A 53,402-nucleotide genomic window follows, 5' to 3' on the forward strand; every position below is an offset into this window, starting at 1 on the left:
GTCTCCATAAATGGTCACATTTCATCCCCAGCACCTGTAAGATGGTCAAATCCCTTGGGCCACATTTATAAATGTGCACACACTAAACAGGGCTTGAAAGATGTGTACAACACTTTCCAGGTAAAAAATTGGGGTTGGTAAAAAAACTTGAAATACAGGCCAGTGCAAAAGGTGCTAAAGGATAGGTTCACATTTGTTCAAGTCAGTCATATGCACACACCCATTATTAATTACTGTTATTGTTCATCTAATCCATGAAGGCTGTTCAAAATCCACAAAATGCAAATGCAAAACTCTCTTAAGTCTAAAGTTTAGCCAATATTAATGTGACATCCATTTTATTTGACTAACTCAGACAGCTTAAGCCTCATATAAGCTTCAGCTGAATTTAAGTGTGCAGAATGCAGTTTTTCCCCCCAGACTGTGGATTAACCCCCATCACTTACATTATCACTCTTTTTTATTTGTCATTAAAGTCTTTTAATTTATTTTGATATACTTGAACAGACAGCATCATTATAACCTTTTCATTATATATCACAGGCCCATGTTGAATGCACAAATTATAACCACATGAATTACACTGCTCAAAAAAATAAAGGGAACACTAAAATAACACATCCTAGATCTGAATGAATGAAATATTTTTATTAAATACTTTGTTCTTTACATAGTTGAATGTGCTGACAACAAAATCACACAAAAAAATATCAATGGAAATCAAATTCATTAACCCATGGAGGTCTGGATTTGGAGTCACGCTCAAAATTAAAGTGGAAAAACACACTACAGGCTGATCCAACTTTGATGTAATGTCCTTAAAACAAGTCAAAATGAGGCTCAGTAGTGTGTGTGGCCTCCACATGCCCGTATGACCTCCCTACAACTCCTGGACAGTCTGTGGTGCAACGTGGCGTTGGTGGATGGAGCGAGACATGATGTCCCAGATGTGCTCAATTGGATTCAGGTCTGGGGAACGGGCGGGCCAGTCCATAGCATCAATGCCTTCGTCTTGCAGGAACTGCAGACACACTCCAGCAACATGAGGTCTAGCATTGTCTTGCATTAGGAGGAACCCAGGGCCAACCGCACCAGCATATGGTCTCACAAGGGGTCTGAGGATCTCATCTCGGTACCTAATGGCAGTCAGGCTACCTCCAGCGAGCACATGGAGGGCTGTGCGGCCCCCCAAAGAAATGCCACCCCACACCATTACTGACCCACCGCCAAACCGGTCATGCTGGAGGATGTTGCAGGCAGCAGAACGTTCTCCACGGCGTCTCCAGACTCTGTCACGTATGTCACATGTGCTCAGTGTGAACCTGCTTTCATCTGTGAAGAGCACAGGGCGCCAGTGGCGAATTTGCCAATCTTGGTGTTCTCTGGCAAATGCCAAACGTCCTGCACGGTGTTGGGCTGTAAGCGCAACCCCCACCTGTGGATGTCGGGCTCTCATACCACCCTCATGGAGTCTGTTTCCGACCGTTTGAGCAGACACATGCACATTTGTTGCCTGCTGGAGGTCATTTTGCAGGGCTCTGGCAGTGCTCCTCCTGTTCCTCCTTGCACAAAGGTGGAGGTAGCGGTCCTGCTGCTGGGTTGTTGCCATCCTACGGCCTCCTCCACGTCTCCTGATGTACTGGCCTGTCTCCTGGTAGCGCCTCCATGCTCTGGACACTACGCTGACAGACACAGCAAACCTTCTTGCCACAGCTCGTATTGATGAGCTGCACTACCTGAGCCACTTGTATGGGTTGTAGAGGTCTCATGCTACCACTAGAGTGAAAGCACCGCCAGCATTCAAAAGTGACCAAAACATCAGCCAGAAAGCATAGGAACTGAGAAGTGGTCTGTGGTCACCACCTGCAGAACCACTCCTTTATTGGGGTTGTCTTGCTAATTGCCTATAATTTCCACCTGTTGTCTATTCCAGTTGCACAACAGCATGTGAAATTGATTGTCAATCAGTGTTGCTTCCTAAGTGGACAGTTTGATTTCTTCACAGTGAGGAACAACTCTTTTTAATGTACGTATTGTTTTAAGATATACTACTTAAAAATGTGTGAACTTATCCTTTATGCTGTGTTTATATACTCACTATTCTATTTTTATTTTCAGAAGACTTCCTATTATGGTGGATATGTCTAATTAGTGTGACCCAATTCAATTTCAAGTCAAGTCAAGTCAGACTTTATTTATAGCACATTTCATACACAAGGCAACACAATGTGCTTTACATAAAATAGCAACACAAACAGAACACAAAGGGCTTTAATTCAATCATATAAGAATCAGTGCAGAATATTCAAATATCAAAATATACAAAACACACGCTGACACACACACATACATACACACACACACGTTTTTACTTCTATACATGTGACATAATCAATTCCCTTAAACCAAACCCAAACCTAATTCTAACCTTAATCCGAAAAGTAAAGTTGGTTTATTAAACATAACTAAAAAATAAATTATCTTACATCAAATGAAAACAACACACACACACACATACACTCTCTCTCTCACACACACACACACACACGCAAATAACTTAGCCATAGGCTGTTGTGAAAAGTAATGTTTTTAACCTGCTTTTAAAAGTGTTCATTGCAGGGGCCTCTCTCAGGTCCTCAGGCAGGATGTTCCATCTACTTGAGGCATAAATAAAAAAGGCACCCTCCTCTGCTTTAGAGTTAATATGAGACCTCTGCCTGTGGACCTGAGAGTTCTATCTAATTAGCATGTCTTTCATGTAGTGAGCTTTGTATACAAGTAGCAGAATTTTAAAATCGATTCTGGTTTTGCAGCCTAAAGATTTAAGAACAGGTGTAATGTGCTCAGACTTTTAAGTTCCGCTGCAGTGACTGCACAGTAGTCTAGTCTGCTTATTATAAATGCATGGATTAGTTTCTCAGGGTCTGATTGAGATAGAAAGCTGCTTAGTTTTGAAATGTTTTTAGATGGTAGAGGGTTGATCTTGTGATATGACTGTTTTCTCATTTCTTCTCATTTATATAGCGCCAGATCACAACAAAAGTCATCTCAAGGCACTTTACACATAGAGCAGGTCTAAACCGTACTCTTCAGGTTTAATTTTAAAGAGACCCAACATTCTTACATTACGTTATGGTTCTTAAGAGTTTAGATCACTGTCTATGATTATACTCAGACTTCTAGTTTCACTTTTGCTCTCTAGTGACAGAGAACTAAAGACTCATCAAAGAATATGAAACAGTGATCTGAGATAGCAACATCCATGACACAGGGTAGAGTAATGTTAAGTCCTTTTCATATGACTAATCCAGAGCATGCCCCTTATTGTGAGTGTGTCCAGAAACATGCTGAGTCAGGTCAAATGTTTCAGTAAGCTAAGTATGTTTCTAACATTGTGGTCTTTTTGGTTGTCAGCATGAATACTAGTGGAGACCTTGGACAATAACTCAGAGAATGAATCAAGAAAGCCACACAGCATAGCGTCACAGTGTACACCTATAGCAAGATACTCAAAAGATGTGAATTCCCTGAGGGGGATTTCATCGCAGCTACAGATATCAGAGAAGAAAAACAGCTATTCCGCCTCCTCTCTTATCAGTTCTAGTGGTATGGATGAAGTAAGGAGCAGTCTCAGTGAGCGGGACTGCACCATTTCTATCCAGCTGTGTCTTAGTCAATAGGGTGAAGTCTCCGTTACAGGTACATCTAAAATCATGGACTAAAAATGACTTAATAAAGCCATTTTTATTGTTTGTGCGAGGGTGAAGCAATCTTTCTGATTTCTTTAAACATATACAGGGTGGTAAAAAATAGTGTGTAATGCTGCATGATGGATGCACCGGCCCTGTTAGAGGATTTAGAGAGAAAGGTTAAAGATGTTCTGGCCTATAATGACTAGCTGGCTAATAAACCGATTTAGATTCCCCAGAGACGTGCATAACTGGATCCAGCTTTAGACAGACCAACACAACAAAGCTGTTCCATGTCAGTACAGATGCAACTGACAACCTGATGATTTCTGGCAACTGTGGTCTCCAAACAGAGCTAGCCAGTAGGTATAGTTTGATTGTTGTTTGATTGAATCATATAATGTATCATGTTTTCTGTCTAAATCTGGAAAGAATTCAATTATTTCAATTCTGTTCATGGTCTGGGATACCACAGCTCTCCTTGAGCTCAGTAACGCCTGCAGGATGATGTGTTGATACATCACGATTCCCCTCACTGTGAGAAAAGAGAACATTTACAAGTCAGTGACATTCAGCAATTACCACTTTGCCAAATGTAATCAGCAAAATTGACTTCACACCATCTGAAAACATGTTTGATTATAATAGTCAAATACATTATAATTCAGTTGATGTCCTCATAAATGTTGTGGCTCAACACGACTCTTTTACTTTGACACATAGCAGTGTAGAGGAAAGACTGAAGCCTGGTGCTATGAGTGATGGGTGATCTCTTGGTCAGTTAATGGTCAGTGTAGAACATATGACATTTATATGTAATTGCCCACTTACTTATTTTATATGTATGCACTTTATCTTGCATGTTTACTGACACTCCCCTCCCCCACATTCAATTACAGGCATTTCTAGTTTGAGTATAAAAGGCACAATCAGCTGTTGGTATATAAACTGTGGGCTTGTGCTGCATTCTTAAGCTGGCAGTTAACACCTGAACCGGTAAAGCCACTGAGGACCAGCTGACTCACTACTCCTAACAACCAAGTCGCCAGAGTAAAATGTTGGTATTGTACATTTCTGCAAACCACAGAAACTGAATCTGTACATTTCAATGTGTTTAATACGTAGCATTATCAACATTTCTACAATACTTATCACAGGGAAAGTGACGTAGTTAAGGTGACATTTACGTGGTAGGAGGAGGTGGGTTGGGTGATTGGCTGGGCACTTACATGGCACTAAGTTGCAAAAGCATTAGAATCGGCTTGCTTCCCATTTTAATTTAAAAAAAATGGGTCATGACGACATTTGCAAACATTTTTCTGGCAACAAAAATGGGTATTTCTAACTCCAGCCATGCTTTTCTTACCGTAACCAAGTGTTTTTTGTGCCTAACCAGACATTAACAATAGTGTTGTCACAACATAACTGAGGACGGCCTTTTAATGCAGTATTAAATGACAAGCAAAAAGCTTAAAATGCGATCAACACTGAAATGTAGAGATTCAACGTATCCATGGTTTGCGGAAAAACGTACAATGCCAACATCTTATTGTGGGGTTTGGGTTGTTTCTAAATAGGCTATGTCACCCCTTGAGTCAGTTTGAACTCTATTGGTTTAACATCAGCTAATTATAGAAATTCTAACCAAGTCAAGCCTGGTGTATCATCAATAGAAGTTATTACTTCGAGGTGACAATGGCCTCCCCCTCAGGCGCCATATCCTCACAACCTTTACTATCCCACAGAGCGCAGCAGAAAGGTGCTACAATAATGGCCATCAGACTACTGACATGCAGTTAGCGATATCTGTACTCTTCAGGTGGCTTTCATACCACCCAGAAAAAAAAGTGGTTAATTATTAGGTCTCTAGTCCCCCAATATGCCACACAAGGACCCTGAGCCACAGCTCCTTCCCCAACAGAAAGACACTTGTCTGCAAGAATCTGTAGAACCACCTCTATTGTTTGTAGTAATTACAGTGGGAGCAAAGAAGGTGATTTCAGGTGATATTGTTAGAGAACAACAAGTGAAGAGGTCAGGGTGGATGGATGGGTCAACATACATCAGACTTTCATATAGGAAAAAAGCAGTTTCTCATTTCCAACTGTGAGGCAACATTGTTGTTATTGTACCTATGATGACCAAGGTCCCCGAGCCTTTAAGAACTAGTAACTTTCACCCAAACCATTAACTTTCCCCTAACCCTAACCCAAGTGTTTTTTTTGCCTAAACCTAACCAAACTCCAGCATTGTCACAAATACGTATTGATATCTTCCTGCTGATAGGGCCTAAAAATCAGAAAACACTTCTGAATGTGTCGTTCTGCAGTGCATGGACCAACAAGTTATCTTGTCATTTAGTTTGAAGGACTTGTCGGAACTAAGATCTTCAGCTCAAGTGCAGCTTGCCAGATATCTGACAGATCTGCACAAGTGCAATGGACCCAAACCTGGCAACCTTATTGTGACAGGAAGACTGCAGGACTCATTGCACCCAGCTGCTGTTTGCCAAGAAATAGTTCAAGCATATAACGTCCCCTTAAAACCACACAGACACTGTCATTTTAGCATTTCTGTCTGCATAGAGATTTAAGATACAATGATAAATAAAACGCTTTAGACGTGTTGGTTAGTGTAGTTTTTTGGAAACTCAGGACATAGACAGGCTACTTGATTTGCTCTGCTGCCATTATTTATGCTATGCTAGGCTAACCAGGTCCTGACTTCTACTCTGTACTGAACACACATGCTGTGTCTCAAGTCACGTAGATCTGTACTTATACATAATAAAAATTATTGCAGTGTGCTATGATTATATAAATCATATATAAGCCATCAGAAAGGTTTATTGGGTTAAATGACCAGTCTGCCATGATTCGGTACCATGAACGATATCGTGTATGCTAACGCTAGCTCGCCAACTAGCTAGTCGTCATTTCTAGTATGTGCGAAACAGCCGTGTTTGATTTGAGACAACACTAACCTGTCAAAATGTGTACACTACACAAGTACAGAGTGTACACAGTGTACTAACAGAAGTATGTGATTTGAGACACAGCAACAGCACTCTCAGAAACAAAATGATGAGCTTTTCTTAAAAGGCATTAATCATCATCATCAGAAACAGTCATATATCAACAGATTTTTTTTTAAAAAGTACCAACAAATGATTGTGAATATAATCATTTATTGACTCCAGTCCAAGAAATGTACACATATGTTCTCTCAAGGTATAAAATTTGTTTTAAATAAGCAACTCTTCTATTTCATATTCATGTAAATTCTCATTATTTAATTAAAACCCCTGAAGACCTTTAAAAAAAAAAAAGGAAAAAAAAAGACAACAATCTGACACCATAAACAACCAAAAATCATCAAAGAGCACAATAAGAGTTAGTAGAGTTAGCAAAAGCCGTCCAGCAGTTTGCAACCTGACTTTGGGTTGAATGAGGAAATTTGCTCTTCAGTATTTTTTTTCCATCAGTTTTATATTTAAAAAAGGAAAAGAAAACTAAAATATATAAATTTGAAAACTGACACAAAAAATAAGCGCTTGTTGTAAAGTTTGCACAGATGATGAATCACTGAGAGGATTAAAGGCTTCGGTTGTCGCTTTGAGCTGGTTGACTCAACTTATTGCTGCTGTTGCTCCTCGTGTTCCCGAGCTGCAGTCCATGTTGTTTGCTGCCCTATCATGTTGAAACTGGTGTAGCTGATGTCATTATTTCTGCAGTTGCTTCTTCCATCGATCTGGAAAAATAAGCATTAGTTTCCAGATGCTGACAGATGTCCAGTTTGATGTCATCCTGGGTAGAAGGTTTCTTTAACGGGAAGGTTGAAGCTATCACCCACTGAGACAACGGATCAGGTGATGGTTCAGTCTGTGTCGGGGTCTGGTTTTTGGTTTGTTGTCTGGATTAAGATGATGAAGAGGATGAAGATGATGAACCTGAGGCTGGTGAACAGAGGAAATCTGGAGAGAGACAGAGAAAGAAAAAGAGTTATAGTTGTGTTGCTCAGCTGACTGGCTTCTGATGAAGATCATGTGATGCAGCTGAAAAAATGCTAGTAAGAGGATTTTGAGTTGGAATTGTTTTTTTGATTATACCATTTACTGAAAATAAATCACATTGGAAATGAGCAATCTCCTCAATATTACTGAACATAGAAACTCAGGACTCTACTGGATAATGGAACGATTCCATAGAATTATATTATGACCACCAGTTTCAGTTAGTTAAAATCTGTTTCTAAGAATTCATGTGTTGTTATTGGGTATAAGGATACTACACTACCCATGAGCCTCTGTTGCTGCTGTTGCTATAGAAAAGAAGCCATTGGTACAAATCAGAGTGTAATTAATAGCCATATTTGCTTAATGAACACAAAAGTAATCCAGAAATGTAAAAGTGAATTGATTCACTCTCTAGATTGTAAAATTTGATTTCACAAAACTGGAATCCTTAGCTTCTACCAACGACGTCACCAACAACCCAAGAAGACTGAATTTTAACATCAGTAAGCAGGTAGTTGTCCAGCAAAATTTTGAACCAGGCTTAACAATGCAACCCAACATAATCCAGCAAGACCAACCACATACACACAAGTGCACATTCCTGCACTTTGTAACTTGAACACCATATTCAACCTTGTGATCGTTATATATAGAATAATAAAACATTTGCTGCTATGATCCTATCTGTGAGTATTACACAATGCTTTGCAGTGTTCTGGCTTCTTAAATGGAATTAATGCGTAACTCCAACTTAACTTCCTGGATCGTATTTCATCGTTTCACTGGTGCACCAAAGTGCCACACTGCCGGTTTGGTGTTAACGTGGCCTTAGGCTTTGTGTGTTTCTATCAATCAGGAAATATATGATAGCGTTCAATTGAAGACATTTGGAAAGTGAGGAAATCTTACAGAGTGAGGATGTTTTTGTGAGGACAATTTCAGGACATTTTCGGAAAGTGGAGACATTTTTTTGTAAGTGAAGATGGTTTAACAGCAATTTTCCAAAGTGAGACCAAAGATGCCAATTTTCAAAAATATTTAAATGTTGGAAAGTGAGAACATGTTTGTAAAGTTAGGACAATTTCCTAGAGTAAGTAACTTCTTTGACAACCTTTCCTGACAGGAAGGCGCTATACACATATAGATTGATTGATTGATTGATTGATTGAGGATTCTTGCACCTGCAGGATCCAGGTGTGTGAAGGCAGATGATTATGAGAATTCAGCTCACCTGAAGTGCAACCCATAAAATGTCAGCAGTCAACCAAACTGTCTCTTCTCTCTCTCTTCCTTGTCCTTTCTTTCATTTGGTATATCTTACTTTTGTTCAACTGTTTTATTTATGTTTAATAAACCTATATTTATTTCACCTTTATTTTGTTCAGGTTAGAGGTTAGGGAATGGATTATGTTCGTATGAGGGTCCTCACGTGTCTAGAGGTATAAGTGTGTGTGTGTGTGTGTGTTAATAAGTACTCAGGTTCTCTGTGATGTCTCTTACTGGAAGATAAATGTTGAATATAATTGTGATGCTCCCTGCAGAGACCCCTGAACAAAAGTCTGCCTCCTACCTTCTTCCTCTATTAAACCTAAATTGACTCGTTAAGCTTGTCTTAATAAAATCCACTTAATAAAATCACTCTGAAGCACAAACTGTCTCTCTGCTGGGTTCCTCCCACCTCATGCAGAACAATAAACATCAGCCTCTGGACAAAAAAACCCCCCCTCCAATTAATGTGGAGAGCTTCCACGCTAATCATTAGCCTCTCCATTAACCCCTTGACACCCCCTCCCTTCCCTTGCATTAAGGAGAGGGGCGGGGCTATAATTAGGAGCGCTTGTCTGCAGAAGCCTATCGCCTGCACAGAAAACATTTTAATTATACATAAAACACCAAAGTGAAGCGTTCACACAGCAGGAGAGCAGGAGTGATATCAAATGGCATCATGTTCTCCTCCTCCTCCTCCTCCTCATCCTCTGAGCTGCACAGACGCCCCCGTCAGCATATTCTGACTCCCATATTTAAAACAAAAATCTGCATGATAGAAACGAAAGAGTGTCTGGCTTTTCCTCCAGACTGCTGGGAAATTGGTTTTCCTAGCAGTCCATTAAGATGTTATAAAACTGTCTTTCCATTTCAACCTTTTATTTTGACATTTTGATTCCCTCCTTTCCATTTTAAATCTTTATCATGTCAATTTGAATCTTTATTTTTAACATTCTGAATCATTGTGACATTTTCAGTTCCTTCTTTTCATTTTAAACAGTCATTGTGCCATTTTACTCCCCTTCTTTCCATTTGAAATATTTAATTATGCGATTTTGAATCCCTATTTCATTCCATTCTGAGTCTGTCACTTTGCCCTTCTTCTTTCCAATTTGAATCCCTTCTTTTTATTTTGAGTGATTCATTGTGTCATTTGAATCTCTCCTTTCATTTTATTACCTTAATGTGCCATTTTTACTCCCCTTTCTAATTTTAATCCTTTATTCTACCATTTGAATCCCTCTTCCTTCGTAATTTGAATCCCTAATGTATAACTCTGAATCCTTACCCCTTCCATTTTTGCCTCATTGTACCATTTTGAATCCCCTTATATTTCCAACTTTATTTCTTCATTGTGCCATTTTGGATCACTCATTACTTTGATGAATCCCTCCTTCATTCCATTTTGAATCCCTTTTTACTATTGGTAGTAATTCATTCCACATTAATGTCTTTCATTTTATTCCCTTGATGTGCCATTTTTAATCCCTGTCTTCTATTTTTTATCCATTATTCTATTGCCTTTTCTATTTTGAATGCCTTATTGTACCATTTTTAATCCCTTTTATATTTCCAACTTTAATTCTTAATTGTGCCATTTTAGTCTTTCATTTTGATTTGAATATTTAATTGAGCCATTCCTGTCACCTTTTCCATTTTGGATTTTTTATTGTGCCATTTGAATCCCTCATTTTAAATCCCCCTTCATTGCATTTTGAATCACTCTATCTTGATGAACAGAACCAGTTTTTTGTTTTGTTTTTCATTTTCATATCCATTAATCCTTCATTGTGCTAATGTGCATCCTCTAGTCTTTCATTAGGGAAAATTCAGGTGTTGTTAAATCCACCAAACACACCTCGCGATGAACTCTTTGTTTTACAGTTACGGTGTGTTAGTGTGTTTTTATATCTGAATGTTTTCTCCCTTCAGCGTTCCGATATTTTCATGTTTCAGTCCGATAATCCTCAGCTCAGTCTTAATTACTCTCTAATAATTAGAAAATCCTGATAATCTGCTGCTTAATCGAGGCAATTCAGCTGACTGACGGCACACGCTCACACACACACACACACACACACACACACACACACACACACACACACACACACACACACACACACACACTCAGCAGTTATCAGCCCGGTGAATTACTTTGAAGCAGATAATTCTCTGTGTCTCAACATCCACAAATTACCAGCAGCCGAAAAATGCGGCAGAAGCCTGAATCAGCTCCTCTGGAAATTACAAGATACACAGCTAATAATCACACAAACACACTCTCTCTCACACGCTCACTGTGTGTATGTTTGATGCTGTGTCCGTATCAAATGGTCAGAGTCCTCTCAGTCAGCAGTGTAAATCTTTAGTCTAGATCAGATAAAAACACTTGTCTGAGCATTTAAAGGAACAGTGCAGCATTTAGTGAAATCCCCTTCTTCCCCAGAATAAGATGAGGGGATGAATATCAGTTTTTATTTTTGCTTTATTCTTAGTCTTGCACTCTAACATAACTTTAACATGAAGCACCATACACCAAACCCATTTAACAAGTAACATCATTATAAGAGTTGTCTAGATGTGTGACCAAGCTCAGTGTTGTGTGTATGTTGTTTTTTTTAGAAATTCCACTTCAGATTAAAAAGAAAACAATTTATTATTTCATACACACATAATTTGAAAGCTTGAATAACTGATCTAATATGAAAGTAGGAATGAAAGTTGAACTAAAAAATGCAACTCCAGAACCTGATGTGAGCTGTTGGAACTACAGAAACACTCTCAACTGAACGGCGGTGTCACAGAGTGGAGCATCTTCCCTCGCAAATGATCTTTGGCTGAATGCAAATACACAAACCGACAAGTTCAATTTTGACTCGATACCATGTTACTCACAGAATGAACATTAAAGAGCAACAGCTGATTTCATGTCTCACTGTCAACGTTTTCCGTCTAATTTTTACTTGCATGTACAAATGTAATGCTTGTACTGTAAGTATCTGGTATTTGAGTACTTCTTCGAGTGATCTGATTTCTTAATCTCAAAATGTTGATGATATTGATCACTTTTGACCAAAATCCTGTATCATTAAGGCTCTCTAATACACCAGTTTTCTTTGATACCCTTTGACATTTTGCTGATAGTACTTCTGTACTGAGCACTTCCTTCACCATTGATGAAAAAATTAGTTTTAACTGATGTTTTTTTGGATGTGCTTCTTTTATTTTACTTTTGCTTTGAACTGTTGAAGCAGCATTAGGGCGTCACTACCAACCACTGTTCCACGTTTCCAAGAAACATGCAACTTAAGAATAACACAAGAGAAAGAACGGAAGAAACCAACTCAGCCACAAAACCCACATAAATAAATGATCAGGAAGCAGCAACAAGAGTCACAGCGGCAGGAAACAAACTGAACAGTGTGAGATTTCTGCAGATTTAAAATGGTTGTTTCAACAGCTAAAAAAGCAGCCCAGGAGACACACACGAACACACACACATAAACACACAGGCTGGCCGCTGCCCTCTGTGGTCCAGCTATAAAAACCCATTAGTAATCACTCCTCGACTCTCAGAGGCTCTTTTCGCCCAAACGACTTCCATCCAGCCAATCTGCATAAATCTGCATTAATGGACGATTTTCCCTCCACCGAAAACAAATGTGCTTTAAAAAACGCCTTCTTATCTATCAGCTTTTAGAGGAAACATCAGAGAGCACAGACACACACACCGTTCATCTTACAATATACACACAACAGCAGCTTCTATTAACAACATAGACTGTATATCACGACAGACATCTCACTACAGCAGCACTTACTAAAAAATATTGTGTGCGTGTTGGACAGAACAAACAGCACACTGATGATTTCATTTATCTTAGAGTCTTAACAGTAGTGCAGCTAAGTTTGCCCTGAGGATGGCGCTAGAGGAAAGGTCATAGGGTCCTTAAAGTCACTACAGTAGATGTGTCTTTTCGGCCCTTGAGAGGCCCGAAGATGGTGATGTCAGTCTGTCTAACACCAGATTGTCTAACTGTCCACCAGATGGCGGTATCTCAACCCTGTTCTTTGTCTGGAGAAAACACAGTTTGCAGCTGCTGATATGAGCCAAGCCTGGATCTTTTAGTTTCTCAAGGTTGGCTTGAAAATGTATGTGTAGGTGTTATCATTGCAAAAAATTACTTTAAGCCAGACATGTAATTTTAGTTTCTTCCCACAAAGGAAATGCTGGATTCATAAGCAATGCAGGGGTTTTGCTGCTATACCTTTATTTGGTCTGGTTTGACCACCAACCTATGGGTCCAGTTTCTCAGACAGAGATTAAGATTAGTCCTACACTAAAGAAAAGTCTCTGTGATAATATCAATTGAAGGCAATTCAAGACTAGATTGTTGCTTGTTTGCTCAATGATGACTGTTTCCCAAGCAGAACTTTGAAGGCAACATTTTTAGAATGGAGACTAACACCGTGTCTCAAATCACGCTCTTCTGTTAGTACACACTGTCCGTGTAGTACACCGTAAACACTCTGTACTTACTTGTGTGGTACGCACGTTTCGACAGGTTACTTTTATCCGGAAATGACAATTAGCTAGTTAGCAAGCTAGTGTTAGCATTCATGTTATCGTTCGTGGCAACAAATCAGTACAGACTGCTAAATTAATACAATAAACCTACTGATGACTTACATGTGACAATAGTATAGTGGTGCTTAATACATGTATAATGCAGCAGTGTTCACCATAGTAACAACATCCTTGGCTGCCAATTTCAGTTTGAAAAGTGGTCCCTCCCCTTTGCTACGGAGCCAAAATGGTGACCGTTGAGGGAGAGAAGTGTCCATAGTTCCACACTCAACTTTTTGACCGTTTTGAGTGCACAGAGTGGGTACTCATAGTGCACTGTATTTTTTCATACTTCTCAGTGTGAATGCACTCATACACTCAAAATATTAAGTGACACAGCAATAATCTCTCTAGCCAACTACATAGCTCGATGACAAAAAAGGTCAAGAAAAAGGGTGATATTCATGGATGAGATGGATGCAGCTGTGCAGGTTGTTTTGACAAAAATAACAACTCTTAAATCAACACATTTCTTGGATCGATAAGATACCACAGCTTCCGTGCTGACTGTAAATGATGTCAGCAGGAAGCATATATCAGACGCTGCTGCTTTGTTAGAACTAATAACCCTCTAACTTCTAGAGGCTAAATCTGTTTGATTTGATTGACCTTATGATCTTTCCTATTGCGCAATCCTCAGTATAAACGGCACTCTGATGTTGAATCATCTGACGGCAGCAGCTGGACTTAATATGAAATTAATATGAACTGAAGTCCTGGCTGTAGTTCAGTCATCAGATGACACTTCCTTTTTTTCTCTGAGCCTCCTTTATGGAATAAAACCCTCAGATCTCAAACTCTGCGGCAAACCTTTTCCTCTCTGGCCTGCTGTGCTGCCCTGTTGCCACGGCGACCCTGACCCGGATAAGCAGCTGGGAAATGGAGGAATGATGGATGGATGTGTGAACTTCTGAAAGTAAATGTTTTTTAATCTGGTTTTGTTTACAGGCTCTGCAGAGTGAAATATAGCCAATAACCAAACAAACTATAATACAACACACACACACACACACACACACACACACACACACACACACACACACACACACACACAGATATCACATTAACCATTAACTCATACACCAACACGCAACAAGCCCACAGCCCATCAATCACACACACAGAGACACACACACACACACGTGTGCGCACACACACACACACACACACAGGGACTGCTCGTCCACTGCATGGCTGAGTTTCAATCAGACGCCAAGAACCCCATCAGTATTCACAACAAGCCCCACCACACACACACACACACACACACACACACACACACACACACACACACACACACACACACACACACACACACACACACACACACACACTGACAAGGTTTCTGAAAGAGCAGATTGGTTCTGCCGCTGTATCGTTCCAGACATTAAAAGCTGCGATCTGTAACTTTCCTCACACTGGAACTGCAGTACAAGCATCAAATCATTTCAACTCAAGAGTTTGGTCGTTCAGTAGTTTTCTACTTTAGCTCAGTTGTTCAGTGCCTTGTTAGTTCGATAGCTCATTCATTTACTTGTTCGGTAGTTCTATAGCACTATAATGTAGTTCAATAGTTCAGCAGTTCAATACCTCAGCAAGAAGGATACTAATCAGTAGTTTGGTTCAATACTTCAGTAGTTTAGTCAATTACTAGTTTAGTGCTCTGTGCTATAGTTGTTAGATAGTTTATACTACTTATTAAGCCATTCAGTATTTTGGTTGTTCAGTAGTTTAGTAGATCAAGAGTTCAATTGTTCTGTGCTTTGTTCAGTACTACAGTACATCAGTTGGTAGTTTACTAGTTCAGAAGTTTACTAGCTTAGTAGTATAGTAAATCAATAACTCAGTATAAGAGTAGTTCAATACTTCAATACAATAGTTAGTAGTTTACTATTATATTAGATTAGTAGATTGGTAGTTTACTAGTGTACTAAAACAGTACTTTACTAGTTACTAGAAATTGACTGGCTCAGTAGTTTAATAGTCTTGTACTTCAGTAGTTTACTAGTTCTGTAGTTCAGTAGTTTGGTAGTCTTTCAGTAGGTTACTGGCTCTATACTAGTAGTTCAGTGTTTCTGTACTACAGTCATTTACTTCAGTTCAGTAGTTTAGCAGTTCTGTACTTTACTTGTAGTTTGGTAGTTTAGTACTTCAGTACATCAGTGCTTTGATAGCTTCATATTTCAGTAGTTTACTGGATGGTTTCTTAGGATGGTGGTTCAATAGTTCCGTTGTGTAGTATCTCAGCATTTTGCTGATGCGATAGTTCTGTACTCTGTTCATTTAATGGTTTAATAGTGTGGTGGTAGTGTGGTTCAATAGTTCAGTTGTGTAGTATTTCAGTATTTCCTTAGTTTGGTAGTTCTGCACTTTATTTATTTAGAGGCTTAGTGGTTCAGTAGTTGACTAGCTCTGTTGTGTAGTAGTAGTAGTAGTAGTACAGTAGTTTACTACTTCAGAAGTTCTGTACATTAATTGTTTAGTAGTTCAGCTTGTTGTTCTTGATCTTAGGTGAAAATGTCACCGAACAAGCAGCTTACATGAATGTTAAAATGATTATTTCCTGAGGTGATGAAGTCTGACGGTGTGACCTTTGCCACCTGACGGAGGTGATGAATTATAAACTACGTCCATGAACGTCAGTGCTGAAGCGTTGCACACACACATACAAAACGTCACAAAGGTTCTTCTCCAAATAACCAGAGGCTGAATCTGTGTGAGTATGAAGCTGCTGTGTGTTGGAGGAGGAGATGTGTGTGTTGTATAAGGGTGTTAGTTGGATTGTTAGTAAGTTATTATAATGTGAATAAAAACCAAAGCTTTAACACTCTTTTTAATGATATGATGACATTCGCATTCAACTTTTTAAACCATCACATCCCTCTATGGCGACTTTTCCCTCTTAACTGCGACAAATCTTTCATCTCCTCTTCTCATATTCTGACTCATGTGCATCTTATCTCGCCAGCCTGAAAGCAGGTTGTGTTACTATGACAACCAGTTAGTTATCATCTCTGCAATCTTATCTGCATTTTTCCTATTTGAAAGTGTTGGACACCATAATATATACGGTAAATGTAATGTAAAATTTCACATATATTTTTTAACTGGCTGATGAGGTATGATGAGACATGGGAGTCTTCATAAACATGAACATTAATAAAAAAAACGTTTATCCATCTCACCTCGTTGTCTTCAGGCCGTCTTCCCCTCCAGCAGCTCTCGGGTGTTTTCGGCGGACCGCGCCAAACTGTCGGCCATCAGCGCCTCCTCCAGACTCCTCCTGGCCTGGTACACTTTCATCTCCTGCTCCCTATACACACACACATACACACACACCAAAGCGGGAGAGGATGTGTTATTTCACAGGCATCATCAAACAGCCATCAGTGCTTGTGTTAAAAATGAAACAGAAAGAGTGGAAGTGGTTGAGTGGTTGTGTGTAACAGTACAGAACTACAACTCTTGACCTCTAAAAGAACAAACACGTATGGTTCATCTGTCCTGGTTTGGGCACCTTAGTTGTAGGCACAGTTTGGGGAAGACCCTTTCCTGTTTCAACATGACAGTGCTCCTGTGCAAAGACATAATGTTCCCAGTTGGGTGTGGAAACTCTTTACTGGTTCGCACATACCCCTGACCTAAACCTCCACTCAACACTGTGAGCCAGACCTCATAACCGACATTAGTGCCTGACCTCACTAATGCTCTTGTGGCTGAATTAGAGTCTCTGCAATCTCTGCAGCCAGGTTCTGACATCTTGTAGAAAAGCCCTCATAGATCTGCGGTGCCCACTGTGGCCACAAAGAGTATTTGCATTACACATATTGGCACTGTGTTTGTGATAACACCATCAAAGTGTTTATCTGTGACACTAAGACATAGTATAACCGTGGTACGTGTAGAGTCAGAAAGTCCGAAAATGGATCATCTTTATTTACAGGCAACTTTTTTAAAGTGCTTCACAGATAAAAACCAATTTCGAGTAACATAAAACAAAAGTCATTTTAAAAGATATAATTATTAAAAGAAATTTCAAAGACAAAACAAACTTCAGTAGAACCAGGAAAGGTTCTCTGATGTAACTATGTCTTAAGAAGACATTTAAAAGAAATCGCTGACACAGCCCACTTGATTTCCTCGGGCAACTCATTCCAAAGCCTCAGGGCTCTTGACTGCAAATGCTCTGTCCCCTTTAGTTTTCAGCCGGGCCTCTGGATAGCAGATAAAAGACTTTTGCTCGAGGATGTCAAACTCAGCTTGAACGGCAATAAGAGGTCAGAAATATAGCGGGGAGGTAATTCTAAATCAATTCTAAAGCATACTGGGAAGCAGTGTAAAGAGGCTACAACAGGATTGATGTGATCACTTGGTCTCTTGGTTCTGGTTAAAAGTTTTACAACTGAGCCAACCTATACAACTGACTCAGTAAAGTTAAACAGCACTATTTGCTAACTTTAGCTAACTAAGCTGCTGGTCATACCAGACCAAGTGAGGGTGAGACATCAGAGATGACCAGAACCTTTGGGTGTCCAGATATAGTCTTCTTTTCTCTGGACTAAACTGTTGGTCAGCACTGACTGACATCACCATCTAATTGACCAAAAATAAAAGAAGAAAATAAAGAAGCGAGTTAGCTTCAGTGATTAAAAACAGTGTTTACCCTGCGTCTGCTTTTAAGAACATCAACAGCTTGTGTTGAACTCAGTCGACTCCTGTCAAAGCCCACATCGGCGCTCCAAAGCAGGCATGCGTGTTTGTTTGCGTTTGCCATCGCAGAAGTAGCAGTAGTAGCTTTAATGTCATTATATTGAGGGTCAGATAACAATATAACGAAATTTAGATGGCACTCCCTCAGCCATGAAATCATCTAAGACAATTAAAAACAACTTAAGACATAAATAAAACATTGATCATCTATAAAGGCAATAAAGTGCAATATGCGATATAAAAAGGTGCAAACAAAGCAAACAGCAGCAATACTTGTTGTAACAGTAGGACATATGTAAACAACTTTTGTCAAAACCAACAAAAGAAACAAAGATACACAGAAGAGACAGAATCAGCCTCACTGTCTGAGACTGAGTCTGATTTTGAGAGATACAAAGACACACGGTCGTGGTACGCAATGACTTTTGCTTATGATGAAGAACTTAACACAAAATAAAGAAATATAAACTTAACTTTTACATAATAAATGTCCTAGCAAGCCCTTGCTAAACGAGTGCACACAACGCTGATTAAGCCTTTCACTGCCAAATAAATCTCTCTGTATTTTACAGTATACCAGTATACCCGAGCTAGCCGCGCATCTCCTGAGCAGCTAACGTCCGGTTAGGTCTCTGCTAACGTGAATGGGAATAAAATAAGCACATGTTGACAGTGTTTTTGTAATTCCTTTCACTGCCAGAAGGGGGAGACAAAAGTCCTGCACTCCACCTTTAAAGTTGTGAAGTGTAATTATTTTTTTTTTCATTAGGCTGAATCATTTGATCGTGCTGTAAAACAATTTAAAGTAAAAAAAAATAAATAAAAGAGAGAGAGAGAGAGAATGCACACAGTTAGAAAAGGGAAAAAAAGTTTAAAAATGAACCAAAACGAGATGAGCCTGCAAAACGAGAGAGCGAGGGAGAGATGTGTGAGTCTGATGTGGCAGAGGAGGAGGAAGAGGAGGAGAGAAGATGAAGATGAGGAGGGGGTAGAGGAAAGGAATGAGAGGAATGAGAGCGATTTAGGATGACAAGCACATTCAGCTGGTGAGAGAGGGAGAGAGAGGAGGGAAGAGGGAGAGAATTGGAAATTAATGGAGGGGAGAGATAAGAAAAGGAGGAGGAGGAGGAGGGATGGAAGAAGGTGATATAAGAGAGAAGACAGAGGAAGGAGGAGGGGATGAAAATAAAAAAGAGAGATGGAGATGGAAAAACAAAGGAAGGGGGAAGACAAAAATGCATTATTATATGGAAGGGTGGAGCAGCGGGGCGACAGATGAGAGAGGGATGGGAAAAGATAAGAGTAATGGAAGGGAATATTAAAGGAAAGACAGAAGGGTGGAAGAAATGAAACAAGGAGAGGAGAGAATAAAAGAAAAACACAAGGAAGAAGGTAAAGGGAGTAATGGGATGTAAAGAAAAAGGAGGGAGAGAGGAAGGGAAGGGCAGAATTGGTGAGGAGACAAGGAAAGGATGGAAGGAAAGGAGAGAAGATGAGTAAAGAGGAGAGGAGGATGTAGTGATGTATTCCAGTGATTCTGCTGTAATGGCTTCGGCCAGCTGTTCTCTCTGCTCTGTTTTTCACTGGACACACACACACACACACACACACTGTCTGACTGTGTGTGTGTGTGTGTGTGCGCGCATGTGTGTCTGTATCTGTGTGTGTGTGTGTGTGTGTGAGAGAGAGATAGAGTTAGTGAATGTGTATGTATGTGTATGTCTGTGTGTGTCCACAGTGCCCCCTGCTGTCAGACTGTAGTAACAGTTCATATGGCTTATGGGGACTCAGCTGATCACAGGTCAGATATTTTATGATAAAGAATAATATCATTATATTATATAACAAACAGGCAGGATGAGAGTGCTGTCGACATACGTCTTTCTTTTCTTTTTTTCTTTTTTTGTGGAAACAGAAACAATAAGCCAAATTTTGCATACACTAAAGTTTAGAGAGTTATGAACATTTACGTGATAGTTCATTATTGGTTTTGAACCGTTGCTTTACTTATTTTGGTCCTCTTAAATCAATAATTGCTTAGAGATAGCTCATCAAATATACAGTATACAGAGGAATGGACATACTCAATCAACATTTCAGAGTACATCACACTCCAACGTCAAGACTATATAATAAACACAATTATGTAATATGCACATTACATTTCCTTCCAGTCCAATGTGCAATTAAAAAAAAAAACCGTAACAAATATGTCCAATCAGAAAGATTCATCATTCTTGTCTCTTCAATGTATGAAGAAGAAATGATAATGGAGAGTTTAAGGATGGTCCGGCATCTGAGAACTCATTGGCTTAAAAAGAATCGAGCGCTGACGATGTGAATTTCTGATGATGGAACTTTTGAGCCGATCCCACACACAGTACGCCACCCCGGCCTCGAACACACTCTCTATAGTGCACCACATCCGCCACTAAAAATAGTCCCCCATAAACTGCAAAATGTACTTCTGTTTTAGAAACATTTGCTTAAAAAACTACAGCGCCCAACTGTGAAATTACTGAGCCGGTGACAGTCTGACTGGGAGGAACTAAATATGAGTTCTGACTTCTGTGATCATTACGTAATATGTTCTTTTTTTCTCCTTCTTTAACACAAATAAAACCAAAAAAAGAAGTTAATCAGACTAAAAGCTTGTTGGATAATGGGAGTAAATGTGCTAATACATGTAAAATCAGTGTACTTGCCCTTTAACAGCAGGTGTATTTGAGTGTGTACCCTGCATTGATTTAGCTGTTGTTTTCTATCTACCTGGATGTTATTTTGAATCACCTGTTTTTGGTGTAAATTACCCGGCGTGACTGTGGTGGCAACTGCTTTTCTTCATCCTCCTCCTCCGCTTCCTCCTCCTCCCACTTCATGCTTCATCACTCATATCTCTCAGCCTCTGTTTCCTGTCTCATCCCCCTCTCTCCCTACAACTGATCACTCCAGCTACCCAGCATGCATCAGTCTGCACTCATCTAATCTGTCTCAGGCTGACACCGAATTCAGCCACTTCAGTGTTTTTATCTGAAGGCTGGAAAGAATAAGAAATGATATTTGTATGTGTGTCTCTGATATTTAACAGCTTTTATAAACAGCATGGTGCCTTTATCCATCTCTTTGAGATTAGAGGGACTGTTGCTATAAGGCAAGATACATAGAGGTTTATATATAGTGGTGATAGCACTTAAACAGGGATGTCTACATACAGTACCAGTCATAAGTTTGGACACACCTTCTTGGTACTGTAAGAATTTGTTTAGGTGGAACCCAGAAAGGTCATATGTAGACTCAGAAAAGTAATGACACTGACTAATGATGTTCAGCAACTGTAATATATCATATATTCTGTAAACTAACTATAAGCTGACTGTGCATGAAATCACATCATATTTGCATGAAGAAAATAATAAAAACGAACTCTATGTGGAGACCTGGCTGGTAGTACGTGACATGTTTTTGGCTAAAATGTCTACCAGCCGTCTCAGCTGAAGCCTGTGACTGACTGACCTGCTGTGGACACGGTAGGAGTGAGGCAATTATGCGTTGACGTTAATATATGTGCTTTGCGCTTTCAAGCAGTGAATAGTTAGTTTGTCAAGGTTGTATGAGAGTTTGACTGGATGCCATATTGCTCGTGTGTGCGTGTGCATGGAAAAAACCTCTGTTAATCTGAATTGAGTCAACTTCACATTAACTAGTAGGAATTAACTCCAAAACATCTAACGTAACATGATGGTATTACAGTTTCCATATATTAGCATGCTGCCTATATTACCCACAATGTAACTCAAGCTCTGACAGTTCAGACAGAGTGGGGTTTGTTATGCTAGCGGCAACTAATGTACCGTGGAGCTGCTAGCCTCAAGCAAATAAGAGGAGTGGGCTACAGAGGTCTGTTAACCTCACTTCGTTCTAACTTCGCACCCCCAGATTTGTTTCATTTTCAAACTTGTATTCTTTCAGTCCCAACTGACGCAGACTCAGGAGACGTCACCTGATCTCACACAGGAGTCAGAAAAAAGCTTTGAACTTTTTTTTCACACATGTATTAGCATTCTGTAACACCTGGAAACACACGCTGATGGCGTGTAAAATCTTTGGAGCTACCTTTGATACATATTACAAGGGGGCTTGACAGTAAGAATGTCAAGTAGGAAAGTTATCAATGACAACCGATCAATATGAAACGGTTGTGTAACTTTAGTGTCAGGCAAACATACAATAACTGCTGAATAAATCACTTCCTAAGAATATTTACATCCTGTTCTTTCCTTCTTAAAAAAAAATAAAAGCTCTTCCTCAATACTGCAGATTCGGGGGGAAAAAAGACTGCTGATAATGAAGATGATGATGTCATCACTCATTAAACAAGAGCTGGGCATGAAAAAGGAGCTTGCTTGTAATTATGAGAGTGACAGCAGCAATGGTGACGACATCTATAGTCTTTCTTGTAATTATAATAACGATTACATCAATGAGAGTCATAATTGTTCCAAACTGAATGCTGGTACAGGCAACAGCTCCTCCTGCTGGTCGGTGGAGTAAGGTAACAGCCCTCAAGTGTTAAACCAAAATACATAATTCTTCTATTTCTAGGTTGAGATATTGATCGCAGCAAGAAAAACATATCTTAAGTGTTGGTTACTGTACAAGAAAATCAGTGGAAATTATGACTGCATCTCTCACCTGATGTGTTCGTCAGTGATGGTGAAGGCCTTGCAGAGCGGCTGGGACGTGTTCAGCCAGATGGCTGGGTTCTTCTCAGCAGCCACAGACGTCTGTCCCGTGATGGGAGCAGAGCTCATGTGCAGAGCGCTGGCGATGGCCGACAGCAGAGTGTCGTCACTGGAGTCAGGACCAACACCTGCAGAGACAAACCGCTCACAGGTCAGAGGTCAGGACCGGAGCGCAGTGAGGTGTTTCGATTGTTAATGCTGGAAACTCACCCTGAAGTCCTTTGGGTAGATCCATGGTCCTCAAGACTTCCTCTGTGACGTCCGACGACCGGAGACCTTTCAACCTCCTCTCCCAAAATAGCTGCAGAGAGACACACAGACAGATGAGAACATTTTCTTTATTTATTTATTTTCTGAGTGGATCAGATTTAAGTCTTGTAAGGATGAACAGTGTAATGACATACAACCATAATAACCTCACTGTGCTCATCCTGTCCTACACAAAACAATACAAAAAATTCCTACTGAAAATCTGCATTTTTGCCTTTATTTGATTGTTTGGGTGACATCCAACAAAGTTAGCCAAGCAGAATTTAACTGGTTACATCACCCAGAGATTATTCTGAAAAATGACTTAATAAAATACTTGTAGATGAAATGCCTTAAATGTCACTTTAAAACTTTCAGTCTCCACCTTAGCAGCCAGCTACACCGTCTTTGTCCTTTGTCCTGCGGTCCACAAAACAGATGAGTGAGCAGACAGAAGTCAGTGTGTGTCAGCTCTGAAGTCATTATGAGACTCTTTCCCTCACACACATACACACACACACCAGGTTGGCAGGGTGGAAATGAGGCTGACATTTGGCTGATGAGAACATGCAGCATTGCTCTCTCTGTCTCCCTCTCTCTCTCTCTCGCGCTTTTTTCAATCATTGCCTCTCTCTCCTTCTCCAATTCATATTTACTTTATTGACATGACCATTGCCAATACCCACTGTACACCACCTGCTCAGCAGCTAACAGTAAACAGGCACAGTTAGCAACTAGCTGGGGAACATAGTGGAGCATTTAGCAGATAAAGAGCCAGATATTTCCCTCAGGAGTTGGTAGAGAGCAATAACAGAGCTAAAAGAGAGTGAATATTGGACTTACATTGAGCAGGTGGACAGAAACACAACACAACACTCATGAATGATAATGTTGCTCCTTAACTGCTCACATCAACTTTTAAATACATTTTTACACAGGAGGAGGACTGTGGATTTTGTCCTCCATCACTTCCATTGTAAGTACATTATGAAGGGAAGGGAGTTTTAAGACAGACTGGGAAAAATGTTTAAGTTCATTTTTACTACAATATATATTAAACTATTATGAAAAAATACAAAACATTGAAAGAAAAGAGAATAAGATGGGGAATAGTCTTATCACCATCTTTCCTGCATAAAAGTGTCACTCTCTGTTTGTCATGCTCCATTTCCCATGATGCCTCAACACCCTCTAGTGGCCCATGTCGCCCATGACAACATGGTTTTCTCCACTCCATCCTCTCTTGCATAATCACCCTGACCTCTCCCTCAGGGATTACCATGGAGACAACTGTGTGTGTGTGTGTGTGTGTGTGTGTGTGTGTGTGTGTGTGTGTGTGTGTGTGTGTGTGTGTGTGTGTGTGTGTGTGTGTGTGTGTGTGTGTGTGTGTGTGTGTGTGTGTGTGTGTGGCTGTGCGGCTGTGTGTGAGTATCAGCCTCTCACCTGTCTTGGCTGCTCAGTCGCTCTCTGCAGGTCTGCCTTCACCTTGTTGCCGGGGTGACTTGTAACCTTGGTAACAGGCTGTTTAAAGATGGATGCCGTCTGTCTGATGGGCAGGGCTGTGTTCAGGTCCGGTTTGCCTCCCTGGACGAGACAGAGACAGAGTCTGTGTGTTGGGTCATGTTTCCTTTCCTTCCTTCGTTCCTTTCCTTCTTTCCTAATTCTTTTTCCTTTATTCCTACCTTCCTTCCCTGCCACCCATCATTCCTTCCTTCTACCTTTCCTTCCTTTCCTTTCTCTTTCCTTTGTTCCTTTCCTCCTTCCTTCCTTCCTTCCTGGTCTGGCTTACCTTCCTAAATGTGAAACAGGGAGCGATGATGAACCTGTTTGTGTGCATCAGTTGAGCTGAAAGGGTTAACTCTAAACTGAGGTTTCACACAAAACAACAGGAAGTGTGTATGTGTGCGTGTGTGTGTGTGTGTGTGTGTGCGCGCGCGTGTGTGTGTATACTCCCAAGTAATGATGTGTGAAGAGCAGCAGCACAATGAAAAGTTACAAACCGTGTCGATGCCACACACTCACACACACACACACTAACACACATTATTTCTGCCCTGCTTAAGGATGTTAATGTTGGTTGGTCGTCTATAAAATTGCGGCTTTCCTAGTCTCCAGTCTCTCCTAAGAATCCCTGCTGAGAGTTAAAGGAGTAGTTTGACATTTTGCGATATATGCTTGTTTTGTTGTTCTTTCTTTATGAGAGTGAGATGAGATGCTAAATTACAGCTAGGAGGTTAGACTAGCTTAGTTTAGCATACAGACTGGATGCAAGGATAAACAGCTAGCCTGGCTCTAACTTAATTTAAAAAGCACTCACTATTTACTGCTTTTATAACCTCGTTTGTTTCATCTGTTTACAAAAAGAAACGTAAAAATTATAGTCAAGTTAGTTTCTCCTCCTTGCTTAGCTAAGCTAAGCTAACCACCTCACAGCTTTAGCTCAGCAGGAGGCCTGCCGAGCACACACCAGAGTGGTAGCAATCTTAGCATGTAGCTCTTGAGTGAGTGACTAAGCGTTTTCCCAAAATGTTGAACTATTCCTTTAAACCAGGAACAAAGTAAGTGCTACCTCAGGGTAGGACTGAGAGCTGCTAATAAAGCTTCCTACACTTACTTTCAGCAGGAGGAGGATGAGCTTGTAGTATAAAACACAGTCTCCATGTTTTATATGTAAAGTAGAGCTGTAATGATGAGCCGATCAATGGAAAGCTATCCTCTAACTATTTTGACAAGCTATTTATCTATTTGTTTCAATTATTTTTTTATGCAAACATATCAAACATTCTTTGAGCTGCAGCCTCGAAAATGTGTGAAAATTTGGTGTAATTCTAGTTTTTCTTTTGTAATAAAATCTATGTTATGAGTTGCAGGTTAGCGATACATAAAGTAAGGTTTTATAACACTGAATCATCTAAAGGTCATCTATCTAGAGGGAGTATTCATTATTTTGGTCCTTATTAACTATTTTCTAAAAAAAAAAAGCACATATAAATAACAATTATACAACGATAACGATAAGGTATTAAATCAAAAGGAAAACAAAAAAAAATATTACATTCATTTTTATCTAGCCTATATTTCACTCTATGACACTGCCTCGACTAAAATGTCTTCAAATGTTTCAATCTTAATCACAATTGTTGTAAAATCGCTCAGATTCAATCAGCAGCTTGTTGAAGTCACTGTTTAAAAAGGTGACTCCAAATTATTGCGTATTAATAGTTTCTGGATTTTTTTCAATGAGGGAGAACAAATTACTAGTTTTTTTTTTAATGGAAAAAACCACATCAGACTCAAATTATTATTCCAAGCAGAGTATTTTTATATTTCTTAAAAACATGTCTGGAGGGGATCTTTAACTTTGCCTTGAGTCAAAATTTGGCAACAAATGTTCAATTTCAGCACAGGAACCACAGAGCCAACTGTAAATTACTGTTGAGTGTGCTGAGATAAGACCTGAATGTGATGATGATGGACACGTCTCACACAACGACTGAGGACATTTCCGAAAAGGTGTTATTTTTTGATAAATTTACCAGATTTTCACAATCTAAACGGTTACCGTCTAGCCGATGTGGACTTTGAAATGGAGCAGTATTCAGGCTGTGAGCTGATGATGAAATCTCACAAGTGCACAAGAACACAGACTAAAAAAAGACCCGTTGTGTGATGTGAAAAAGGCTGATGCATTTGTAAGGTGGTTTACTGGTTTGCTTTACAGTTTCCTGTCATTAAATCAATAAAAAGAATGAATAAATTCAGCTTTTCATTTCATTTCTTTATTTAAAGGCCTTGCTTTAAATCTGATGGTGATATTTGTTGTTGAAACCATTTGCACAATGACATTTTTTGTCCAGTTAGAACAGATTTTCTACTCGTCAGACGCTTGGTAAATAAGGGCCCTGATCCCATTTCTGCTCCCCAGACACATGAATGTAAAGTCACATGACCTTTCCTCTAGCACCACACTCGGGACTCCTGGTCAGACTATAAGAGCAGCTATATCATCACTAATCTTTTCCCTCCAAAACCTGTAAAGAACACGGTAACCTCTGTCTATGTGTGTGTGTTTGTGTGTGTGTGTGAAGGCGGAGTCAGTGCTGCTGTTATCTCTGGTACAAAGACTGCAGCACACAAACGCAAAATAACACACACACACACACACACACACACAGAAATGCGTACGTGCATGAAAGCATGCCAGCACACATGCTTGACCTCACACACACACACAGACATAGACACACACACACACACACACACACACGTCAGACCATGGTCACTTTGACATTACATGAAGTTACATTAATTTCTGGAGACTTTTCCTCATCATGACTATAACCACTGACCCAAAAATCAGCCTTTGTCCAATTGGGGCTAACGGTTTTTGTCCCCAATTACACAAGCTGTCCCAAATTAACTGGTCCCAAGTCTATAATTTGTCTGCAAAAGTAGCCTATGAAAGAACTCACACACACACACACACACACGTTTGCTTAAGTGACTTTTGGGGTATTTGCATATATTTACATTCATTTCCTGGAGACTAAAACCCTTAAAATAACCACTAACCCAAAGTTCACAGTTTAACCAACTGGGGACATGGCTTTTGTCCCCAATAAGACAAGATGTCCCTAATGAACTGGTCTTTAGTCAGGTTTGTGTTCCTGAAAGTGACTTCAGAAACACACGCACACACACACAGCAGTCTGATCTGTGCTGGGCGCAGTTTAAACCACGACCAAAGAGGATCCTGGTTTCTGATTGGTTGTTGGACAATGTAAGTAGGCTATGTGGACACTTCAAATATAGTTCAGGTAAACAGTCAAACCATCATTCTGAATCATAGAAAGCAACAATGCTCTGTCACTAAAACTGACCTAACCACGAGTTCAACACACAAACACACATTTAAAACACAGAGGAAAACAACCTCTCTTTATCCTGTTAGTCAGTTGTTATAAGAGACAGAGTGGACTCCAAAGTGTCCACATAGAGACAATACTGGACTCAGATTGTCCTTTATGTGTCCCATCAGGAGACTTCATCATGTATATTAGGGCTGGGTATTGTTAAAAACCTCACTATTCAATTCAATTTCGATTCTTTAGGTCACAATTCGATTCGATATCGATTCAATTCGATATTGATTTAAATGCTTCAATATCGATTCAGTAATAAGTATAAATACACAAATAATTCATTAGAGTACCTAATGAGAGGCCGGTATGAGATTCTGACGGTATGATAACCTTAGGCAAAAATATCACGGTGAAAAAAAACAACCTTCTTCCTCTAAGCCGTGGCCATCTGTCTTTTGACAGTAGCAGAAGTATTCCCATACAGCCGACTTGGTCCGTTTAAACGTGGGTTAGGTTGGTGGGGCTTGCCTCCTTCAGCCATCATACAGCCTGCAGAGCTACCTGCTTGTAACAGCAACCGGAGGTGCGCGGGGGGAGGGGTAACTTAATGCTGCAGCTGCACACCACCTGAGGGACCTCCACTTAAAAAAAACCCGCTCATACCGCAGGAACGGTATGAAGGAACATTTTAGCGGTTTTGAAACCGTGACATTTTCATCCCGTGGTATACCTTGAAACCCGTAACCGGCCCATGCCTAGTTGCCATGTTGTTGTTGTTTGGTCGAGTGCGGCCTCCGTCCGTACAACACCAATCACACAAAGGTATTGCTCACTGCGCCCCCACTGGCCAGGGGCTTGAATCAATTCAGAGGATTTAATGAATCGATATTGAATTGGGAAAAAATATATTGCAATGCATTGATGAATCGATATTTTTACCCACGCCTAATGTATATTCATCTGTCTCTGAGTCAAACCAGTTTCCGAAGTGATAAAACCTCATTAAAAAGCCCACTGACATTCGCTAATAACTAGAAATCCAACCTCGAAACATAAGCGTCCTCTCAATTGTCTGTCGTGTGTCTCATTTCATATGTTTGGATAAGGACGGGGGGGGGTTTGTGAAAAGACATCTAACATCGTCAGTATTTATTTTTTTTAGCTGTCTTTAATGACCATCATTTCCCATAAGTCCTAGATGTTTGCGGGCTAAACGTCATGGTCTGACAGAGGAGGCGAGTCCATGAGAGTCACGGCGAGTTCAGACATGTCCGTAATGACAGCAGAACAAAAAGGGACGCCCGCTGTACAAGTCTTTACACAGCACAGATTACAGCTAGAACGATTGAAAGTGACTTTAGAGGAAAGCGTAGGGGAGTTTTACACATATGGACGAAAACCAAGTTATGATAAAGCTGAGAAAAGTCTGTCAAAACACCCACAGGACAAGTCAGAATAAAAAGCCTACAAGACTGAGGCTGTAAGAGTCAGAACAGTAAAAGGACGTAGACAAATCCGAGTCAATACACCCACGAAACTGAGACGAGTACACGTAAATCAGACAAGAAAAATGAGACCGAAATGAGAAGTGGGTTAGGGTTAGGGTTAGGGTTAGGGTTAGGGTTACTGACGGTTCAGAGGTGGGTGGACGGGGCTTCACACTCATCCCCCATAGTGACCCGAGTGTCTGACCTGCTGACCTATCGTGCTGCTGCAGGAAGAGTTGTGTTAATCTGATAATCTGATAATTCACAACGCAACACACCACGGCCCTGCCCCCACAGGTGTGACCCGTCAATGTTACCTTGGACATGCTGAGCGGGTCGTGTCGGAGTCTCTGTTTGTTCTTCTGCATTTTCCCGGGCATTATCTTCCCCGTCCGGAAGTCGAAACATGCCAGGTCCACTGTGTTTCCGAGGTAACGGGACAACTGAGGCTTACTCCTGAATTTCTTCCCTGTAGGACTGAAGAGAGGAGAGAGAGTCAGTTAATTTAATCTGAGTTTAATCAAACTGCATCAGGTCAGCAGTGTGTTCAGTTACAGAAACAGAGATCACTTCAACCCTGGGTCAAACTCTGTGACAGTGGTGGAAGAAGTATTCACTTCCTTTAATGAAGTACCAATACAGTAACGAAAAAAATACTCCATTACAAGTAAAAGTCCCAGATGAAAAACACTAGTACAGTAAAAGTAGTTCAGTATTATGAGTGATGTAGTATGTAGTATTACCGTAAAAGTACTACAGTATTATGAGTGATGTAGTATGCAGTATTACAGTAAAAGTACTGCATTATTATGAGTGATGTAGTATGCAGTATTACAGTAAAAGTACTGCAGTATTATGAGTGATGTAGTATGCAGTATTATAGTAAAAGTACTGCAGTATTATGAGTGATGTAGTATGTAGTATTACAGTAAAAGTACTGCAGTATTATGAGTGATGTAGTATGCAGTATTACAGTAAAAGTACTGCAGTATTATGAGTGATGTAGTATGCAGTATTACAGTAAAAGTAGTGCAGTATTATGAGTGATGTAGTATGCAGTATTACAGTAAAAGTACTGCAGTATTATGAGTGATGTAGTATGCAGTATTACAGTAAAAGTACTGCAGTATTATGAGCGATGTAGTATGCAGTATTACAGTAAAAGTACTGCAGTATTATGAGTGATGTAGTATGCAGTATTACAGTAAAAGTACTGCAGTATTATGAGCGATGTAGTATGTAGTATTACAGTAAAAGTACTGCAGTATTATGAGCGATGTAGTATGTAGTATTACAGTAAAAGTACTGCAGTATTATGAGCGATGTAGTATGCAGTATTACAGTAAAAGTACTGCAGTATTATGAGCGATGTAGTATGCAGTATTACAGTAAAAGTACTGCAGTATTATGAGCGATGTAGTATGCAGTATTACAGTAAAAGTACTGCAGTATTATGAGTGATGTAGTATGCAGTATTACAGTAAAAGTAGTGGTTTGGTCCTCTGACTGATATATTATTATATATGACATCATTAGATTATTAATAGTGAAGCATCAGCGTTAGAGCAGCATGTTAGCATGTTAAATGTGTTTTCAGTTTTTGGACTTTTTCTCTAATCTTTGATTTTTGCTGAAATATTGGATCATTGGAACATTTATTGAAATGAAACCATGTGAGAAGTTTAGAGGGAAAAATCACTATTTGGTGGAGCTGTTAACAACTCATAGACATCTGAAATGTGAGCCTGACTACACACTGCTTTTTGTAAGACGTCAAAACTGTATCGCTGTATCTGAGTAAATGTATGTAGTTACTTGTCACAGCTGCACTGTGAACCTGACCTGCTCGCTGGCAGCTTTTGTTCAAGAAACCTTTTAAAACATCTCGAACAAATTTTCTCTATCTTCTGCCTGTAGAAGCTATACACTCTGTTTCATTACATAATTAGTTAAAGTCAATATATCATTGATATCAGAGCTTTTCAATATTAGTTCATCACTCAAGGTCTATCTTTACTAATGCCGCCAGTTTCATGTGTTGAGTCATTTCTTTAAACAGTGGTCTCTGTCCTCACATTCATATACTGCACAGTGTGAAGTCACCCTCAGCTCACAATAAAACCTGTTCTTTCTTTTTGAAAGTTTAAGTACCACGTTTTTTTTTTTTAATGACACTGTGACTCAGTGCACATTAAGATGACAGCTGAAATGTATATACGGTCATCTTTGTACTAACCTGACCACACATGCATTTAAGTCCAAGTGAACATACCATCCGTTCAGGGTTAATCCATACAGAGTTCCGGGTTGGGTTCATAGTTTGGTAAACCTGTATCTGAAACAGGCCCCTCGGCTATAATGAAACCAGTACATCGACATCATTGTCATCGCCCACACAGTCACAAGAATAGGCGATATACTGTATCACTCATATCAACGTTTGACATGTAATAAGCGACAGCTACTACAATTAATGCTGACTGTTTTTTTAAAAACGTATTGTTAATAGTTTAGTATTATAAGAATGAAGAAATTAGTTTTTGGAGGGAAATATCAGATCACTCATCTTAGCCATCAGGAGGGACGTGTTGGAGGCTTGTTTGATTGACGCAGAGCTGCCAAGTCTCAGGCTTTGACCGTGAGACTCTCACAATTGATCGGATCTCACAATCTCATGCCAGCTTTTTGTCTTTGCTTCCTCTGGTGTAAAATTGATGATTTTTTAAGTGAAGGAACAGCTGTTGTTTTTTTCAGGTTCTGATGGGCAGAGGTGCAGAGCAGCAACATCGGCAACAACCAAAAGCGTCCAACAACAAATCATTGTGACGCATGTTTGGTGGACCTTTATTAGATATGAGAGAGTAGGGGGAATATCAGATGATGACAAAGACCTGGTGAGGAATTTGTGTTAAATTTGTGTAATATCTGGAGTGGAGTGAATCACCCCCCGCCCCCCCCCTTCCCCAATTAAGTGAAAAACTTGACAGCCCAGTTGATGTTAGCTACTAGTGCTACACTGTACAGAACAGAGACAAAGTAAACAAACTATTAGTTACGAGTCATGAAATTTTGAAAAGTAAGGAGCATCTAATTGGATCTCAGTGACATTTTCAGGTATGTTTACATGCTGTTTAATGTCCTGCAGCTGAGAGGCTAATTAGCTGTCTAGTTTGCTACCTGACGTCAACGGTGCACTTTTTCCCGGTCAATATTTGTCTGGTAGTTCGTTCAACAAACTGAGGTACAGGATGAGAGGTGTTTTAGATAAGGGGGGAGACTTATTCATAGTGTGTTGTGTAGCAGGATGCAGTCAGGCTCAGTGTGACCGTCTGCTCTGCTGTGATAGAACAACATGTTATTGATTTATGTAAGATTTGATTTGTTGTATCGATATAAGGACTCCAGCCAAGTAAATGGATAACTAAGATATTTTAAAATTGAAATCATGTAAAACTAGGTGGCAACATCATGAAATGAAAGAATTAAAAATATAATTGTATAAAAGTTTAATTTCAGCTTGACTTTAAAATATTTAATTGGGATAACCAAAAAAGTTATTAAACATATTATTAATCGTCAGGATGTTTTAACTAAAACTCAATTCAGATTAACAGAGGTTTTTCCACACACACACACACACACACACACACAAAATTGTTCTGATGTTTTCAGACATGTGAGAGGCCACTTGCCAGGTGAGCGTCCATCGTCATTATTATTATTATTATTATGGTTTATTTAATAGAGACAGATACTATATACATAGACAGGCTGAAACAACTGTCTGATGCAAGTATCACTGTGTTTATATATAATGCTAATTTGCAACACCTGTCCCTAGACGAACCTTTGTGAAAATAAGAGATTAAAATTAATTAATTTAAAAAAGAGTAAAAAAGGAGGCCAACCAAGTACATCCCTATAATAAATACAATACAGCACAGAATAAAAAGAAGATAAGCAAAGTAAAACATGGTACATAGTACTATAAAATACACATAAAACTAGACAGGAGTACATTTTTGTGGATGAATGAACCAGGATTTGGTGAGGCTCATGAAAGTGATGAAGGGTGCAGCAAATTTCAAGTGTTCAGGGTTAGGGTTAGAGTTTCAGATTTTCGCTCCTTACTTAGAGAAAGGCATCTCAAAGGCTGAAGAGCAAGTCCATTTAAACACAAGCTTTACACAATGAAGATAAATACAGTTTTTAAAGCTTACAATTTTATATTTTCTTAGAATGTGGCAACGATTCTTTTCTTTTTGTCTAAGATCTTCAGGGCCCGACTGTAGAGAAATTCTGCGGATTTAATTACTGACTGGTTGGCCTTGGGACTAAGAGGTTAACCGTAGGACAGATGTGGAAGAATCACTGAATTTAGAAACATTAAGGCACAGTCAAATGTCAAAACAGTTTCTTATCATCTTGAAACAGCTGTCTCATGCTTGATGAAACCATCATATCCTGGTAATGAACAGAAAAGCTCTGTTGTCTCTGTGGCATTTCAAGCATAAGATTGAATTCCTTTTGGAAGATAAATGTTGGTCTCAGATATAAATGTGTATCATATACAATACTTTTGATTTAACTAATAATAATTCAAAATAATACTAATTTCAACCAAATTAGTTTGGCTGAAGGAAAACGTGTTAGGAACTTTGCTTATTGGCTTTCTGGAAGAGAGTTCAGGAGGAAACGGCTCCGATTACAACGGTAACAAAAGTCGTCTAGCAGCACATCTTCAAGCTCACTTATCACATGCCATATCTTGTTTGTTTAATCCATACAAAAACCAAAGTGTAAAAAACGAGAATTTGTTGTTTTATGGTGGGGGGGGTTACGTGCCGGAATATTTCTTGGCTACGAGTGGAGATTCCAGGAAGCTGCTGCTCCCGCTGGAAAACTTTGAACTCCCACGGACACGAGTTCAAACTCGGTGTACTGTGTATTGAGAGAGGCCCCGGTCAGTCAACTACAACATCACATCTGACACAAGCGGCGTCTGCCAAACACTTCCTCATTCACTGCTCCGTACACAAACACACACAAACACACACATTTTGCACTTCAACGCTTACATAAGCCATTCCTCGTATCCCTTATAACCTCGTTCTAATCTACCACCTTAAAGCCAGGTCTAAACCCTAAAAACGTCCCCTTGAAGAAGTGAAGACCCTCACTTTCTAAATATGTCCACAATTTCCAAACGTGTCATGAAGTCCTCACAAGGTCTGTACATGTCAAGGGTCCTCACAACGATACAAGTACAAGCGCGCACACACATTCACTCAGCTGTGTCTGACATGTAGGTCAGCAGCAGCAAAGCACAGATCATAGGCTCTGTGTGTGCATGTGTGCATGAACGTGTGTGTGTGTGTGTGTGTGTGTGTGTGTGTGTGTGTGTGTGTGTGTTTGTGTGTTAGTATCATATCTATTTTCTATCATCTTGTTCCAGCTCTTCTTTGAAGCTCTTTAGTGAAATATTCAAACTCAAGACTCCATGTTATTTTTTTTATGGTTGCACAATTCTGGGAAATATTCACGTGAATCAGGATAGAAAATAAAGTCTGTGGGTTTTGAACACAGTTTGTGATAAACAACACGACTTTGTAAAGACCGAGTCAGCAGAGGCTCCAGCAGGGGTGTTGCTCGTTCTTCCAGTAAGTCGGCCCTCTGACTGGTTTCCTTACTGGAACTGATGAGTCACATTACAAACCAAACTGAAAGTAAAGCCGAGTCTGAGCCCGGTTTAATATTAAAGCTTCAGGAAGTGACAGAGTTCAGATGTTCCTGACACTGAGCCGCTACTCTGATCGAGCCGCTGATCAACAGGAAGAGAACAGCCGCCGAACAGCCGCCTCTGAAAAAACAGCCTTCGACTCTGTGGCGGCGTTGCGGCCTCACCACAGACCTGCACCAGGAGTGACATCATTTCCTCTATGATCCAACGCAGGATGAAGATGCAGATTCAGGAGAAAAGTAAAAAAGCAAAAACTTCTGACTGAACTTTGATGTAGTTTGTAGAGAAGCTGAACGTTTGTTTGATATTCTCTGTCACAGTGGTGGTTAGGCAGAGATACACACAGATGGTAGTTAAACCTGCAAATAGCTTTTGTCTCTGTGGGGGCTGAATGCTCTTATTGACACAACGAAATGTAATGTGCATGAAGAATATAACTAAGCTGACTTCCAGACAGTTACTGGAAGCAAGATCGAAGCAGCAGAAACACAGATATCCTCTCTTTTAGTCCTTTGTATTGGCTGTTTCTTTCTTCACTTCTTCTTTTCTGTAATTTCAGCTAGACAGACTGCTAAAAATCACTCTGTCTTTTTTGTTGTTGTGCTTTCTTGACCAGCGGGGTGATGTTACATGTCCAGGTGAAGTCATCACTAATGTGGGCTGCTGACCCTCCCCATCTCAGACTCAAGGACCGTCAGCGATTGAAGAGGTGATCATCTTCTTAGTCTGAGTTGAGCGAGAGGCTGTTGACAATGTCACACCATACTTGCCACCTCCCTCCTTCATGCTGTTTCATCACCCCCACCGATCAGACCGACGACCGCAGCGTCGTCAGCAGATTGCCGGACAGCTTTGTCCTTGTGTGAGTCGACACAGTCGTAGATAAATAGCGTGTCGAGCGGAGGGGGGGCTGAGTCAGGAGGCATCCTTGTGGGGTGCCGGTGTTTTAATCATCACATTGTCTGAGGTTAGAGTTCTGATTCGGACAGATTGTGGTCAGTTACGGAGTGTGTGGTTAAAGCTAAGGTTGTACACTTTGTGAGTTCGTGGAGGACGACTGTATTAAAACTGAGCTGTAACTGATGAAGAGCATTCTGGTGTAGGTATCTTTGTTCTCCAGGTAGGAGAGGTTTACTGTCCTCGGTGGATATGTTGGGGCAGTACAAATACTGCAGGGGGGGGGTCCTGTGACTCAGGTGTATTACTCTAGCTGTGGGCCAGAACCACAAGTGATACAAGTGACTGGTCTCTTTTTGGGGACTAGGATGACAGTGGCAGTTTTAAAGCAGGTATGTGTAAAGATGGCGTTAAAAACATCAACCAGTTCTGTAACACAGGTCTCAAGGGGCCCACAAGGGGATGTTATGTACGCCTGCTGCCTAGTGGGGGGGTTCATTCTCTTCAGGACTTTGCGTACAGCTAATTAGACAGTCGGTGTGTGTTCTTGCATATTCTGACTGTAAGAGCCTCCCCTGCGCTTCACTGTCGGAGGTCTCAAAACGGGAAGATGGTGGTGTCGGTTATTTCCGTGTCGGTGCATTTACAGTCCGAGAGACATGAGCAGTAGTGAAATTAGTGACATGTGAAAGCAGTGTTTTTTCTTGAGGGACATCATCAGAGAGGTGCTTGGACACTGGTTGGATCTTATTCGTGCATGTGGCTATATTCAGGTTTGCTGGAATAATCATAAAACCTACAAATAAATACATATATAGAATCATAGTAAAACCCCACTTCACATTGCTTATAGCGATAACTGTATATTAAATTCAACATGGTTGTGACAGTAGAGTGTTGTGTAATGACTACTCGCCCATGCATTTCTTTCTTTAGAGAATCCAAATGCAGCACAAAAGTCTGATATTTTCTACTATAGAGAGACCAGAAGGGCGGAACGGTATGGAAGAGATTAAGATGCATCCCAGAGCCCTGAACGCAGCATCTATGTGTAAATGCTCATTGCTAATATATATCTCGGTACAATAAATTGGTTATCTCACGTTATAAGTTATTGGTCAGTGGAAACAATCTATGATTCATCAGATGGAATTTTTTTTTCCTCCAGTCAGTTAGAAAAGTATGTTCAGAACAGCTTTAAGTGTTTTTGACTTTCTTGGTTTTTTCTGAGGTTTGACGGTTAAGTTTTCCAGAGAAATTGATGGTTACCTCTGTGACCTAAATGCATCATAATACACGAGAGGCACAAACTGGGGCTGGTATTCATCAGTTGGACCGCAGCAACATACCAGTAAGTCAAAGGAGCGTACAGCCAAGGGTCATGAACTATAACCATCAATCAATTAAATGAATCACCAACTATTTTGATAATCGATTAATTGTTTTGAGTCTTTTTTTTTTTCTCTCTGGCTCCAGCGACTAAAATGTGAATATATTAAAGCGTAGATCTCCGAGGTGTGGATAGGACAAGACATTTGATGACTTCATCATCGACTTCTGGGGAACAAAGCGTCATTTTCCCACCACTTCCTGACATTTTATAGACCAAATGACTAACTGATTCATACTGAGCAAAATATTTTGATATTTTACTTTGCTTTAAAAAAAATCTCTTATAGGTGAAGTTTTAAGATAAGCAAACTGTGTTTCTACCTTACGTGTTTTATTTTTTATTTACTATTTTTCTCTGACTTTTATTTTACGAATGTGCAAACAAACCAATAAACAATAAAAAATAAATAAAAATGTGGCAGTTAATCAGCAGCGGTGAGATAACTTTCAGAACTGGTATGACACTAAAACTTGAGCCACTGTTTGATATCAGCTCAGTTTTAGGTCGATAGATGAGGCCAATTAGATTTAGAGAGTATAACTGAACACATATAAAACACATGAAAAATCTAATCTAATATTTGGGGGTGGGTGGGGTAGGGGGGGGCACCATGATCCCTATGAAATATTACATGTAACTGAAAATCAGAGGATGTTTCACATTGAGAAACTGTTGGCCACCACATTATATCATATACATATATATTACGGTATTGTCACAGATAATTATATGACTTAATAGTTGACATTGACACTATGTTTGCCACTATAGAGCCTCTGTAAACACCTGCAGGACGTTATCAACGCTACACTGTAACTTATCTGACAGTGAGACGCTTCAACACTTCCAACTTGTATGCAGCAGCTGTGGAGTGAAGGAGTGATGGTGGGCAGAAAGAGGAGCAGAAACTACAGAGGTTAACTGATCGATCTGGAATCAGTCCGGGATTGATCAATGACTGATCGATGAGTGTAGTGGAGTACCTGTAGTAGTAGATGTCGCTCTTTCCAGCGCTCAGTCCGGACTTCCTGATCACTTCTTCCTTCTTCCAGCCGGGCGGCAGAGCGGGGCAGTCCGTCTTCTTCCTCTCCATCATCACACACTTATCGATCCCACAATTAGACTCCGGTCGGGTCAATCGATCAGTCAGTAAACACCGATAAAGGCCCGTAGGACAAACAGCGTGGTGGTAAACCCGGTGGAGCAGCACCCCGGGCGGACCGACGTCACAGGCGTTACGTTAACGGCGGCTCTCTCTCTCCCTCCCTCCGCCCTGGCTGTTTGCGGTGCTGATTTCGGGTTAAATTGAAATGTAAAGTGTCCCGGTGCAGACTGTGAGGCGGGATGTCCCGGGTTCAACCGCTTTCGGGTCCCGAGTAGTTCCGTTAACCTGCGGAGAGGAACCAACGGCTGATCTGATCTGAACTGAACTGGACTAACGGCAGCCTGTGACGTCTGAGTTATCGCGCGCGCGCGCACACACACACACACACACACACACACTCACACACACACACACACACACAGACACACACACACACACACACCCTCTCAGAGATTGTCTATTGTAAAAAATGACTCACTCGGAGTTGTTGTAACAAATCTGAACCATTCAGTCCCAAGTATGGAAGACCAAAGCGGTGAATCATTAATTTCATTATCGTGGAAAACGAAAGTTTAAAAATGTTGTTACTGCGGGATAATGAAATATATATTTTTTTATTTTTTATTTTTTTTAAACAGCGATAATAACATGATAATTATGACTTCCTCAACCTTTTTTTTATTTATTTAATTTTACAATAATAATAATAATACATTTGATTTGTAACGCACTTTACATTTGAAGCAAATCTCAAAGTGCTACAAAGTAAAGTCATTAATATAAAAGACAGATTTAAAGGAAACATAAAAATAAGAGAATAAAAGTGGCAACCAGCAAGGTTAATTAAGTCAAAGATTGTAGGAAACAGGTTACATTTTAACACTTTTCATAGTTTTTCTCTCCCATTTTCAAGTTTTGCACATAAGATTAACTCACACAACAAGAATGAAGAAAAATAATTAAGAATAATAATAGTAATTGAATTCATTTTGATGAAAAAAAGGAAGGCAAAGTAAATACACATTCAAAGCTACAGTGGTGAGGGTGAACTGTATCGTTACACAACAATAAACATATAATAATCACCATTATTGCCTAAATTGTATATAAAACCCACTATGCTTACTTATGTGAATAGCCAAGGCCAAGTAGGTGGGAAGAGCCTTGTTTAATATCTATTCTCTATTTACACAGTACAACATCAAAACAGAATATATAATGCACTCACAAAATATCATAAATGTAGTGGAATTAAATAAAAGGTAGAATAAAAATGAATTCAAAAGCCGTTTTCTAAAATCAAGTCTGGCCTGCTTGGGGACAGACAACAATAAGTGGTCAGCAGATGTCAGATGGGACGCATGGGGAGAGACAGCTGGACAGTAGGATGAGGCCAAGCCAAACGGGGCCTTAAAGATAACCAGTAGAACTTTACAATCATTTCTGAATGCCAAGTAACCAGTCCAAGCAGGCGGGAATTATGGAAATGTGCTCATACTTTTGCAGTTGTATTTTGTACAAGAGGGTGCAGGTTCGTTGATTTCTGGGACAATCTGTCAAATAATGAACAGTAATTTAGAGACAAACAACTGGAGACAAACAACTGGAGACAAATGTATGTACAGTACGAGTCAAAAGTTTGAACACACTTTCCTATTCATTTGAATGAGAAAGTGTACCTAAACAGTTGATTGGTACTATATGTGCATCACCAAATGAAAGAAAGGATCTTATTTTGGTAATTCCCCTGAGGTGACTGATAACTGACTTTATAATATTGAAAATTAGAACATTCAGAGAAATTCAATCAAATATCAGCCCTAGTTTTCTAGCTTCTTGAGAACACTGCAAACTAATTATTAGCTCTGTTCTAACAACATTTAAAAATAAAAATCTTGACATCTAAAACCTTATAGCTGCAAGAGAGAATGCTCAATCATAAAGGATTTAAACTGGGTTTATACCACGTTCTCCAATACTTTGGCTAGAAATGTAGATAAGGGGTCTGAGATTATTAACATTGTCAGTGTTGAGATTGGATTTTTTTCAGGAGGGGGTTGAACAACAGCTGATCTAAAAATAGTAAGAACAACCTAATTTAATTAAGTATTAATAAGTTCTTAAATGGAATACATTATGAAATGTTAAAAACCTCTTTTTTAAATCTCAAGGGTAAAACAGAAAGGAGGTAGATTTCATGCTATTAATTGTTCTTATTAGGTCAGATTGAAATGGAAAGATTCAGGCTATCAAAAGAGGATGAAAACATCTCACATCTTAAAGCAGATTTGAAGATATTTCATCCAAATAAATGGTGAATAAAAGACCTCATGGTCTTAAAACCTTGGGATTGTATGGATTTGTGGCTACGAACTGTGTGAAGTATCTGTCTTTTCTTCCTTTGCAGTACTGTTAAAGTCTTTTAAGCTCATTCATGACGTCAAATCTTTTCATTTGGAGGCTTTCCATTTGCTTTCAGACACAGCCTTAATGGTCCGGACACAGTAATTAACCCATGGTGGTGGTTTTGTAGAGCAGCCTCTGGCAGTTTTAAAGGGTGTCTCAAGTGACAGCACATATAAGATCCCCATAAGATGTTTTTAATTTATTTTGTATTTTCCTTTACTATTTGGCTTTATGCTTAACATGATATATTGTTCTTATTTAATACTGGGCACTTGGAACCTGCATGTCTTAAATAATTCTAAATGAGTAAAAAAAATAAAATCGAAAAATTGAATTAGATCCATATTTACTGAGGTAATATTTTTGTTCTAATGTTAATAATATTTAATAAAAAAGAGACTGAGTTAACTGAAAGTGAACTTAAATGTAGTAAACTGATTTTCGAACTTCTTGTGACAGTTTGTCTTGTGTTTTTGGTGCTTGGACATTGAGTCAGAGTGATACCTCTCAGCCTGTGTTCCTCTCTCCTCTCTGATTCATTCTCCGAGTGACGTCATAGGCGAGGTTAAAGGGGCCTGCAGCAGCCATGAAGCCTGCAGAGTGTATGGGGGACCCACCATGTCTGACCAGGAGCTCCCACATGGTTTCTGGAAAGCAACACCAAAACTGAAGATATGCCCCAACTAAAAACTGTCCACTTACACTGCATTTTGATTTGTATATAACAACCTACATGAACCAATGCCACAATACAATTACCAGTAGCTTATTTAAGAAAAAGTAACTATTATCAGCTAAATGTACCTTATTATGGAAAGCAAAGTAGCCAATTACTCTATTGTTATGCAGGAGGCAGCATGTATAAATATAATAAATACTTTATTAATCCCCAGGGAATTATTCAAATCACAACAATTCACACACAATAAAATAAATAAAATAAAATAGAAAATAGAAAACAAAAAAGGTTATTATACATTGTGTAGTACATAGTATATAATAATATATAATAAAATCAGATAAATGAGGAAACAAATAAAATAGCTACTATCCATTGTGTAATGCTTATATATATAGTGTATAATGGAACATGATTTTCAAGTAAAATTATTATATTTATAGGTTGTGCAATATTTAATAGAAACATTGTTATTTTTATAAATTGTGCAGTAGAATAAGTTATATGTTGCAATTTTGAACAGTTAAATAATCTTATGTAACTCGTCTTATACTATTGTAATAGCGTTAGCCAGTGTTAGACACTATTACATTAAATGTAACAGTGCAAGCCATTTAATACATATATATAGAATTTAATTCATGTTTCTATAGTAAGTAACTAAGTTAAAGGGGTGTGGGGGTGTAGTGAGTCAGAATGCTGTCACATTTCAGTCGGCCAACATCATTATCAGCTGTGTTGACTGACAGGATGCTGACAGCAGTGTATTCATTTAATTTAGCGTCTTCTGAATGCTTCATCCTTACAGAAAACATATCATCAGCTCTGAGTCTGTTTCAATCTCATCTTGTTTCAGAGATAGTTACTGAGCTGTCGTCCTCCAGACCAAACCTCAGATAAAAAAAGTGGCAATTTAAAGTTTGCGTGCTATTTGTGACCAATATAAACAGGTGATATAACCAGACCTAACTTTTTCTTATTTGGGAAAATGCTTTATTTAATTCGGCATGAATCATATACATTAAATATTAAACATTTTAATGCAATTTCAACTTTATTTTAGGTTCCCTTCGCATATCTTACCTCCTATTTCCTACAATATCAATGCAGTAGCGACAGTCGGTTGGGTTGAAATGCTCCGAGAGTTCCTGCAGATCCTAAAAGTATGTAAGTAAAACCTTATCAGCCTTCTGTACAGGCTGTGTATGATGTGTTTCCACTGTGATAATAACCCTAACTCTTTACCAGATGTGTTAGATGAAGTTCGGCTGTAACGTCTCCGCCGGAAACTGACTCCAGACCAGCTAACAGTGAGCTAGCTTTACCCGGGAGCCTTGAATTTTGTTTTCGCAGCGTTGCTATACGCGGAGTGCTGTTCACTGAAAACTGAAACACTGTGGAGTCCAAAGGTCAGTATTTTACCTTCGTTTGATACGAGTTGACTGGTGTGGTTTGAAGCATGCAGCTAAAGCTTCACTCAGACTGTCAGTTGTTTAGTTAGCGTCGTAACTTTTGAGATTTTGTCAATACGTAACATGTTTAACGTCAGAAAGTTTCTGAACGGCCTTATACATGTCATATATATACACTAAACTAAGTTACGTAAATGTTTTACCTGTTACTGAGTCTGCCTGGGCATGCACTGTTTGTTTGTTTTGTGTATTGCTTGTTGTTTAGCTTGCTGTTGGCTAGGCTAAAGCCAACTTAGCAAACTAACGTCTGCCAGTTTTATACCATTAACACAGATTTAGCTCAGTACTGTTTACAGCTAGCTTACAAGCAAGATAAGCAAACTCAGTTGAAACACACCACTTGTCCAAACACATACATATTCCAGAGGGTTGTCAGCTCGTGATTTGCTTATTAAGATGATTAGCTGTCTGGCTTCACTTGACCTGACTCATAAATATTACAGCTGATAGCATCACAAATGTTCATAGCACTGTAGCCTATAGAGCTCAGTGCTGTGCAGTGCAAACAAACTAAAGACCTTCACCACTTGCTGTATGTTATTTATAAATGCTGCATGTGGTAGAGGTAGACAATCTATACACAGCCTTAAACTGATTTAGATTCTGAACTCTGAATATTTCAAACTCCTCTCCAGCTTTCTTTGTGAATGGTTCCCATGGTCATGAAATTCCTGAATAGTTATGAAATTGTAAAAACTGGCCTGGAAATGGTTTGGAATTAGGTGAATATTTTGGAAAGGTTTTGAATTAAGGATGGCCCGATCTGATATCAAAGATAACGGATATAAGACAGGCTGCATGAACTTGGACCCCCACTTTTACCATGTCAAAAATCAGTAGATTAATTTAGTATATATATATATATATATATATATATATATATATATATATATATATATATATATATATATATATATATATATATATATATAAAAATCATCAATTTCTATATATTTAAAAAAAATATATCTTCTAATTTGTGATCTGGGGCCAAATGCACCCATCATTTAGTGAGATCAAAGTGTCAAAACACCTGTTAAAAGGCACCAGAATACAGGAAATGATATTTTTCAGTAAAAACTGAAACAGTTGGACCTGAACGTCCAACATTTGGGATGGGGGCAGGTTAAAACCTCATACTGTGCCCTATAGTCACTATGTGGGCCTACCTTTGTTAAACTACTTAAATTAAGTCATGGAAATGGGGTAAAATATTATGGAAAAGTTTTGAAAATTCAATGGTAAAAATGTGTGGGAACCCTGTTTGTGGTTCAGTGATTTAAAAGCTAACAATTTGCATGTTGTTGTTGTTTTTGTCAGCATGGACTCTGACTTCGTATCTCCAGAGTCTACAGTGACGACCCTGCTGTCCAGCTCAGGTCACCTGAAGAGCAGCCTGCTGCCTCCTGAACTCAACACCTCCTTCAGATACAGAGACCAGGTTCACTTCTTCACTGCTTCTACCGGGGTTCATTTTCTACAGCAGTGACTCCCTTTCAAATTTTAAACAGCAGATTTCTGATGGAAGTTCTGCAAAAAATGAGAATTGCAGTTTTCAGTATCAGAGGGATATGTTACAATTCAATTTGTTTTTATTGCTGTTCAGTGCTTCAAATTAAAAGCCCTCCAGTTTCTCCTTTCAGATTAAAACACCCCAAACCCCTTGACAGTAAAAGCCCTTTGTGTCTTGCTTTCTTCATGTTATATGTTTTTCAAGTGTCACAACAATCAGTTCAGTGTTGTGAAACTTGCTGATGATGTCATTACAGTATGTGACAAAATTGCAAAAGAAGTGGTTAATGTTAAAATTGAAATGTCAGCAAATTTTGGAGGTTTTTTCTGGAAAAAAATGATCAAGGATGAAATTCAAGACAAGCAGCTGGCCGAAGAGATATTTTGTGGTATTGGGCTTAATACAAATACATTCTACCTGTATTTCAATTGATTAACTGATTGATTGGTTTTACAGGAGTATGACTCAGCCTCCGCAGCCTTGGACGCCTACATCGCAGACTTTGACAGAAGTCGTCTGAACAGCAAGTCGGTAACAGGAAGTCTGATTCTTCCACACAGCCCGCACTGCACGCCAAGAAGACCTAAAGTGAGCACGCTCAGAAACAGAGATGGTAGGTCATCACACGGAGGCGCTGTCACTGAAAAGCAACATAGAGGTCTGCATTAGTCCACCTGGTCAATTATTAAATTATTAAATAATCATGTTTATTATTTATCTCTCTATGCGTCAGATCATTTAGGGGTTTATTTTTATTATTTTCCTTTTTGTTCCTGTTTTTAGTTCTCAGGGAGAGTTTGACTGACAGGGAGCTGGACTTCCTCAACCTCCCCGTCAGTTCCATCCGTCACCGTGCCAACCGAGACAGACTCTCCATGACTACCGACGAACTGCTGTCCATCCCTCATGACGGCTCGATGCCCGTCACCCACACATCTGCCTTCCTCCAAGGTCTTTAAACACTTTATTCACTGAATTGATAGAATAAAGTATTGATAGATTAATCAATAATGACAGTATTATTTATCTCATCCTGTCTTGGTCCAGGCCTCCTGTCCCAGTCTGGAGCCTCATCCCAGCCCTGCCCATCCTCCTTCAGACCAGGACGCAGAGCCTGGGATGGACTCAGCAGCAGCCACGCCGCTCCCCGACTGAACCACTCCCACCCTCATCCAACCAGGATGCCCAGGAGATCCAGGTTTCTGCTGATGTCACTTATCCGTCTCATTTGGGATGTTTTCTGAAAGATCTTTGTTCTGACCTGTGGAGGGGCTACATCACACTTTACTTTTTATTACTTTTTCCTCTCCATAGGTGCAGAGGAGGACCAGGATGTCCAGATGTCCCCTCTGTCAACTTCACGGTAACTATCATTCACACTCATTCTTTTTTTTGAAGGTCTGGAACAACAGCAGTTTTTGATCTGAGTCTGTGTAGGACTGTAACCAACCTCCGTCTGTCAGTCTGCACACAGAACAGCGAGGTCAGAGCGGGCGGACCCATCCTCGTTGCTCCACATCCCTCACTGGTTCACCAGCAACAAGTCCGAAATGGGCTGCTCTGGAATCACAAGCGTGCCGGACCTGAAGTACCCAGCCTGGATCCAGCGCTGCGACCTCAGCGAGCCGCCGCCCCTCACAGAGTCAGAACTGTGGGACGACCATGGTACGACACGCCCTGAGAGACTGTTCAATTCCCCCCGTAACACAGACTGCATGTTCCCCCGTTTAAAAAGTTAAAGTATAGAAGAGCTTCAAAACAAAAGCACATTTTTACCATCAAGTAACTCTAAAACTGTAATTCAACAAATGTATGAATTAACAGCATCTAGTTAACACGTTAATGTTTTATTCCTGTTGACTGTTCTCTAAACCTTCTACTCTGAGCCGCTATTACTGAGTCATAGCTTAGCAACTGTAACTAGGTACGGCAGTGCTGTGAAGTGTAGGATTTATCCACACGTTAAAGGAGTGTGCATGGGGCCTTGTAACAGAGATTATTCACATTTAAAGAGTTTTGCAGGGTTCCATCTGTTTCAAAACCAAAAGTACAACAGCAAAAGTGTATGGAATAGATTAAAGAGTGTGTTTATCTTGTCAAACAAGAGCTGCAATTGAGTTCTCCATTGTAACATCCAAGGCTCAGGACCATATCATTAACTAACTACATGAGTTTTTGTGTGGTTACAGGTTAAGTAAAAAGGTTCAGGAATTCAGGACATGCACATCCACTTTGTAGAACTATTCCCACACAGTGTACAAGGTGGTCCTGGATGCTGCCAGAGTTTAGGCTAATGTTAGCAGATCTGTCGCTAATCTTTAAACTCCACTTTTACAGCTCCTGCCATTATGTCAGACACATGGCATAATCATCTTCTTTAAAACCTTTCTCTTGATAAGTTAAAAAACAAAAATGACGAATACGAACACATATGCAAGCTATATCAGCCAAATAAGGTTATGTTAGAACAATAAAAAGTCTGTTATCACATGTTTTTTAATCATACTGCAGCTCTGCATTTCAATACAACATGTGTTCTACCTGGGTCATCAGGTTGTGAGAATGCTGACTTATTGCCTGGGCTATGCAGCTTTAGCCTCAGTCTTTTAGCACAGTAGCACAGTAGCATGTGTGTAACCATCAAGTGCATAATAAGGACTCCTTTTACAATTCTCAATCTCTTTCATTTTAAAATGAGTCAGCTGAAAACATTAAAGTTAGCCACAAAAAGCATTTTGAACCAATTCATGTAGCTTATGTTAGCTTAATAAGCTAACTGGCTAAAAACTTTCAACTAATTTCCAGTGGTAAATCTGCTGCCCTTATTACTGTGAATGTGCTGAAGGAGAACTGAAAGTTGGACGGTCGTAGAAACAGCAACTCAGGAGGGCAGTATGATGTGAATAGGTTTTTTTCATTCGTATCTTTATGAATCCCTTTCTTCGCAAACCTTAATAATAATTTTATCATGATGAAAATTCATAGACTAACAAAAAAATGGACATAGCCACCGTATTGTCACCCTCTGGTTTGTAGACTCACTTTTTGAAGCCTCAAGTTTGGCATTTTGACTGTCGCCATCTTGGATTTTTGGAGCCAGTAGTGACCATATTTGGACAAGACACTAGCTAACTAGTGGCATCGCCCCCTCCTGGCCTTTAGAAATAATGTAGGTTTAAAGAACTTCCATTCCAAGCATTGGCTTCATATTTAAGACCTGGAGCTTACCTCTTGTTAAAATAATAAGTATAAGGAGTCTGTTGTGAAAAGGTTTTAGCAGCTTATTTGAAGTCATTTGTTACTCCAGGTGTTCTTCCTCCTACAGCTCCGAGACATGAAGCTCCTTCCTGGGTCGCAGGGCTGGAGGAGGATGATCCTGACCTGATACCTTCAGAGGTGAGAGAATCAGATCACACTGCTGAGTTTTTAATTACATGAGTCAGTAGCTCATGTTGTCTGAAAATGTGTTTCCTTATAAGTTACATGTGGTAAATACAGTGTGTGTGTGTGTGTGTGTGTGTGTGTGTGTGTGTGTGTGTGTGTGTGTGTGTGTGTGTGTGTGTGTGTGTGTGTGTGCGTTTAGACTCAGGTTGACAGCCAGCTGACTCTGAGAGATCTGAGGCTTCAGTTTGCTGAACAGATTTCTCTGCTTGCAAAGAGAAAGAGCTCTGACGTCATGGAAAATCTGTTCAGAGGTAAAAATAAATATTGCTTAAAGGAAGCACTTGCTATCAGTGTGCTGTAGGCACCTGTTCATGTTTCTACTCTGTGTTTTTTTTGTGTGTTTTTTCCTGTCAGACAACAAGATCGAGTCTCTGATCCAGAAGGCAGATCAGGTGTTGAACTCTCTGTCTCAGAGCTCTGGAGCAGCAGAGAGTCTTCCAGATCCAGGTGAGATCAGGACTCATCCGAGAAGCAAAGTTATGAGCAGCAAAGCTAATGGACACAACATTCAGACATCAATGACCCAGCTCAGATAACATACAATAAAAAACATGGAAGAGAGTGTGAGGGCTCAGGTGTAGTTTGTTCTCTACATACTTGTGCATACATTATGTTAGAGAGCAGTAGTCTGTGATCGGTCAGCATGGGCTGTTTGTGTTTTCTCCTGAGTTTCTGATACTGGAAGAGACGGATATAGACACATATATAAATGCAAAGCCATTTCCCCTGCAAACGACTTATCCTCACTCTAATTCACAGTGAAGGAAATGTAAACAGTATGTAAACAGGGTAACTATGGGTTTCAGTGATGCTATTAATGAGTGAAATCTGATACTGAACAATGCAGGAGACATCTACAACTGGACCAACATACACTGAGATGCACATGTATAATTCCATTGTTACTGAATGGATTTTTACTGTAAATTACCTGCAGGCAGGAGATGAACACAGATGTCTCTGTTGGTAACCAAATTCTAACCCTTGTTGCTGAATTGAGATTTGGTTGTGTCTATATTTGGCTTTCAATTTTGGGTCAATTAGTGAACATGTACCATATGTTGTATATCCTAAAGATTAGATTAGATCCAACTTTATTCTCAGTGCACGTAGTACCTAACCAGAGTGCAAACTAATAAACTACTGAAAAGAAAATAAGTTATATATACAGAGGAAAGTAATTTTGATATATATATACAGGAAAAGAAGGTATATATACAATTGAAAGTGATTTATATATACAGGAAAATAAATTGTATGTATTTTGTATTTATGAATATGTGTGTGTGTGTGTGTATTTATGTATATATATATATATATATATATATATATATATATATATATATATATAGATATATATATATAGATAGATAGATAGATAGATAGATAGATAGATAGATGGATATGACAGGAAAATAAGTTATACTATACACAGTAGAAGTTATATACAAAAAGATAAAATATCATTAATGTTCTTATGTAGCTAAATGCTGATAAGATTACATCACAGCTCTTCATCTCATTGTTGCATATAAGATGTTCATCACACATATATTCTCCACACAGTGCTGCCATGTTGTTTATATTAAATGTTGTTGTTGTCAGTGAGCAGTGCTGCAGTCAGTCCAGTGAACACTGAGGAGCTGCTCTGTTCATCCTCACACCGTCCTTCATTCACTCAGTAAGACTCATCACACCCACACTTCCTTTATTGTTAGGACAGTTGCACCACAACTCAACAACTGTGATGTTTGTTTAAACTTACAGTGACTCAGCAGCAGCAGCAGGTGGTGTCACAGAGGATCTGACAGGCAGAGGAGCTCAGGTAAGTTTTAGTCTGTTCTGTTTCACTCCTTACCTAAAAAATAAAACTGATCAGCTGCCCTACTTTACCTTCATTCTCAGGCTCAGGGCAGCGATCTCCATGGTAACAGCATCTGGAAGCAGCCCGGTCCAGTGGAGGCTCTTAAACAGATGCTGTTCAGACTGCAGGCTGTGGAGGCGGAGCTTCAGAGACAACAACAGCCGTCAGCTTCAACTCTCACCGACAGGATGCACGCAAAGGGAACGCCGGTGAAGCAGGTATAAAGAGTCACTGAGGCTGAACACAACTGGGTTCATCAAGGTGGCGTGTTTCAGAACATTCCCAACTTTTTTTGGACAACTGTATTCAGCAGTGTTTAAACAGAGTTACCTAACACTCCTACCTCAGGCCTCTGCTGTCAACATTCAGCTGTATTGTGAAGAACAAACCTGTCTCTGAGTTTATATAAAGTTGTGTTTGTGTTGCAGAGGCCTGAAGCAGAGCTGGACAGTTGTTCTTGTGGACCATCATTACAGAGGTAACTGACTCTGAATTCATCACACAGTCATCACAACTGATGCTGCTGCCACTTGATGATCAGTACCTATATACCATGGATGTAGAATCTCAAGTCTCAAGATGTTTTTTTTCTATTATCTCGGACTAGTCTCAGTCTATTGTTTGTTTTTTTAATTATATAAAGATCACACCATGTGGTCTGACCCCAGTTTAGTGTAAGTTAAGGAGCAATATGTCAGAAAACATATTTTTGATGAATATGTCTGTCCTCAGAGCTCTGTATCACCTGAGCCGTCTGAAACTGCTGGTGGAAGAACCCAAAGAGAAACACAGAGAGGAAGACGAGGAGAAGGATGAAGATGAAGGACGCTACTCCTCTTCATCTGCTGACGGACTCACCTGTACTCAGGAGAAACCCTCCTGAGGCTGAAGGCTTGTTCAACAGAGCGAGGGACTTCTTGTTCAATGTTTTCATTGTTTCCTGTTGTGTCCCACAGAAAAAGGGAACAGTTGAAAGGTGCCTTTGAATCTGCAAAGTGCTTTGTATTTATATTTGAGATGAAACTGTGCAATTAATCTAAACACTGATACAGTACAGAGACCAAACCAGACCCATTAGGAAATGTATAAGTATGTGAAATGTGTGTTGAGGAGCAGAAATGTAGGAAAGTGTTACAGGGAAGAAAGCTGAGAAAGTGTTCTGATGGTTAAAAAACGTTTCTGGTGCACTAGAATAGACTAGAAGACAAAATGTCAAAATCTTCCCACAAACTCAAAGCATCTGTCCAGCTGTTGAGACCATGAGTGTCAAATAGTGAATGTGCCAAGAACAGGAGATAATGTTGAGTTTATTGTTACTGCAATGAAAATGTAGTTTTACAGATAAATCTTTATCTATTTGTTGCCACACCAGCAGCAAGATGGCTGTGTTTGAATGCCAACTGTGTTCATTTAATATGCAAATATTATTATATTATTAGCATTCTATCAAGCTAACATGTAAAACATTAGTATGTCAACAACCAGTGTTGAATATGCTAACACAACCATAATAAAATACTAATGTTGGCATGTCAGTGTAACTCCGTTAGCATATAATAATAATAATAATAATAATAATAATAATAATAATAATAATAATAATAATAATAATAAACCTCAGAATTGTAGCATTCAATAGTGGTCAATATGGATCTGAAAGTGCTAACTGTAGCTTCATTAATGCCAACATTAGCATTTAAACATGCTCACTTTAGCATATTATAATGCTAAGAATTACATGGTAAACACCAGAATTGTAGCATACAATAGTGGTCGATATGGAGTTTAAAGTGATAACCGTAGCTTCATTCATGTAAACATTAGCATTTTAACATGCTAACAGCAGCATGTTAACATCCAATGATTGTTATACCAACTGGAGCCATTTTAACAGGTTAACAACCGTGTTTTAACATGCTAAATGATAGCATGTTAGCAATCAATAGTGAACAGTTTATTTTTCTGTGTGCCATTTTCTTCCTTTAATAGAATGCTGACTTCAAAGCCACAGTTATTGTTAACTATATAATTTATAATTAACTTTTAACTATTTAACTTATCATTTATTCAGGCAAAGATCATTATTAAAAATGTATGCATTGATCAGTTTGGCAGATTTAGTAAAATGAAATAAGGGTTAAATGTATTTTTATTCCTCAAAGTTTTGTTATTGGTGCTGAAAGCTCGACTTAGTCTTATCAGACTTATGTGCCATCATTAAAATGTTACAATTCAGCATTAAGCTTAAAGCAGAGCTGGGGTTATGTATATGTCCTAAAGTGGCCATCACATTAGATGGGGAGTTACCATAATTATTAGCTACTGACTTGTAAATACTGCTCTCATATGTTATATGGTTTTAAAACTCTTAAACTCTTTAAAACTTTTCTGAAGGCTTTGACATGTCTAACTTGGTGTAGTTAAGTGCCTGAAAACCAAACAAAGAAACAAGCATTCTTCATGTTATCAACAGTCTGCTGTTCAAGGTGAATTAAGTTTATATTAAAGGAGAAATATGTAGAAGTTAGTGCCATCCGTTGGAAGGACTTGACAGAAATGTAATACAATATTCATACATTTATTTTAATTAGTGTATTATCCCAAGACAATAGAATCATTGTGTTTTCGAACCCTTTATATCTACATATTGAGCGGGTCCTCTTCCGCAATGTTTCTACAGTAGCCTAGAATGGACAAACCAAACTCAGGCTCTGGAGTGGACCTTTCTTGTTTTTTGTGAGTTTTGCCACCTCCTGCATGATAGAAAGAGCATTTGACAGGAGGGGTGTTCAGTTGATTGTGATCCGCAACCTCACCACTAGATGCCACTAAATCCTACACAATGCACCTTTAACTGTGCACAGCATTTATTAACTGCCTTCAGGTGTCCAATGACATGAACATTTCAATGTTATAAACATGCCCATCTCTACCATCCACCCTACATGATGGTAATAACAGGGTCTGGCTGTGACTCTATCCTCAGCCTCACACTCATGTACCTATAGACTTTTCATTTTCACCCTTCTTTATGACCTTTACCCCCTCAGTATGATTTGTACAAGAAACTTAACATCTGATTATTGATTAATTGGTATTTTTATTCACTTTTTGTCTCTCAGCTGAAGAAGAGAGACCATCAGTGTTTTCTCCCCTGCTTCATATTCAGAACTGCAGTATTAGTCAGAAGTCTGGACACACCTTCATATTCCCTTGAATGAGAAAGTGTGTCCAAACTTTTG

At 39.4% G+C, this 53,402-nt stretch overlaps 2 protein-coding genes across 2 annotated transcripts; one reads left to right on the top strand and one right to left on the bottom strand.

Annotated features, from left to right (window-relative positions):
* Positions 1-6,498: 6,498 nt before the first annotated feature.
* Positions 6,499-39,204, bottom strand: mbd2 (methyl-CpG binding domain protein 2). The gene is made up of 7 exons (XM_062433979.1): positions 38,661-39,204; positions 29,965-30,124; positions 24,742-24,882; positions 23,260-23,350; positions 23,000-23,177; positions 16,783-16,910; positions 6,499-7,662 (listed from the first exon to the last, which is right to left on the bottom strand). Exons 1-6 carry the CDS (start codon positions 38,771-38,773, stop codon positions 16,793-16,795), a joined length of 801 nt encoding a protein of 266 aa, XP_062289963.1. The 5' UTR covers positions 38,774-39,204; the 3' UTR covers positions 6,499-7,662; positions 16,783-16,792.
* A 3,987-nt stretch (positions 39,205-43,191) lies between these two features.
* On the top strand, positions 43,192-51,744 carry c15h18orf54 (chromosome 15 C18orf54 homolog). Its single transcript, XM_062434210.1, has 15 exons — positions 43,192-43,276; positions 44,660-44,780; positions 45,309-45,465; positions 45,636-45,803; positions 45,900-46,050; positions 46,167-46,215; positions 46,316-46,517; positions 48,178-48,248; positions 48,436-48,547; positions 48,651-48,743; positions 49,902-49,977; positions 50,064-50,121; positions 50,202-50,378; positions 50,589-50,638; positions 50,893-51,744. The coding sequence occupies exons 2-15, from the start codon at positions 44,661-44,663 to the stop codon at positions 51,041-51,043; spliced, it is 1,635 nt and encodes a 544-aa protein (XP_062290194.1). The 5' UTR covers positions 43,192-43,276; position 44,660; the 3' UTR covers positions 51,044-51,744.
* The last annotated feature ends 1,658 nt before the right edge of the window (positions 51,745-53,402 follow it).

The sequence above is a fragment of the Scomber scombrus genome, chromosome 15 (assembly GCF_963691925.1).
Source record: "Scomber scombrus chromosome 15, fScoSco1.1, whole genome shotgun sequence".
NCBI classification, from domain to species: Eukaryota; Metazoa; Chordata; class Actinopteri; order Scombriformes; family Scombridae; genus Scomber; species Scomber scombrus.

Bases quoted from the DNA above. Each gene is read 5' to 3' on its own strand.
- c15h18orf54 (XM_062434210.1), top strand. From the start codon at position 44,661: ATGGACTCTGACTTCGTATCTCCAGAGTCTACAGTGACGACCCTGCTG. The intron at 48,548-48,650 runs GTAAAAATAAAT...TTTTCCTGTCAG, and splicing joins CATGGAAAATCTGTTCAGAG to ACAACAAGATCGAGTCTCTG. The intron at 49,978-50,063 runs GTAAGACTCATC...TTAAACTTACAG, and splicing joins CACCGTCCTTCATTCACTCA to TGACTCAGCAGCAGCAGCAG.
- mbd2 (XM_062433979.1), bottom strand. From the start codon at position 38,773: ATGATGGAGAGGAAGAAGACGGACTGCCCCGCTCTGCCGCCCGGCTGG. The intron at 30,125-38,660 runs GTACTCCACTAC...TCCTCTCTTCAG, and splicing joins AGCGACATCTACTACTACAG to TCCTACAGGGAAGAAATTCA. The intron at 16,911-22,999 runs GTGAGAGATGCA...GTGTGTGTATAG, and splicing joins ATCACTGACGAACACATCAG to GGAGCAGGAGATGAAAGTGT.